At 44.3% G+C, this 70914-nt stretch overlaps 4 protein-coding genes and 3 non-coding genes across 11 annotated transcripts; 4 read left to right on the top strand and 3 right to left on the bottom strand.

Annotated features, from left to right (window-relative positions):
• Positions 1-31423: 31423 nt before the first annotated feature.
• LOC122005533 (E3 ubiquitin protein ligase DRIP2-like) lies at positions 31424-40119 on the top strand. Its single transcript, XM_042560596.1, has 7 exons — positions 31424-31866; positions 33085-33184; positions 34183-34513; positions 34645-35057; positions 35151-35201; positions 35764-35836; positions 39704-40119. The coding sequence occupies exons 1-7, from the start codon at positions 31740-31742 to the stop codon at positions 39878-39880; spliced, it is 1272 nt and encodes a 423-aa protein (XP_042416530.1). The 5' UTR covers positions 31424-31739; the 3' UTR covers positions 39881-40119.
• Positions 40120-40752: 633 nt separating this feature from the next.
• Positions 40753-43325, top strand: LOC122005534 (probable WRKY transcription factor 74). Its single transcript, XM_042560597.1, has 4 exons — positions 40753-40875; positions 41187-42010; positions 42101-42226; positions 42763-43325. Exons 2-4 carry the CDS (start codon positions 41256-41258, stop codon positions 42929-42931), a joined length of 1050 nt encoding a protein of 349 aa, XP_042416531.1. The 5' UTR covers positions 40753-40875; positions 41187-41255; the 3' UTR covers positions 42932-43325.
• Positions 43326-45126: 1801 nt separating this feature from the next.
• LOC122005535 (protein WVD2-like 3) lies at positions 45127-53367 on the top strand. Of its 5 annotated transcripts, none has more exons than XM_042560598.1 (7): positions 45127-45366; positions 48802-49186; positions 51280-51365; positions 51441-51534; positions 51620-51691; positions 52370-52480; positions 52898-53367. In XM_042560598.1, the coding sequence occupies exons 1-7, from the start codon at positions 45341-45343 to the stop codon at positions 53123-53125; spliced, it is 1002 nt and encodes a 333-aa protein (XP_042416532.1). In that variant the 5' UTR covers positions 45127-45340; the 3' UTR covers positions 53126-53367. The 5 variants fall into 5 exon arrangements, with proteins under 5 accessions (XP_042416532.1, XP_042416533.1, XP_042416534.1 ...); XM_042560599.1 differs by having other exon boundaries at positions 48802-49171; XM_042560600.1 differs by having other exon boundaries at positions 45127-45280.
• On the bottom strand, positions 47189-47261 carry TRNAA-AGC. The gene has a single exon. It is a non-coding gene; the product is annotated as a tRNA-Ala (tRNA).
• On the bottom strand, positions 47491-47563 carry TRNAA-AGC. The gene has a single exon. It is a non-coding gene; the product is annotated as a tRNA-Ala (tRNA).
• A 100-nt stretch (positions 53368-53467) lies between the features above and the next one.
• LOC122005537 lies at positions 53468-56646 on the bottom strand. Its single transcript, XM_042560603.1, has 2 exons — positions 56282-56646; positions 53468-55973 (listed from the first exon to the last, which is right to left on the bottom strand). The coding sequence occupies exon 2, from the start codon at positions 55960-55962 to the stop codon at positions 53719-53721; it is 2244 nt and encodes a 747-aa protein (XP_042416537.1). The 5' UTR covers positions 55963-55973; positions 56282-56646; the 3' UTR covers positions 53468-53718.
• Positions 56647-57121: 475 nt separating this feature from the next.
• TRNAM-CAU lies at positions 57122-57193 on the top strand. Its single transcript has one exon. It is a non-coding gene; the product is annotated as a tRNA-Met (tRNA).
• The last annotated feature ends 13721 nt before the right edge of the window (positions 57194-70914 follow it).

Here is a 70914-nt window from a genome sequence, read left to right on the forward strand (position 1 = left end):
AGCAGAAGTCCAGCAGAAAGTCCGGAAGCATCGAGCACCAAGCAAAAGTCCAGTCGATCTGGAGGATCGCACTGGCAACAGGTAAATCTCCTGAGTGGAGTAGGTGAGGACGCGTTCCCCGTAGAGGGAACAGTAGGCGTCAGGTCAACCTAGGGTTTCCGGTAAAATATCTGAAGTCAGACTCCGACAGTCGGGAGACTGTCAAACTTTAAATTCATTATTATTATGCACTAACTCTGTGTTGCAGGTACTCTGAACTAACGCATTTTGTAGGTACCAAAAAACACAAGCTAAGCTCGGATGTACAGTGTCCGAGGCGCCTCCATGGGACTTGGAGGCGCCTCGGGTGCGAGCCAGAAGAAGCCAGCGCAGCACAATCCAAGATGCCTTGTACCAGCTGAAGGCGCCTTGAACCAGGCGTTGAAGGCACCTTGGACAAGGCTTGAAGGCGCCTTAAAGGTGATAAGGCGTGACTTCTTCAGCGCTAATCCGCGCGTGTGACTCGGCGACCTGGAGGCGCCTTAGATGAGCTTGGAGGCGCCTCCAGCACTGTATAAAAGAACCTCTCGAGCAGCAGCCTCATTAATTAAGTATCAAGCGATCCATCTACAACGTGCTGCTAACGAGAGGCTCCAGCTAAGCTGCGACAAGTTTCCGACAACCCGACGCTCCGATTTCTATAAATTTTCTTGTCGGTATTGCTTAGATTTTCTATACTCATTTCATACTTGTACTATTGACGATATTATAGTTGTTGCCCACCGAAAGCGATCAACGACCGCGGGCCTTCGAGTAGGAGTCGAGATAGGCTCCGAACGAAGTAACCTCTCGTGTCTTTTGTGTGTTTGTGCACTTTTATTTCCGCTGCTTTATAACTTGATAGTTTTACAAATTCGAAAGAGTGAAAGCCACGAGCGCTATTCACCCCCCCCCCTCTAGTGCTTTCAATCCAACACCGAGGTGCGTGTATACCCGGGCGCCCTGGAGGCCAAGCGATCAGCCCGACTGGCCCAATTAGAGACAAAGGGCTTAGAAGAGGACAAAAGGGGCAGCTAGTGATATCATTCTCGAGACGTCTGTCGTTGACAAGCAGCATGGTCGGCGGCTGGGCAGTACCAAGGATCGTACGGAGGAAGTTTCCGCTGCCATAACAGAGATATGGTCGGACAATTGTGGTATGGCGTCAGGCATGCTTTTCTGACACAACCATTCCAAGGTATGCTTTGAGGAACGTGTACGCCTTGCGAAGCGTGCACGCGCCTCTCCGGGGTCCTATATAAAGACCCCCGGACTTCGATGGAGGTATGATTTTTCTCCTCATCTACTGTAGCCACAGTCTCTATTCTGCCTCTGTTTCTTCTCGCCATCGCCTTACTTGAGCATCGGAGGGTCGTCCCGGGAACCCCTTCCCGGCCCGACTTTGTTGTAGGTTCATCGGAGACTTACGTCGCTGTGAAGATCACCTGGGAGCAGCAGAGAGAACCACATCCCCAGTTTCCATCGACTCAGTGCACGGACAGGATCAAATTGGCGCCGTCTGTGGAACGCACCTGAATCTGAGCTAAGAAGATGGAAGAAGCTGGACGCCACCTCATGGTAACGCTCTCTCCCGAGGAGCTCGAGGCACTCATCCAAGCGCGAGTCGCAAAGATGGTTGAGCAACAGCAGAAGGCCCAAGCCGAAAGGATAGTGCAACAGGCCGCCTTGGTTTCTGGAGGCCGAGCGGCAATGGAGGACCGACCGAAATAATATTCTACCAGGGCTCAGAACAAGGGGCAGACCGGCACACCAGGAGACGCGTCGGCCGCCCCTATTCCATTCCATCGGGCACTATTCCAAACTCCTTCGGAGCTGGCCCTAGCCAACCAGGGATCGTCCGATGAAGCACCCGTGCGGAATGCCAGAAAGGGGAAAACGCCGCGCGCGGAGTCATCCCCTGAGCGGGTCAATCGCCAGTTCTCTGAGGCAATCTTTCAAGACCCTCTTCCAAAGCATTACGCTCCAATATCGATCGGGGAGTATAGTGGTGTAACCGATCCGGACAACCATCTCGGTAAGTTCGATAATGCTGTCACTCTTCATCAATACACCGACGGAGTCAAATGTAGAGTCTTCCTTACTACATTGTTCGGTTCGTCTCAACGCTGGTTCCCGAGGTTACCGGACGGATCAATTAAGAGCTTCAGAGATTTCCGAACGGCATTCCTCCATCACTTTGCCAACAGCCGACGCTATCAGAAGACTAGTGTCAGCCTCTTTTCTATGAAGCAAGGGCCAAGAGAAACTCTCCGAGCTTACATCCAGCGCTTCAACCAAGCAGCTATGGGCATCCCCTCGGTCTCGTCTGAGACAATGATGCATGCTTTTACACAAGGCTTAGTCGACGGGGAATTTTTTCGCTCGCTCATTAGGAAGTCGCCTCGCGACTACAACCACATGCTGAAAAAGACAAGTGAGTATATTAATGTGGAAGAAGCGCAGGCGGCTCGAAAGAAGGAAGCGTCGGGCGAGCCCTCAGCCCAAACCGAACGGAGAGCACACATCAACCAGCAACCGCTAAAAGGACCGCGTGCCGAGGGGATGATGCCACCTCAAGATTCCAGGTCGCAAGCCGTTCAGCACATTGCGGCCGAGCGGCCTTGACAAAAAGGCAAGGTATGGACGCCCATGTTTTGTAAAATCCATCGATCAGCCACCCATAACACTCAGAATTGTCGGAGTCTTCCCCCGGTCAGCCAACCTGAGCCGAGGATCTATCACCGCCGGTCACCTTCACCGGACAAGCGAGCTCATCATCAGCACACCGAGCGGAGAATAGTTAGGCATTCACCCGAGTGGCATCACCATCAGCAGCAACAACACCAGCCAAGGGCCAACCCTCGAGTCTCCCATGGGCAAGCCAGACCATCCGCTCGGGAGGAAGAAAATAGAAGTAATTTCGCTCGGGGGTAAATCAACATCATTGCTGGTGGGCTAACTAGTGGTGACTCCAACCGAGCCCGCAAGTCGTATGCCCGACGACTGGAAATACATGCTGTAGGATGCAGCCAGGAGAAGGCGAGCGGGCCGGCGATCAGCTTTGGTCCCGGCGACCTCGAGGGAATCGAAGTGCCGCATGATGACACCCTCATCATCCGAGCGGTAATAGCAAACTACACTATCCATCGCATCTTTATTGACACAGGGAGTTCGGTCAGCATCATCTTCAAGAAAGCGTTCAACCAGCTCCAGATCGACAGGGCGGAGCTACTACCGATGACCACACCCTTGTTCGGATTCATGGGTAACGAGGTTCAACCAGTCGGACAGATTAAGTTGGCCATTTCGCTCAGGGAAGAGCCACTCAGAAGGACGTGGACTGCTAACTTCATCGTTGTAGACGCTCTCTCAGCGTACAACGTCATTTTGGGTCGACCGGCTCTCAACGAGTTTCGGGCAATCATCTCAACTTTCCACCAGAAGATCAAATTCCCCGTGGAAGACCAAGTGGGAGAAGTTAGAGGCGATCAGTTGGCAACGCGGCGTTGCTATGTGGAGATGGTACGAGCAGAGGCGAGATCCGCTCAGAAGGCCCCCCGTATCGAGGTAAATACTATAACCGAGAAGTCGCCTACTTTTGTTTATGAAGAAAAGAAGGAGGTACAGATTAATCCGACTCGATCGGAGGCCACGATGTTCATAGCCTCCGACCTGGAGGCAAGCCAGAAGGAGGAGCTGACCAGATGTCTCCAACAAAACCATGATGTCTTTGCGTGGTCGACGCACGAGCTGCTAGGAATCTCGCCGAGCATCGCGCAACACGAGCTATATGTCCGGCCGAACGCTCGGCCCATCAAGCAGAGGAAGTGGGATTATAGTGCCGAGCAGAACGTCATAATACGGGTGGAAGTCGAGAAGCTTCTGGAGGCCGGCCACATACGCGAGGTGCAGTTCCCGAGCTGACTCGCAAATGTGGTGCTAGTCTCCAAGCCCGGCAACAAATAGAGAGTCTGCATCTACTTCCGCGACCTGAACAAGGCGTGTCCGAAGGATTTTTACCCACTGCCCCGGATTGACCAAATGGTGGATTCAACCGCCGAGTGCGAACTGATATGCATGCTGGATGCATATCAGGGTTATCACCAGGTGCCACTCGCCCGGGAGGATCAAGAGAATGTCAGTTTCATCACGGCAGACGACACTTATTGCTACAACATCATGCCGTTCGAACTGAAGAACGCAGGTGCTACGTACCAGCGACTCATGAACAGGGTGTTCCGGAAGCAGATCGGGCGAAACCTAGAGGTATATGTTGATGATATACTCATTAAATCATTCCGAGCGGCCGACCTCTGTGCAGATATAGAGGAAACTTTCCAGACACTATGGGCGTACAGGATCAAGTTGAACCCGCAGAAGTGCCTATTCGGAGCAAAAAGTGGTCGTTTCCTAGGCTACATAGTCACCGACCGAGGCATTGAGGCCAACCCTAGCAAGGTCAAAGCGCTACAAGATATGCCGCCGCCCAAAAACTTGAAGGAAGTCCAACGCCTTACGGGTCGCATAACAGCGCTATCCCGGTTCATCTCCCGGACGACCGATCGGAGCATGCCCTTCTTCAAGATCCTGCATCGGGCAACCAAATTCCAATGGGACGAGGAGTGTGACCGAGCGTTCGAAGAAGTGAAGACCTACCTAAACTCATTACCTGTGTTAGCTAAGCCATCTGTCGGTGAGCCTCTCCGCATTTATTTGTCTTCAACCGAGCATGCTGTCGGTTCAGCGCTAGTCCGGCAGAACGGCGAAGAACAGCCAGTGTATTTCCTTAGTCACATTCTAAAGGATGCTGAGTCCCTCTACACTGGTCTTGAGAAACTTGCCTTTGCACTTGTTCTAGCCGTTCGAAGGCTCCGGCCCTATTTCCTGGGGCATACGATCATTGTCATGACGAATAGCCCCTTAAGCCGAGTTCTACTGAACCCTGAGGCGTCCGAGCGGCTGATCAAATGGACCACAGAGCTTAGCGAGTTTGACATACAGTATCAACCCCAGACGGTAATCAAGGCGCAGTCATTGGCAGACTTCATCACGGAGGTACAAAATCCCGAGCCCTAAGCCACCTGGAAGGTGTATATAGATGGATCCTCCACTCGGCAGGGAAGTGGAGTAGGCGTGCTGCTAGTCTCCCCCCACAGAGAATGGATGCACTGTTGGGTTCTTCGGGCCGCGAAAACCGCTTTTTCGCGTCGCGGAAACCCCGAGTCACCCCAAAGCCATGGATCTCGTGCAAAGATTCGTAAACAAAAATTATCGAAAAACCTTTTTCTTGTACGAGTTTGTAAAAACTTTAGATCTACACTAGATGAGAGTTATACCTTCGAAGCGAGCCCTTTCGCGTTCCCGCTCGTCCAAGGAGTTGCCGGATCTCAAGTTGTCAAAGTAGACAACCTCTATATGTATCCACACGGACACGTAGGTGGAGAAAACCTTACGCAAAGGTGTGCTAGCACCTTGGTAAGATTCGGCCAAGGCAAGGAGGAGAGGGAGAGGAAGAGCTTCAAGAGGAGGAAGAAGAAGATACACCACTTGAATGGAAAAATGAAATCCACATGAATCCCAAAGTGGTCGGCCACTCTACCTTGTGAAAACTCCCAAATTAATTGCATTAATTGCAATTAATATGAAGTTATTAAGAAAATGACTTTGTAACTTCCATGAGGTGGCAACCATGATGATGTGGTGCATCATCATTGGTCCACATCAATGCCAACTCATCAATGAGGTGGCATAAAGTCAAGTCAAACTTGACTTTTAAACTTCCTCTCAAGTCAAGTCAAACTTGACCAAATCTCTTCCATGGTTGATCTAATCTAACCATTTGAATCAAGTCAACTTAATATAATGAATCTAATTCATTAAATTAAGTTGATTTAATGAGTCATAATCTAAATTAGACTCATTGAATACATGAATCAACTTGAGTCCAACTCAAGTTAGCCCAATTAGGATTACTCTTAATCCAATTTGATTCATCAAATGAATCTAATCCTCTTTGTTCATCATATGAACCTAATCTCCATCTAATTGTCCTTAGTGTGTGACCCTATAGGTTCTTGTAACGTTGGCAATGCTAAACAACCATATAGGAGCATAAGTAATGAGCGGTATCTAGCAACACATCATTACTACCCAAGTTACAAGAATGTCGAGATCCGACATCACCTTGTGACTACCAATTGTGACTCCTCACAAAATAATGACAAGTGTCCTTCTATCCTAGACATCTAGATTGATCAATATGAGGCATAGACCGTGTCATCCTCTAATCAATCTAAATCTTGAACCCCAAGTAGACTCACTCAATCAAATGAGCTCAACATCTCATGTTGACTCATTTGGGCATGGTCATGCACTTAGTGGTCTCACTCTATCAAGAATATTGATGTCGCTCCCGTCATATGGGAGGGATAGATCCCATCTACATCACTCACATCCCTCTGCATAATTTGTTACATACCCGGTAATCGCCTTTATAGTCCACCCAGTTACGGGTGACGTTTGACGAAACCAAAGTACATAACTCCTTATGTAGGGATCCATGGTGACTTCAGGTCTAAGGACTAATAGTCATACTAATAGCCACATGAGAAAGTATATGACACTCATATAACGATCCATGATACTTTCTCATGGCGGGTCATTCAGTATACATTCTCCAATGTATACCCATGTGTTAGCTTGATATCTCTATATCCATGACTTGTGAGATCAAGTCATCGAGCTGACCTACATGCTAGTCTTATTGCATTAACATTGTCCCTGAATGTTAATACTCGACTAGAAATGATTTAGAGTAGTGTTCCCTACATCATCTCACTATCGATTCAACTAATCGATTGATATAGGTATGAACCTTCTACTTAAGGACGTTATTATATTTAGTCTATTTGGCACTAATACAAATAAGTATAATAACCAAACAAATACCTTTATTAATATACAAGAATATGATACAATGAGTCCATACAATCATCAAATGATTGGCTCTAGGGCTCTAACTAACAATCTCCCACTAGCACTAGTGCCAATCAGTATAGGATTTAAGGCCTAATGACCTAGTGTGACCATCATGCTTCCTCTGTGCCAAAGCCTTGGTCAAGGGATCTGCGATGTTAGCCTCTGTAGGTACTCTGCAAATCTTCACATCTCCTCTGTCGATAATCTCTCGAATGAGATGGAAGCGCAATAGTGGTCCTTTGGTGTGAGCGAGGTTCCTTCGCCAGTGCTATAGCTCCATTGTTGTCACAATAGAGCTCAACCGATCAGCGATGTTAGGAACCACCCCAAGTTCAGTGATGAACTTGCGAAGCCTCCTTTGCTGCCTCCGATGCAGCAATATACTCGACTGTAGAATCAGCTACTGTGTCCTGCTTCGAACTCTTCCACTCACGGACCACCATTTAAGCAAAACACGAACCACGATTGCGATCGGTAATCATCCGATCGGTTTGGAAGCGCATCACCGTAACCCTTTACGCTAGCTCATCATTGCTCCATATATCAAGAAATATTCTTTAGTCCTTCGTAAGTACTTAAGAATATTCTTGACCGCTATCTAGTGACTTTCACCTGGATCTGACTGGTATCTGCTCGTCATGCTCAAAGCATATGAGACATCAGGTCGAGTACATAGCATGGCGTACATGATCGATCCTATGGCTGAGGCATAAGGGATCTGATCCATGCGATCTCTCTCCTCTCTAGAAGAGGGACCTTGAGTCTTCGAAAGACTCACGCCATGTGACATTGGCAGAAATCCCTTCTTGGAATTCTGCATGGAAAACCGAAGGAGTACCTTGTCAATGTATGTACTTTGACTTAGGCCAAGCAATCTCTTAGATCTATCTCTATAGATTTGTATCCCTAGAATGCGGGATGTCTCACCTAAGTCCTTCATTGAGAAGCAACTCCCTAGCCAGGTCTTGACAGACTGAAGCATAGGGATGTCCTTCCCAATGAGTAGTATGTCATCCACATACAATATGAGGAAGACAACTATGTCCCCTACAACCTTCTTGTAGACACAAGGCTCATCTTCGTTCTTGATGAAACCAAATTGTTTGATCGCATCATCGAATCAAAGATTCCAGCTCCGAGAAGCTTGCTTTAGTCCATAAATGGACCTATAAAGTTGCATACTCTACTAGTATCTTGTGAATCTACAAAACCCTCGGGTTGTGTCATGTACACATCCTCGAGTAGGTTTCCATTCAGAAACGCGGTTTTGACATCCATCATCATATCTCATAGTCATGGTAGGTGCAATAGCAAGCATGATCCGAATGGACTTAAACATCGCATCGGAGAAAAGGTTTCATCATAGTCAATACCATGAATCTGCTTGAAACCTTTAGCTACCAAGCGACCCTTATAGATAAGTCCATCCATGTCAGTCTTTCTCTTAAAGACCCACTTGCACCCAATGGATTTTACCCCTTCAGGTGGATCAACCAAAGTCCATACTTGGTTGGTGTACATGGATTCCATCTCGGATCTCATGGCTTCTAGCCATTTCTCGGAATCTGGTCTCATCACAGCTTCTTGATAGGTGGTAGGCTCATCCTCTATGAGCACAATGTCATCATGGTCAGACAAGAGAAATGAGTATCTCTCAGGCTGACGACGTACCCTATCAGACCTGCGAAGAGGTATGTCTACTTGAACCGGTTGTTGTTCCTCAACTCCTTGTGGAACAACATCATCCACAACACTTTGTGGTTCCAGTTCAATTTCCATTGAGGCATTAGTGCTATTGTTCGCATCTTGAACTTCTTCAAGATCGAACGCGCTCCCACTAGTCTTTCTAGAAACAAAGTCCCTTTCTAGAAAGACCCCAGTCTTTGCCACAACTACCTTGTGCTGACTGGGAATGTAGAAGTAATATCCCTTAGTTTCCTTGGGATATCCAATGAAATAGCACTTGTCGGATTTGGGTCCTAATTTGTCTGAGACTTGACGTCTAACGTAAGCCTCACAACCCCAAATCCTCATGAAAGACACCTGGGCATCTCTCCCAGTCCATATCCTATATGGTGTCTTTATCACGACCTTTGATGGAACTCGGTTGAGTATGAAAGCTGCCGTGTCTAGAGCATATCCCCATAGATATGTCGGAAGATCATGTGACTCATCATAGATCATACCATATCTAATAGGACGATTCCTCCTTTCGGATACACCATTCCTTTGTGGTGTTCAGGAGGAGTGAGTTGGATAGAATCCCACACTCGGCTAGGTAGTCACGAAACTCATGGCTAAGGTATTCTCCACCTCGATCTGATCAAGTATCTTAATACTCTTGCCAGTTAAGATACTTCATTCTTGAATTCTTTGAACTTTTCAAAGGATTCAGACTTATGTGTCATCAAGTACACATAATCATATCTACTGAAGTCATCAGTAAATGTGATGAAGTATCTATAACCGCCTCTAGCAGCAATATTGAAAGGGCCACATACATCACTATGTATGAGTCCTAACAAATCAGTTGCTCTCTCGCTATGCCCACGAAAGAGGGTCTTGGTCATCTTGCCTCGTAGGCATGACTCGCATATCTCATATGATTCTAAATCAAATGAGTCCAGCAAACCATCCTTATGGAGCTGGGATAAGCGCTTGTCATTTATATGACCTAAGCGACAGTGCCAGAGGTAGGTTTGGTTCATGTCATTTGACTTGAACCTCTTGGTACTAATGTTATAGATAGGGCTCTCAAGGTCTAGAATATAGAGTCCGTTTATTAGTGGTGCACTACAATAGAACATATCTTTTAAATAAACAGAACAACATTTATCTTTTATTATAAAAGAGTATCCTTTCTTGTCTAAACAAGAAACTGAAACTATGTTCTTAGTAAGAGCAGACACATAACAACAATTATCTAAATCTAGTACAAGCCCAGAGGGCAAAGATAGCTGATAAGTTCCTACAGCAACAGCAGCAACCCGTGCTCCATTGCCTACTCGTAGGTCCACCTCGCCCTTTGCCAATGCTCTGCTATTTCTCAGCGCCTGCACATCAGTACAAATGTGAGAAGCACATCCAGTATCTAATACCCATGATGTAGAAATAGATAGATTGACTTCTATAACATATATACCTGAAGTGGAAGTCTCACTTCGCTTCTTCTTTAGATCCTCCAAGTATACCTTGCAGCTCCTTTAGGCTTCAGTGCCTTGCCTTTGCCCTTGGTTTGGGACTTTCCCTTACCTTTGGGCTTGCCCTTGCCCTTGTGCTTTTGGACCATCAGAATGGGCTTAACCTTCTTAAGGTTAATCTCAGCAGTTCGTAACATACTAAGTAGCTCGGGCAGTGGCTTGTCAATCTCGTTCATGTTATAGTTGAGAACGAATTGACTATAGCTATCCGGCAAGGACTGCAAGATCAAGTCAGTGGCCAGCTCTTGGCCAAGTGGGAACCCCAGTCTTTGTAGGTTCTCTATGTACCCAATCATCTTGAGTACATAAGGACCTACAGGAGCCCCATCTGACATCTTGCACTGAAACATTGCCTTAGAGATCTCAAATCTCTCATGCCTCGCTTGTCCACGATATAGTTAGCGAAGATGCTCAACCATATCGTGGCGCCCATCAACTCGTGTTGCTTCAAGCTCGAGTTCATGGTCGCGAGCATTAAACAGGACACATCTAATGCGCGTCTTGATGCTTCTTGTAAGCATCTTTGTCACGGGGCATTGGCGGGAGGAGCCTCCAGAATGGGTACTCCAGAACGCAGTTTACGTTCTGGGTGAGAACTATTCTCAAGTTCTTGCATCAGGAAATTCGCTCCGTTGAGCTTGTCCTTCTCAAGGACAGATCGCAGAGAGAAGGAATTCGTGTTCGACGTCATGGTCATCTACAACAGAAAAATTTGTAGAAAAAAATATCATATTCTTTTAAAAATCATTTAATTAGGCCTTTAACTAAATGATGCTCCCACTGAATACTATAATTCATGTGGGACAAGATCCACATCATACTAATCCTTGAGTTAGCTTTGGCTAATACGCCCAAGGCTTAGTATGATCGGTAGGTAACGATTACCAATTACATCTCTATGCAACTCTTGTTTATAGAATCAATATCCGCATTTATATTAAAACTCGAGTTAGCTTTGGCTAATACGCCCGAGAGTTAATATAGATGTGATTTTGACCTATATTTTCCAACCGTTGGAATAATGCCTATAGTTGACTCGATCCAACCGAGTAACTAGGAATACTCAATCTAATTGAGTTTGTATTCACTCATGCGTTGATAGACGGGACCAAGATTGTCCCTCCGTACCCTACCAAGATAATATATATTGCTCTGCTTTGGCAAATTCAACAATACATGTGATCGAGGTAGTGATAGGTATCACGGCACGGTTAGGCATTTAGAATTGGTTCGATCGAGATCTAATCTAATCGAAAAAGGATGCATCTTGTGCACGACTTAGATCTAATCTAATCGCAAGGGTGCATCATGTGCACGACTTAGATCTAATCTAATCGTAAGACACTAATTAATTAACTACTTATTAAATATGCATCACATACACAAGCAATTAATTAATCTATTTGTGATTTAGTCATGGCCCTACTACGATCTTCTCAAGCCAATGAGAAGATCGATTGGTCAACCTAGGGTCAACAGCTTCTCCAAGCTTCTCCCTTTGACCACCTTGTGTTGCTCGTGCCCGCCTCGGAACTCCGTCTCGTGTGGACCCTCCACCGCTCCAATTTGTACATTACAATTTGAAACTCGAGTTACATTTGAGTCTAAATCTAATTTACAACCAGAATAAGAGAAAGACACGACGCGCAGGCCGTGGAAAAAAAAAATACAGCACACACAATCATATGACGGCACGCAGGCCGTATTATGAATTACAACACAAATCCAATCTTATTGGGTATTTTGGGCCATGACTATCACAAATTAATATATAATTCAAAATTATATATTTTTCATAATTTTTCTGTAATTTTAAAAATAATTTTTACAATTTTTATGAGTAAAATTTCCCGTCGGTCCCGTTTAGCGGTTGCGGGCGCAATCGCGGAACGGATCCCCTTGCGGGGCCCAGGGGCAGCGCCCCTACCCGCGATCTAACCATCGCGAGGGTTCCTTTGCGATCCAACAGCGCCTAAACCCGCTGTCCCAAAACGATTTGGGTCGAGACATTGCCGTTTCGGAAAAATCTTCCGGGGAAGCGATTTCGGGTGCAATCGCGGAGCAAATTCCCTTGCGGGGTTAGGGGCAATGCCCCTACCCACGATCTAACCATCGTGAGTTGCTCCTTTACGATCTAATGGCACCCGACCCCGCTGTCCCAAACGGATTTGGGGCAAAACGAAGCCGTTTAAAAGAAAACTTTCTGGTAGCCGAAACCTACAAGTGCCGAGACACTTGTGCTTCGCTTCTACGGAAAAATTACTCATAAAAACTCTAAAAACTCAATTTTTACAGAAAATCACAGAAGTATATTTTTCATAAAAATACAAACGAACTCGTACAAGTCTTTGCACGTGGCTCTGATACCACTGTTGGGTTCTTCGGGCCGCGAAAACCACTTTTTCGCGTCGCGGAAACCCCGAGTCACCCAAAGCAATGGATCTCGTGCAAAGATTCGTAAACAAAAATTATCGAAAAACCTTTTTCTTGTACGAGTTTGTAAAAACTTTAGATCTACACTAGATGAGAGTTATACCTTCGAAGCGAGCCCTTTCGCGTTCCTGCTCGTCCAAGGAGTTGCCGGATCTCAAGTTGTCAAAGTAGACAACCTCTATATGTATCCACACGGACACGTAGGTGGAGAAAACCTTACGCAAAGGTGTGCTAGCACCTTGGTAAGATTCGGCCAAGGCAAGGAGGAGAGGGAGAGGAAGAGCTTCAAGAGGAGGAAGAAGAAGATACACCACTTGAATGGAAAAATGAAATCCACATGAATCCCAAAGTGGCCGGCCACTCTACCTTGTGAAAACTCCCAAATTAATTGCATTAATTGCAATTAATATGAAGTTATTAAGAAAATGGCTTTGTAACTTCCATGAGGTGGCAACCATGATGATGTGGTGCATCATCATTGGTCCACATCAATGCCAACTCACCAATGAGGTGGCATAAAGTCAAGTCAAACTTGACTTTTAAACTTCCTCTCAAGTCAAGTCAAACTTGACCAAATCTCTTCCATGGTTGATCTAATCTAACCATTTGAATCAAGCCAACTTAATATAATGAATCTAATTCATTAAATTAAGTTGATTTAATGAGTCATAATCTAAATTAGACTCATTGAATACATGAATCAACTTGAGTCCAACTCAAGTTAGCCCAATTAGGATTACTCTTAATCCAATTTGATTCATCAAATGAATCTAATCCTCTTGGTTCATCATATGAACCTAATCTCCATCTAATTGTTTTTAGTGTGTGACCCTATAGGTTCTTGTAACGTTGGCAATGCCCTAAACACATTTAGGAGCATAAGTAATGAGCGGTATCTAGCAACACATCATTACTACCCAAGTTACAAGAATGTCGAGATCCGACATCACCTTGTGACTACCAATTGTGACTCCTCACAAAATAATGACAAGTGTCCTTCTATCCTAGACATCTAGATTGATCAATATGATGCATAGACCGTGTCATCCTCTAATCAATCTAAATCTTGAACCCCAAGTAGACTCACTCAATCAAATGAGCTCAACATCTCATGTTGACTCATTTGGGCATGGTCATGCACTTAGTGGTCTCACTCTATCAAGAATATTGATGTCGCTCCCGTCATATGGGAGGGATAGATCTCATCTACATCACTCACATTCCTCTGCATAATTTGTTACATACCCGGTAATCGCCTTTATAGTCCACCCAGTTACGGGTGACGTTTGACGAAACCAAAGTACATAACTCCTTATGTAGGGATCCATGGTGACTTCAGGTCTAAGGACTAATAGTCATACTAATAGCCACATGAGAAAGTATATGACACTCATATAACGATCCATGATACTTTCTCATGGCGGGTCATTCAGTATACATTCTCCAATGTATACCCATCTGTTAGCTTGATATCTCTATATCCACGACTTGTGAGATCAAGTCATCGAGCTGACCTACATGCTAGTCTTATTGCATTAACATTGTCCCTGAATGTTAATACTCGACTAGGAATGATTTAGAGTAGTGTTCCCTACATCATCTCACTATCGATTCAACTAATCGATTGATATAGGTATGAACCTTCTACTCAAGGACGCTATTATATTTAGTCTATTTGGCACTAATACAAATAAGTATAATAACCAAACAAATGCCTTTATTAATATACAAGAATATGATACAATGAGTCCATACAATCATCAAATGATTGGCTCTAGGGCTCTAACTAACATGCACCTATCCGTACGGATGGACTACAAAGCAACCAACAATGAAGCGGAGTATGAGGCGCTTATAACAGGTCTGCAGGCTGCTCGGCATGTGGGAGCTAGCAATGTTTTAATTCATTCAGACTCACAGTTGGCCGCTCAGTAACTTTCAGGAGCATTTGAGATAAGCAATGTTAGGCTAAAGCTTTATGTGGAAGCCTTCGCCAAACTAAGGACCGGTTTCCGAGTGGTGGTGGTACCGAAGATCCCTCGGGCGGCCAATCAGGCTGCAGATGAATTGGCTAAGCTGGCCAGTTCGATATCACCAATCGTCATTGAGCAGCCAGTCGAGCAAGTGTCCCTGGTCGCCCACATTGATCGGATGGAGGGACTCACGTTCCCAAATGACTGGTGAACGGTTATAACCGAGTTTCTGAAGTCCGGAAGAACGTCGTTCGATCAGTCAGAGGCACATCTACTCAGAAGAAGAGCTGGTCGACTCGTCCTCATTGGCGACCAGCTCTACAAAAAGGCATTCTCCAGGCCTCTGCTTAAATGCGTCGGCCCGGAGGATGTGGACTATATTTTGCAAGAAGTACACCAAGGCTCATGTGGCGGGCATCTGGGCGATCATTCGTTGGCAAGGAAGATTCTTTTGGCCGTCTATTTTTGGTCGACTTTACAGGAGGGCGCCGCCCGGACAGTCGTCACATGCTTATCCTGCCAACGATACCACAGTTTCTCACATCGTCCCGCGGAAGAATTAAAAACTTCCACGGTGTCCTGCTCGTTCGATCAATGGGGCATGGATATTGTGGGACCATTTCCAATGGCGACCGGACAGCGAAAGTTCTTGCGAGTAGCAGTGGACTATTTTTCCAAGTGGATTGAAGCCGAGCCACTAGCTAAAATAACCGAGGAAATTGTCAAGAAATTTATATGGCAGCATATCATTTGTCGGTTCGGCATCCCGCGGCGGCTCATCTCCGATAATGGGAGGCAGTTCTCGAGTCAGCAGCTCAAGGAATGGTGCGAGGGGTACGACATTCAGCAAGCCTTCACCTCTGTAGCATATCCCCAAAGTAACGGGCAAGCCGAAGTCACCAATCGGGAGATCTTACGAGTTCTCTAGGCTCGGCTCGACCATGAAGGTGGCAGTTGGGTAGACGAGCTGCCCGTGGTATTATGGGCGCTCCGAACGACGCCCAAGGAGGGAACAAGAGCGACCCCCTTTCACCTGGTGTACGGTGGAGAAGTCATCGTCCTAGTAGAAGTCGGGATAGAATCCGACCGGATCAAAGTCTACGACGAGAACAATGCTGAGCGGAGACATTTGGAGCTGGACTTGGTGGACGAGAAGCGAGCCAAAGCCGTCGTTTGGTTGATGGCGTATCGGCAGAGGATGAAGAAAAACTACAATAGACAGGTAATTCCTAGATCTTTTCAGGTCGGTGATCTCGTCTGGAAGAAAGTCAAGTCGGTCGGCAACGTGACCAAGCTGGGAGCTCCTTGGGCCGGGCTGTTCAAGATTGTAGAAAATCTCCATTCGGGCGCCTATTACCTCGAGGATGAAGATGGACGGAAGCTAGAGCGACCATGGAGCGTGAATCACCTCCAGCCGTACCGAGTTGGGTTAAAGGTGTGCCATTGTAACACATAATGTTCAATCCTGTTGTATCTTTTGACCGCAGGAGTAAAATCAAAGGAACAATTTATGCCGAATGAAGACAGTCGAGCTGCAACGTTAAATCTCAGAGTCGGACCGGCGACTATAAACCCCCCCGGCCCGAAGACCATCGAGCGGCGATGTTAAATCCCAGAGTCGGACCGGTGACTATAAACCCCCCGGCCCGAAGACCGTCGAGCGGCGACGTTAAATCCCAGAGTCGGACCGACGACTATAAACCCCCCGGCCCGAAGACTTCCGAATGTCGCTCGGAAAGAATGCGTTCGAAGAAGTAACATCAACAGAATCGGAGTTTTTATATTGACTCGTCGTCTAAAAATTCAAAGACAAGCAGGCTAAAAGTAAGATTAAAGCGGATAATATTAACTCGCGGAACGGCGAGCATACAGATGAAACTTCAAAACATAGACAAAGGCAAGCTAAAGGCGCTCCTCACTCCAGGACATCGAAGGTGGGCTCAGGAATGGTTTCTAGCAGGTCGGCCAGGTCTTTTGGAGGTATAGAGGCCATCTCCGGGAGATGGCCCTTAGCCTTCAGATAGACAGTTGTTGCCCGGATGGCTTCCTCAAAGGCCAGGACTAGCCGATCGCTAAACTTCTCACCAAATTCATCCGAGCGGAAATAGTTATGCTTCATTACTGCGAAGCGGCCTGATTCGCCATCTTGGTATTCTTTAAGTGCAGCTCGGGCAGCTTCGAGAGAGTCTTGGAGATCCTTCTTATCTCCTTGAAGTTTAGCTTCAGCAGCCGATCGGCTCTCTCGCTCAGTGGATAACAGGCCAGCCAATTCTTGGACGCGTTGTTCCAGTGCTCGAGCCTGCACATTCTTCGCCTCTAAGTCAGTAACAACCCTATTTTTCATATTGGTCGCCAGCTTCATCTCTTGGTCATGAGACTTAACCTGGGCTTCAAGCCCAGCTACCCTGGTCTCCGGGCCAGAAGACTTGTGCCGCTCGGCCACCAGCAGTTTCTCCGTTTTGTTCAGCTCGGACTGAAGCGTGGCGTATGAGGGCCCCTGAGCTGTCGCCCCTCCGGAAATTTGAAGCTTCTTCAACTCTTCCTCCAGCGCAGTCAGGCGGTTGCTGACAGCGATGTTCTCCACCCAGTTCTGCGCTTAAACGAAATAATATCAAGAACCAAGTTAAATAGTCATGTAGCAGGTTGAGGAGCATACCCCGGTAGCTTGCTGCAAGTGGTTGTCGCCGAGCTGACCAGGAGTCATCAAGGTAACTCGGGCCCTCGCATCCTCCCATATTTTGGCGAGTGGTCCACGAATAGTGATCTGATGCTCCGGGGCAACTGGCCGATCAGCCGTTAGAAGAAATTCTTCTGTAGGGAGATGGAGGATGGCCTTAACCACTCGACGGCCGCTCGGATCTGACTGAGCTGAGGTTGAGCGGCCAGATGACTCGCCGAGCAGAGCGGAGATTATACCGGAGCGCCTAAGCTGAAGATGAGCTCGTGGCTGGGAATTGACGGGCTGCGCTCCAAGGGAAGCCACAAGTAGATCCAGCTGGGAGGGAGTTCGGTCCGAAGATATGGCCTCGACTGAAGCGGGGGCCGGGGTGATTGCGGCAGAGGGGGTGCCGGCCTGCTCTGTCATCGGTTCCACAAATGTAGCGGAGTGGGTGTGAAGGTCCGTCTGGCGCCATTTGCGTATTACCAATGGGGAGTCCTCGGTCGAGTGCCCCGCGTCTTCCGACGCCGGATGTCTGGCAGACGAGATAACATCACCGACCGGTTCAGTTGCAGGGATCCGAACGGCCAACTCTCCAACTGCGGGTGGAGCTTCTTCGCTTTCACCCTCGTGTGAGCCGACCGGTTCGATGCCCAGATCGGCCATCTCCTTAGCTGCCACCGCCTCTACCTCGGCAGCTTTCAACCTCATCCGATCAGTAGCCTTGGCATGCCACATGATGTCGGCTGCATAAAAGAAGAATAAATCAGTTAGATTAAAAGGAAGGGGGATGAGGAAAACGCTTACCCATGCTGCTCGGAAGCTTCGTTTGGATCGGGTTCAATCCGAATATGTACAACACCCCCTCGCAAAGCAGCTTGTGGATGTTGAATCTCTACCCGGCCAGCAGATTGGCTGCGTGGAGGTAATCTGGCTGGCTCTTGTATTTACCAAGGTCCGACAGGCTCGGCACAGTGGTCTGCCATTTAGTGCGGAAAGATGGCCGCTTGGGAAAACGAAGGTAGAAGTAGTTTTCCTTCCAATGTTTAATCGAGGTCGGCATCTTGTCGAAGAAAACAAGACCGATCCGTAACTGGAAGAGAAAAGTGCCCCACTCGGACTGTTTAGGATAGTAGAAATAGTGGAAAGTCTTGGGAACTAAGGGGATGTCGTGCAGCCTAAAGAGGACAACTACCCCGCACAGCAACCTAAAGGAGTTAGGGACGAGTTGACCGAGCGGGAGGCGGAAGTAGTTGCACACCTCAAGGATGAATAGGAAAACGTAGATCGGCCATAAACTGGTCTAAAAAAAAGCAAACAGTGTCGATCGGAGGATCATGTGGCCGATCGGAGGGGGTGGCTAGTATTAGTTCATGGTCAGATGGAAGTTCAAAGGTTCGGGTGAGGCTCAGCGCATCCCTCTCGTCGAACCGGCTCTCTGTGGTGGTATACCAGAGGCCGGGGGCGAGGTCGGACTAGCGAGAGGAACTAGCCATTGGTGATAAGGGCCGAAGTAAGAGATGGCAAAGGTTAAGGAGAATGGCTGAAACAGTGTCTAAGGGGGGCGCGAATACGACGAGAGTGCAAAGAAAAACGCAAAAGAACTTAAAGGAGAGGAGCGAGGGAGCCTTACAGAAGATATGACCGAAGGAGGAGGCGAGGGATCACCAGAGCACAGAGAAACGATTTCGCTGGAACACTGAACGAGATTAAGTGGAAGCACTCGGATGCGCACATGCGATAACGCGAAGCGGCTGGGGAAGAGGAGATGCCCTTATAAACGTTGGGCTCGATCGACCGGAGCCGTCTGATCCAGGTCACGAGATCCGAGGAGCAAATTCGACCGTCAAATTCGAAAAGTCAAAGGTCACATCAGCCCTGACAGCTCGAGCGAGCGGTGATGGCTGCGCGACCACGTGACGCCCTCTCACAGGTCGCATTTAATGAGCATCATTATGTGGGCATGATTGCGTGCTCAGCCTTAATGGCGTTGATTTGCACAAATCCTTAGGAGTTTCTAGGAATACCAGCATTGACCACTGCCGGAGCGGCGTGACAACCACCGGCAAACAAAATTTGCCAAGTGCTAATCGGTGACGTGCCGATCGGCATCACCCATTTGCGTAGTCCCCGATCGGATAAACACTAACATCGGTAGCCAAGTGGCAGACACGCCACCGAGCCAACGGTCCAATCAGTCGGACTTGCCGCCTCCTTCGACTAGACTTAAAAAGTAGGCACGTGATCCGGTGGTAAGGATCGGGGGCCCACAGAGGAAGGGGTCGATGACACGGGAGAGTCAAAGGTTCGGTCGAGCAGGGAGGAAGTCTCCTGGCCGACCGGCCTGAGTAGACCCTGGGTCGGCACGAAGACAGCTCGACCTCGGGTTGAGCTTCCGACGCTCACAAGCTCCTTTATAGAGGAACCACTATGCCGAGTAGCTAAGCTGCTCAGTCGAACTGCAGAACAACTAGTCGGTGCCCCATCCGAGTATGTGACCGAGCGGCCGTCTCGCCCGGTCCGAGGTGCGTGTATACCCGGGCGCCCTGGAGGCCAAGCGATCAGCCCGACCGGCCCAATTAGAGACAAAGAGCTTAGAAGAAGACAAAAGGGGTAGCTAGTGATATCATTCTCGAGACGTCTCCCGCCGACAAGCAGCATGGTCGGCGGCCGGGCCATACCAAGGATCGTACGGAGGAAGTTTCCGCTGCCATGACAGAGATATGCTCGAACAATTGCGGTATGGCGTCAGACATGCTTTTCTGACACAGTCATTCTAAGGTATGCTTTGAGGAACGTGCACGCCTCAGGAAGCGTACACACGCCTCTCCGGGGTCCTATATAAAGACCCCCGGACTTCGACGGAGGTATGATTTTTCTCCTAATCTACTGTAGCCACAGTCTCTATTCTGCCTCTGTTTCTTCTGGCCATCGCCTGACTTGAGCATCGGAGGGTCATCGTTGGGAACCCCTTTTTGGCCCGACTTTGTTGCAGGTTCATCGGAGGCTTACGTCACTGTGAAGATCACCTGGGAGCAGCAGAGAGCGCCACGTCCCCAGTTTCCATCGACTCAGTGCACGGACAGGATCAAGTTTGTTTGGCAGAACATCATATGTCGGTTCGGCATTCCACTCCAGTTCGTATCAGATAATGGGAGACAATTCGTCGGTCAGGGGCTCAGAAAGTGGTGTGAGGGATATGACATCCAACATGCCTTCACCTCTATGGCCTGCCCCCCAGGGCAATGGACAAGCCGAAGTCATCAATTAAGAGATCCTCAGAGTTCTACACACTCGGCTCGACCACGTCGGAGGCAGCTGGGTCGACGAGCTCCCCAGTATGTTGTTGACCTTTCACATGACCCCGAAGGAGGGGACTGGCATAACCCCCTTCCACTTGGTATATGGCGGTGAAGCAGTCATCCCCGTGGAGGTCGGAGTAGAATTCGATCGAGTGCAGTACTACGATGAAGGAAACGCCGAACGGAGGCTCATGGAGCTCGACTTGGTGGACGAAACGCAGGTGAAAGTAGTTGTTTGGCTAACGACGTACCGACAATGGATGAAGCAAAACTACAATCGAAGGGTGATCCCAAGGTCCTTCCAGGTTCGCGATCTCGTATGGAAGAAAGTGAAGTCGGTCGGCGATGTCACTAAGCTCGAAGCCCCATAGGCGGGACCTTTTAAGGTCGTGCAAAAGCTCCGCTCAAGCGCCTACTACTTGGAAGATGAGGAGGGAAGGCAGCTCGAGAGGACATGGAGCACGAATCATCTCCAATCCTATAGGGTTGGATGAGAGGTGCACGAGTGAATACATATATTTTCGTATGTTTGTATGTTTCCCAAACACAGGGCAAATATGAATAAAAGTGAAGAATGCTACTCTTGAGATGTGTTTTCCTCAACGGTCGAGCGGTAATATGAATAAAAGCGAAGAATTCTACTCTTGAGATGTGTCTTCCTCAACGGTCGAGCGGTGACCTTAAACCCTAGTCTACACTAACGGTCGAGCGGCGACCTTAAACTCTGGTCTACACCAACGGTCGAGCGATGACCTTAAATCTTGGTCTACACCAATGGTCGAGCGACGACCTTAAACCTTGGTCTGCATCAACGGTCGAGCGGCGATCTTAAACCCTAGTCTTCGTCCATTCTACATCAATGGTCGAGTGGCGACCTTAAACCCTAGTCTAGATCAACGGTTGAGCGGCGACCTTAAACCCTTGTCTTCACCGACGGTCGAGCAGTGACCTTAAACCCTTGTCTTCACCGACAGTCGAGCGGCGACCTTAAACCCTTGTCTTCACCAACGGTCGAGAGGCAACCATAAACCCTAGTCTACATCAACGGTTGAACGGTGACCTTTAACGCTTGGCTCGATAAGCGGTCAAGCACCGGTCTTATAATTCAAGAGAGATGAACGACCGACCATGAATACGAGCAACTCAAAAGCTCCAAGTCTTCAAAATGCGATGACCGTTCGAGATTATGCTCCTACCGATCAGAAGGTCACGAAGTAGGCGATAAGTAGCTCACAATCTCACTCGAGGGTTTGCGCGACAACACGAACCAAAATACGATTCAAATCAAAAGGGGACAAACGCATAATAAAAGATCGCCAAACGGGCGATCATTCATTAATACTTGAAAGATTACAAACATATCCCAAGAGGGTTACAAACATAATCACTCGAAGAAAGCTCACTTTAGATAATCCAAGGCATCATTGGGCAATGATTTAATCAGCTTATCTGGGTTGATGACCTTACTCGATAAAGCAGCAGAGATGTAGCCGCCTATCTGGAGTTGGCCGAACATCCCTTCAATCGCTAGGTTGAACAGGCGAAGTGCCCGGTCAGCGACCTTGTTATTGAAAACGTCCGAGCGGATGTAATTCCTCTTCATAGCCTTAAACTGCTAGGCTCGACATCTTGATAAGTTTTCAAGGCCGCTCGGGAGGCCTCCAGCTCGTCCTTCTTGGTAGCCAGCTCATCATTTTTTGCGGAGAGTTGGCCTAGAAGGGTAGTTTCTTCACCGACTTTGCAGTTCGGCGACCAAAAACTCTTCGGCTTCTTTAAGTTTCTTAGCGAGGGCCCAAGCCTCTTTATTCTTCAAGTCCAAGTCTTCAATGACCCGGAGTTTCCTCGCATTGGTCGATTCGATCTTAGCGTCAAAGGTGGTGACTTGCTTATTAAGTCGAGCCAGCAGAGAGGCCTGCTCTGTGCTCTTACCCCGCTCGGCCTCAAGCAGCACAGTGCTCTTCGCTAGATCGACCCTTAGCTTAGCCACCTCAGTATTTGTCTGCTCCTGAGATGCGGAGGATTGGTCGCTCGACGCTTTTAGCTTCTTGACTTCCTCCTCCAAAAATGTGAGTCTTTGGCACATGACCAGACTCTCTACCCAATACTACGAATAACCAGGAAAGTATAAGCGTCCCAATACTACGAATAACCAGGAAAGTATAAGCGTCAACCAGGGATAAATTGAGAAAATACAATAAGACACAACACTTATCCTAGTGGACATCTGGGTGTGGATGTCCGCAAGCCCCCCCCCCCCCCCCCCCCGAGTCATCATCGTTGCATGGGCTCGAACGTCATCCCATATCTAGGCGAGCGACCCCTGGATAATTATTTGGTGCTCGGGGGCTCGAGATTCAACACTAGCCGACTCATGCCATTCTTCAGTCGGTAGATGGAGAACCACCGTTATATGGCGCTGGCTGCTCGGGGCTGACTAGGCCGAGGTCGCTCTCCCGAACGGTCGAGACGAGGATGCCGGATGGATGCCGGATTTTTTAACCTTCAATGGTGGTGGCATGAAGGCCACTGGTGGCGCAGAGAGTCCCTTGTGGAAGGTCGTATGATGATGATGTCCGATCAGACGACGTGGGGGCGACAGTCTCTTGAACAAAAGCGGGGATTAAAGTTTCAACCTGTTCGACGGACCGCACCATCGAGGATGCGGAGCGTGATGAGGGCTCCACCCGGCACCTCTTATGCTTAATCAGCATCTCTTCTGAGGAGGCCAAGCCCGACACCCCCTCGACCTGAACAACCGGAAGCCGTTCGGAGGGAGGGTGTGATCCACCAGCAGCTTCACTGCTTGGCGTCCGGCTGGCTGCCCCTTCGCTCACCAAGACTGGAGCCGCTTCGCTCTCGTCTTGTGGGTCTTCTTGAGAGCCGATCGGCTGCAGACCGCAACTCTCTAACTCCTCCATAATCGTTGTGTTGATCGTGACATCTGCAAGCTTAGCCTTGACAGCCAGACACGCACGTAGCATGACTTCAGCTGCAAAAGAGGAAGAAAAAACAGTTAAAATCAAAGGAAGGAGTGAAGGAGTTGCATACCTAGGCTGGACGGAAGCCGAGTGTGGATTGGACTCAGGCCAAAAATGTAGAGGACACCCTCCAACAGCAATTTGTGAATGTCATACTTCTGACCGGCCAACACTAAAACTGCGTTGAGGTAGTCTGATCGACTCTTGTACTGTTTCAAGGGAGGTTGACTCGCCACTTCGAGCTGCTAGTGGGTCAGGAAGTCTGGCCGCTCGGGAAGGCGTACAAAAAAGAAGTATTCCCTCCAATGCTTGTTGGAGGTCGACATTTTGTCAAAGAAAACTAAGCTCACTCGGGCTTGGAAAAGAAAAGTCCCCGACTTGGACAATTTCGGGTAATAAAAATAGTGAAAAATCTGGGAAGTGAGAGGAATGTTATGCAGGCAGAATAGAACAACTACCCCGCACAACAGCCGAAAGGAGTTCGACACTAATTGATGAAGGAAGATGTAAAAGTATTTACAAATGACGGGAAAGAAGAGATGAATAGGAAACCACAGACTGGCGGTAAACTGATCCCTAAAAAATGTAAGACAGTCGGGCGACAGAGAGTTTGGCCGATCGGAAGGAGAAGGAAGAACAATTTTGTATCCAGAAGGAAAATCAAAGGCGGCGGTCAGCCTCTCAGCATCACCAGCATCAAACTTGGACTTAGTAGAGATATACCAAAGCCCAGGGATGCCGACAGACGGTTGTGTGGAACTCGCCATCGCAAAAAACACAAAGGCAATGAAAGGATGCGAGCGGAAGGAAGACTACTGGAAGAATATCGCCGGAATATAGAAAGAAACGTCGAAAAACTTGAAGACGGGTGTGATTAGAAGGAAGCCTACTAGAAGGTCGCCGGAGGAGCAGGAAATGAGGAATGTCGTTGGAGCACAGACGGAGTTATCGCCGAAGAGCTCGAAGACGGAGATGCGAAGGAGGAGGAGGCAACGTACACGGGTTTATAAGTCTCGGGGTCGGATAACCTGAGTTGTCCGATCTAGGTCGCGGAAACCCAGGTAGAAATCGGGTCGTTGAATTTGAAATGGCAAACGTCATATCACCACCGGATATCCGCCTATCACGGTAAGCGTGCAGCGGCAGCGGGCGGGACATGTGGCGCCTCGCCATAGGCCAACATTTAATGAGGGCAATTAAAAGGCATGGGGGCGTGCTCAGCCATAATATGCAGAGATTTGTACGATTTCCTAGAAAGATGGGTGACGTAAGCCTGAATTGCACTCGCCCAAGATAGTGCAAGAAAAGGTTTCCAAGTATGAAGGTTTGTTGTGCCGATCGGCTTAAGGGAGCAGACGTATGTCCGAACGACAATCTTCAACAAGCCAACTGGCAAAGAGCGGTCACATAGCCGACCATTGCACCACGTTTGCCCGATCAGAAACCATGGAGTGTCAAAGCCAATCGGGGGGAAAGCTACACAGATAATTTTGTCCAGTCAATCGGACTTGCAACCTCCTTCGACTAGACCTGAGGGGGAGGCATGTGATACGGTGATAAGGAGGAGCCCCACCCCGCGGAGGATAGTTGTCACGATAGAAGTCAAAGTCAAGGCGGACAATGCTCAGATATCACCAGTCGGTCGGGTGATCATGCCCGACCGGGGGCAGAAGGTTCCGGGACGATCCTGGGTGGAGAAGGTTCCGATTTGATTCCGACTTTGACATAGGGAGGTGTCAAATGACTGACGCTCAATGGAGTATTAGGCACCGGACAGAGGAGGAGACGATGCGTAGAAGACGGGTCAATCGGCTACCTTGATCGGCCAGGAAGCATGACTCAATATTGGTAGAGCAGAACTTGGGCCGAGCGGACCTGACACAAGAACAGGGGAGTTTCGGTCAAACGGACGAGACACAAGAACAGTGGAGTTACGACCGAGCGGACGAGACACAGGAGTAGTGAAGCTCCGGCCGAGCGGCCAACCCGCTCGGCCTAACAGCATACTCCCGCTATTATCCATCGACATCCTTTTGGGAGTTAGTACCGCTGATACCGAGCATGGACAACCAGAAGATCGTACGACGGAAGCTTCCACTGTCACTTCAGAGATATGCTCGGCCTGTTAAGGTACTGTGTCAGGGACACTTTACTGACAAGTTTTTTCAGGAAAAACTTTGGGAAGCGTGCTCGCCTTGGGGAGTGTGCCCACGTACTACAGGAGCTCTATATAAAGGGGGGTCTAAGTATCGGCGGAGGTATACAATAGACATTGTTCTTGCTACTGTTCATTCTTGTTGTTGCTCCGCCTAGATCATTGTCGGTGACTGACTTGAGCGTCGGAGGGCCAATGCTAGGGATCCCTTCCCTGGCTCGGCATTGATGTAATATATGTTGTAGGTCGGAGCGGAGTCTACAGGCGATCAGCGGGTGCACCATATCCCCAGCTTTCCATCTCATCAACTTTTGGACATGATCATTTGTGATAAGGGGAGTATTGAAAGTTATCATGAATATAAATGAGGGTCAATTGGATATTGAGTTGCTTTAAAGTTAAGAAGGGTCAACGAGGCCATCCGCTTTTCGATTGAGCCGATCTATCAAAATCGACCGGTCAGTCTCCCAAGATCGACCCGCCAGGGCTGGCCCACTAGTCATCCTGGCCAAGCCAACCCATTAGCGCTAACTCCTTAGTCTTCCAAGGCTGATATGCCAAAGCCAAGTAGCCAACCAACCAATCTTCTAAGGTCGTCTCGCCAGGGCTAACCCGCCAGTCTTCCCAGCCAAACTGACCCGCTAGAGCCGACCGGTCAGTTTTCCAAGGCCAATATGCCAAAGCTCACCAACTAATCTTCCAAGGCCAACTGGCCAAAGCCGAAAGACCAGTCTTCGAAGGCTAACCTGCTAGTCAGTCCAGTCAAACCGCCCCCCCCCGGTTAGTCCAACCAATCCGACTCGCCACCCACCGGGTGGTTCTATACTGACTTTAGGAGCTCAGCTCCTCAACCGGATATCTAGTTTATGTCTGATCGACTCTATCAATTCGACACTCCGACTCATCTCTACTCCAACCCGACGCCTCTCCCAGGCTCAAATACCCAGACGTTATAGCATGTTGGCCTCCTGTGGTTTGTCAGAACACCTGAGTGTTGAAACATGTAAAGTAGTATGCATGACAGAACGTGATCTCTTCAAGATCTCCACAATATAAGATACGAGTGGCATGACCCTCTGATACCTTTGACATTATACATTCTTCAATGTGAATAGGACATCTTGTTAGAAGTATATCATCCCCTTTGACAGACATGAATGTGACACATCACTCCTTCGTACTATAAAGAATTTCACCCCTACAAACCTAGGATATTGAATATTCATTGCTACATATATTCATATTTTATTTATAACCGCCCGTTCGGCACTAGCATTAACAGCTCAATTGGCGGAACTGATCGGCATATTTCAATCGGCAACGACTTCACATGCAAAATATCCAAACAATAGCAGAAGTCGATCAATTGCAAAGTGATAAAAAATTCCAAAGTACATTCACAATAGCCATCAAACTCCAAGGTACCAAATCCGATCGGCTAAAGTAATTTGGCAACATTAATTGATTCAGCAGCCAAATGAAAAACTTCTCCAATTGGAAAATGTCGATCAGCAACCACACAAATCTTTCATTGGCAATTAGAAGCTTCTCATCCAATTATGGGACCATGCAACTAATTTCAAATGGCAGCCCTCGACTTCACTCGGAACATGTCGTTCAGCAGCCCTCTTGATAATTCTTTAGTTGGAAAGAATTCAATCGGCTTCACTCAGCATTCCACTTTATCAATGAAAATTTCAAACAAATTCTAGATTGACAAAAGTCGTGGGCAAGTTCCAAGGCAATTCGAATGAGAAAGCCCAATTTGCTTCATTCGGCAATTCAAAATTTCCATTCAGTTGCAAATGACTCAGGGGGCGTTTGGTTTAGGGTAATAGGAGTGGGGAATGGGAATGAGAATCATTGATTCCCATTGTTAATGTTTGGATTATAAGAATAGGAATACAAATAAGGGAATGAATCCTTGAAATTGGGTAATGACTCATTCCCATGTACCTCCCCTTCAATGAGTCATTACCCTATTTTCATCAATCAAAATATTCCCTTATTCCAAAAATACCCTTGACTTAAAACTAAAATTTTCTCCATTAATATCAAATATCAAAATATATTTATTTATTTTTTCTTTCATATCACTTATCTCTCCTTATTCTCTCTCATTATATTTTCTCTCTCATCATAGTTTCTCTCTCATCGTTTTATCACACACTTTCTCTCTCCTTAATCTCTCCTATCACACTCTCTTTCCTCTTTTTTTCTCATTACACTTTCTCTCTCATCATACTTTCTCTCTCCTCAATCTCTTCCATCGCACTCTCTTCCTTCTTTTGTTCCTCATCACACTTTCTCTCTCCCATCACACTCTCTTTTCTCTTTTTTCTCATCACACTTTCTCTCTCATCATACTTTCTCTCTCCTAAATCTCTCTTATCACACTTCATCCTTTTTTCCTCAACACACTTTATCTCTCATCACACTTTCTCTCTCATCATACTTTCTCTCTCCTCAATCTCTCTTATCACACTTACTCCTTTTTTCCTCAACACACTTTCTCTCTCATCATACTTTCTCTCTCCTCAATCTCTCCCATCATATTCACTGTTCTTTTTTCTCTCACCATATTTTCTCTCTCCTCAATCTCTCTCATCACACTCTCTCTCCTCATTTTTTCTCACTATATTTTCTCTCTCTTCATCCTCTCCTATCATACTTTCTCTCACATCATATTTTCTCTCATCATGCTATCTCCAATCACACTCTTTTTTTTTTTTTCATTTTCTCTCATCACACTTTCTCTCTCTTCATTCTTTCTTATCACACTTTCTCTCTCATAATATTTTCTCTCTCATCATTCTCTTTCATCATATTTTTCTCTCACATTCATCTTTCTCTCACATCTAATTTTTTTCTCTTATTTTCCTTTAAGGGTAAAAAAGGAAACTTTGATTTATTCCGATAGAAGATATACAACTAACCAAACATTGCTTTTAAGAGTGATATCCATGTTCATACCCATTCCCATTCCACAATGCAATGATTCCCATTCCGATTCCTATTCCTAGGAAAGAACCAAACGCCCCCTCAATCTCATTGGCTTCCAGTGAAACAATTCCCAATTAGTTTCGGGTGGCAAAATTCATTTGGCAATCTCAATTGAGCGGATCGGCAAGATCCAACCACATGTAAATGGGTAAATTCTGATTGATATACAAAAATTCCAAACAAAGTTCACAAGGCCAAAGTCCAACCGTGGCTCGGCCCCATCGATGAAAAAATTAATGATTGCTTGTACGGTGTAACTATGAACGACCACCCGCTCGACACAAAAAGAAATTATCGTCACATATTTAACTATTTTTACTCTGACTCTACAATCCGGAGCAATTCAATCTAGCGATAGACTTAATTTAGTTAGTTGGACTCACACCTCCTTTGATTAAATTTGAAAAAGAAACTTGTGATACGAGAAGTATTGAAAGCTACCACAAATGCAAATTAAAGTTAATCGGATGTTGAATTAGGTTAAAGTCAAAGAGGGTCAATGGGACCATCTCTTTTTGACGAAGCTGACTCGCTAGGGTCAACCTACCAGAGCCGACCGACCAGTCTTCCAAAGTTGATCCGTCCAAGCCAATCCACCAGTCTTTCTGGCCAAGCCAACCCACCAGAGCTGGCCAGTCAATCTTCTAAGGTTGATCCGCCAAAGTCGACCGGTCAATCTTTCAAGGTTGACTTGCCAGAGTGGACCGATCAATCTTTCAAGGCCGACCCACCAGTCCTCCATACTGGACCGACCTGCCAAAGACAACCCGTTAGTCTTCCAAGGCCGACCCGATAGAGCCAATTGGCTAGTCTTCCAAGGCCGACTCGCTAGAGCCGACCGACCAGTCTTCTAAGGCTAACCTACCAGTTAGTTCAATAGAGCTAACCCCCTAGTTAGTCAGGCCAAGCCAACCTGCCACCCATTGGGTGGTCCATATCAACTCCAAGGGATGATCACCTTCTCGATCGGGTATCCAGCTCATGTCCGATCGGCTCTGTTGATCGGACATTCCGACTCATCTCCACTCCAACCCGACGCCTCTCCTAGGCTCAAATATCTAGACGTTTTAGCATGCGGGACTCCCGTCGGTTGTCAGAACACATGGGTGTCCAAATACATGTAGTAGTATGTATGACATAGCGTGATTGCCTCAATATCTCCACAGTACAATGCATGAGTGACATGACCCTCTGATATCTTTAACATGACACATTCTTTAATATGAGCATGACATCTTGTCAAAAGTACACCATCACCTCTAACAGCCATGTGACGTATCACTCCTTCATACTATAAAGAGCTCCACTCTCATGGGTTAAGGTATGCTGGATACTCATTATTATATGCACTCAAATTTCATTTACTCATCTACTATTCATCTTCCCCACATTTTTATATCTCCAGAAATCTAACTTGAGCATCGAAGCGAAAGGCCGGGGTAACTCGTTCTCCCTCTAACGTTCCGTCTATCTTTTCCTACCTTCTAGTAGTCTTGCATATACCATTGACGGAAGACTTTCTAGCACCCTTGATCTCCTTTTCTTAGTTTTTTTTGGAGGTCTAGCGATTTATAGTCTATCTAGAGATAGCTCACTTTCTTCTCCCTCCAGGTCATGATTACGTGATCTATATTATAGCTAGCTCACCCACATTCCAGTATTTCACCAATTTTAGACGGATCAGTTTGCAATTTGATTAGCAAGAGAAGAAAGAAGCATATGCGAAGGGAAGGTTCCGGTGCTATTCTAAATTCTGATAGTTTGAACAAGAGTTTAAATTATAAACGTTGAGTGTTGTTTTGATATGTTTGAGTAGGAATTTGGAGTTTGGAGAATTCATGCTCAATGAGCTAGGTTGATTCGACATGGCCAGGGTACGTTGACCCACTCGATGACTTGAGAGTTGTAAAATAAAAAAATGGATAGTATAATTAAGATATCTAAGGGATTGCAAAATGAGAAATACTGTGATGACATTGAAGTAATCTAGAGTGATGATTTGGCATCACCAAGTTGACAACTCGATTACTTGAGGTTTATAAACGTTTGGAGAAGGTTGAATGAGACTAATGGAGGGATTGCAAGACATAAAGCATCAAGGTGGTGAGGATTATCCTATGGGTATAATTAAGTTGGTACTCGAATGATAGAATTGCTTTATCAATATCGTGAAGATGATAGTCGACGGAGTAGAATAAGTACGTAGATGAAGAGGAGTTCAGATCTTTTGTCCTTAAATTTTTGTCGATCGGACGGATCAGATTATATCTCAAGGATGTCTTGCATATCATGAGGATACTACACACATCTTAAGGATGTCATGATGTCTTGAAATATAATCTGATCCATCTGATCGACAAGGGACACGAAGATAAAAAAATTTGAGAACAGAAGATTCGAATTAGATGAAAAGGTGAAGAATGAAAAATGAATGAGTAGGTTGAATAACCTGACAAGTTAAAATGCTTAATTTTTGAAAAAAAAAATCTATCGATAAATTGATAATGAAGTAGGAGCGAGGACTACTGAACCATATAAAATACTCATTGTTAGCCATTGTAAATGTTTTTCTGGCGTATATTTTATTCCCGATGAGTAACGCAATTTTAATTAGATGATATTAGATCCAACGGTTCACAACCGGTTCGCTGCATGAACCGGCATATAAACCGGTCGGCTTCGATAATACCGATCAACTTGTAATAATAAAATAAAATTATAAATTAGTTTTTCCTCTTTCTCTTACGGCTCAGCGTCGTACGTCGTCCTTCTCCTTCGATCCCTTCCCCCTTCGCCTTCGAATCTATCCTCCAATCCCTCTCCCCGGCGCCTACTACTCGGACTTCTCCGCAAAAATCCCAACTTGGTCTCTGCCCTGCTGTCGATCCATTTGCGCCGCCCTTCCGCCACGTGATTCGCAGATCAATGCGGCGCCTTGGTCCGCAGGGAGCAGTCTCCCGCCTCCTCGGTGCCCGTTTATCATGAAAGATTGGATTCGGGAGGCAGCGTGAGGGACTTAAGAAGAGACTTGGTCGACGGAATGGCGGCGGCCGCGGTAGCGGCAGTGGTGACGGTGAAGCGGAAGTTGCTGGTAGCGTGCATGACGTGCCCAGTCTGCCACAAGTTAATCCGGGATGCCACCACCATCTCTGAGTGCCTGCATACGTGTGAGTGTGCCTCCTCATCCTCCCCTTCTGGTGCTCTAATCTGAGGGCCTCCGTTTCTTCCGGCCCCTCCAATTTGACGTCTTTCGCCGATTCATGGTGTTTCTCTGTAGTTGTGCATGTTGTTTTATAGTTTATTCCTAGAGTGGAGTTCTTCGATCTTGGTTTACGCGATTCCTCGGTTTCTTCTCGTGTGAGAATCAGATCTTTGATTTTTTTTTTTTTCCCCTTCTTCTTCTTTCTATGGAAGATTCAGAAATTTGGGGAGTCTCTAGGTTTGGAAACTTACCTTTTGTCGTTTTGAGTTTTTCCCACTTTGGTATGAGGCATTATGATGGGATGGCACATGACGCCAAGTATATATTTTTGCCTACATATAGACAAAGAAGTAAGTTAATACGTAAAGCGGACATTGAAAGTTAAAATCTTCATTTCTTTTTCTCGATACATGAAGTGGTTCCTGCTATCAAAAATAGAAGATTTTTGCAAGTCTTCTTCACGTTAATGAACTGAGGTAGTTGGATAGAGAATGTCCGCAGGAGGTGAAATCAGTGCTAGTCCACAAAAATTCTTGATAAAGGTGGCATCTAAGTTACTACTTTGATTGTGCACTCGCAAACCAAAGGAGAGATTGTCTGTGATGGCTTTCTGTGGCGTGAAAATATACTCATGTCATTGTTGGCACTTTCCAGAAAATAGGAAACAAGAAATTCTTGGCACTTGGATTAATTTTACAGCTAAAACTTCAGTCTAATTTTTCTTGAGATCAAATTCTGTATTCATGTTTGATTGTTTCGTAGTCATTTTTGGCAATTTCTGTTAGGTAGTATAGTAATATAGACTCACTTATTTTTTGGAAAAATTATTTGGTGCTGCAGTTGAGCTAAACTGATGTAGTTTCTTTCAACTTCCTGAGCCTTCAAATAGACTATTATACCTAAAAGTTGACTTTTCTTGAGTAGATAACATCTTTTGCTTTAGTTATTTTCACTTTGGACATAGCATCTCCCAACACACAGGTGTCTCTTATGTCATTCAGTATCTCTTATCCCAACACACATTTGAGAACTATTGCTGTCTTTGATGATAGATTTTGTCCTTCCATCTTGTGTCTGAGTTGTATTGTTTTTTTATTATTGATGTTTTGCTTTGTCATTTGGAAGAAATTTTCAATTTCTTTGTGGAAAAAAATATCTTTTTCATACTTTGATCTTCAAATAGTTTGCAGGAAGTGTATATATGAAAAACTCACAAGTGAAGAAGTAGATTGCTGTCCTATATGTAATATTGAACTGGGTTGTGTCCCTATTGAAAAGCTAAGGTAATTTGCTTTCCTTTGTTGTGCTGGTGCTGTTTGCATTATGTTGCTTATTATAGTTTCGCACTAGGTTTTGGTATACAAATTGTTTGAAGTAGCTATTATATTATCCAGGTTCTAGATTTCTGCAATATTATAGTGAAAACCTTATTGTTGACTGGATTATCAATATCTAAACTTCCAACTTAGTTTTTTTTTTTTTCATTTTTTGGATCTGCTGGAATCAAAAATAGTTTCACTGACTTATAAAATAGAGGCACAGCTTCTATCTTTGACTTCAAACGGTATGCGTTTATAACCTTTAACTGGTCTCATGTCATGTGTCAGTGCTTCTTCCCAATTCCATTATTTGGAGGAACTTATTGTTCCCCGAGATGGGGTTGACCTGTCTGTAGGATTGGCGGGATTTGTTCTGTGCATCATAGATTATGTGAAAGTGCAGCATATGTAACAGTAGGGGAGGTTTCTTGTGGTCTGAAGGCCTCAAGCAGGTAGTCGTGTGTCAAACTTCTGTGGGTGAAAAGCTGTATTGTTCAAGGCTGGGTGGTAAGCCAGAGATCAAAATATGCAATGTGCCTAGTAGAGTTCTGAAGCTGGAATGGTAACCTCATTAGTTTTGAATTTGTATGATAAGTTTAGGGAATGGCTTGGCTTTAATTAGCAGCATCCTCAAATGATTTATGAGTAGTGGTAGTTTAGTGTATAACTTGGGGTTGTTAGCCTTTTTTTTAGTTTTTGTCAGTTGTTGTCTAGAGCAAGACTTTTCAGTTTTAATGACAGGATCCTCTCTTGTCATTCTATCTATTTTCTAAAAGAACACTGCATTTCAATCTTACTATATTAAGGATGTCATGAGTGTTATAACAATTGTGAAATGCCAATATGCTGGGCAATTGTGAAATGAATTTTTGGTTAAATCTGAAATTCCTTGTTTTATACTTTGAGTTTCTGATACAATATGTCTCTCTTCAAGCATATCCTAATTTTGGTACCATCTGCAGAGCTGACCACAATCTACAAGATTTGAGATCTAAGATATTTCCTTTCAAAAGGAGAAAGATTGAAGCTCTTGAAAATTTTCCTCTTGTAACATTTCCTGCTAAAAGAAAAGAAAGATCACTTTCATCGTTAGTAGTCGACACTCCTCAAATAGCAGCACAGACAGCTTTGCATGGAAGGCGAACAAGAGCTGCTGCTAGAAAGGCTGCAACATTTTGTGGACAAAGTCCGGATATTCAAGAATCCATAAAGAGGATGGATGATAAAAATCTTGATGACCTTCCTGAAAACTCATCTGCTAATCCAAATAAGCTGAACCCTTGTAGAAAACAGGCAGCAATCCTTTTTCTTAATTTCTTCTTTCCTTGTTTTACTGCTTCTAAAGCTTTATGTTCTTTTAAGATTTTATATATAAGTTCACCCTGCATTAGTGCCCATGTTTAACTTTGGCAATACTTTCACAGACTTCTTCAAATATGGAGCCATTCAGCACTACTCCTATCAAACATTCATCGAGTGGAGGGGACTCCTTTCGGAATAAGACTGAGCCCTGGAAACCTTTAGATTGTCTAGCTGAAGTGGCAAAGTCTTTTAAGTCCAGTCCACAGAATCCTGTTATCAATGCAGAACTCATCAGTGCACAGAATGGTGAAGCTAATATTGGTCAAACTAGGTCACACAAACTCAAAGTCAAGGACGAGAAAAATGACATCATCCAAATGCCTCTTGTATCAGCAAAATCTAAAAGGTTTCAAGGGATCAATGGAAAACAGAAGGGTACTATGTCATCATCTCAAGCACCAATTGATGCAACAACTGGGCCATGTGACAGAAGAATTTGCCCAATATGGTTTCAGTTAATTGCTTCCTTAAACCAGTTATGGTCTTTTCTCTTGTGGAGATTGTATAATCACCATTCTTACTTCATTTGTGTTTTGATTTTTATTCATTTTAATGTATTTTTTTTCAGGGAAGGAGATTCACCTCTTCCCCAGATACCAAATAGTTATTTGAGGATTAAGTGAGTTTAATTATCATGATCCTACAATCTCATGCATAATTTGTCTATAGTTTTAACTTGCCACTGTTTTCCTTATCCTTTTCATTTAGAATTTTTTCAGTTGCCTGTAGTTTTTGTTAAAAACCATCAATTCCAGTCTCAATTGCACATGAAAAGGTTGAGTTGAATTAGACGTTGGCAGATGAGTGGGTTTACATCAAGGTATCTGATCACAATAGTCAGGACTTACAAATGATGATAATGATAATAGTTCAGGTCAATCATGTGTAGTTGTATAACTACAATTATTTTGTTAAAGACCTTCCAGCAAGGAAATTTTAGTTGTCAAAAGAATCCAGAGCACATGCGTAAGGATCAATGATAGTTAACGTTGCAAACTAAAGATAAACCTGGTTACATTAATTATGCTGATCTTTGTCATTCTGTTAATGCTGACTTAAGGAGGATAGCCTGCGAGAACAATCTTAGGGAAGGACCTCATGCTTGATAAACCTTATTTTTATCACTTGGTATTCATTTTTTTATCTTCCATTTGATGACTTTTCTGGTTACCATATTTCAGAGATGGCAATGTACCTGTTTCTTGTATCCAGAAGTACCTTGTCAGGAAGCTTGACCTTCACAGTGAAACCGAGGTAATTTATAGAGTTTGCCTAAAGTTGGTGTATTTTGCTTGAGTGCAACCCTTGAGACTGTATGATGATCGGAAATGTGTGTTACTTTACTTTTCCTATCCTTCATAAAACATTAATAGTTTGGTAAAATATCAGTTGCATTAATGCTACATAATGTGTACAAAGAAGAAACAGCTAGCAGATATCCTCTAAAGACCCTCCATTAATTTGCAGCCGAATGCCTGAATCAAAAGAATAGCTGCCCTCCCTTAATAAAATATCCTCCAAAGATCCTTCCATTAATCTACAGCCGAATGCTCTTTATCGGTAGTCTTCATCTCGCAGTGACACCGTTTTGTTAGATGTAGCTTTGGTGAAGAAATTAGCTGAAATATAACTGAACATAATGTCAGCGCCTTCTATTTTCTTCAGCGCATTGAGTGACTATATAAAAATCAGAGTGTGCATGAGTTAAACAATTAATTAGTCATTAAGATTAAAATCAGTACAAGGACGCCTTAGCATAGGTAAGCTGGAACTACATAACTCAGTCTTCTTTGTATAGCTTTATAAGTGTTGATCCCCACCTAATCTTCTTATGGTTCTTCTCTGACACTTGTAGAACTTGAGTTTCACGCGGTCAACTGTCCATTTATGTGCAATATCTGGTACAGGTATGGCCTACAGAATATTCAAAAATGTAGTATTTGGCATTTCTAGAAAAGACCTAGGCTGCCTTGGGTAAGGCTAAGATCATATCGTTAAGTTTTTCTTGTGTCTGTGTTTTAGTTTATCAAACGTTAATACAGGCTTAAAGTTATTTGATCAAGTCAAATACTTGTCCTAGGAGCCTTGTTTGTTTACTATGAGCTGGTTATAGGACAGAAGATCACAGATATACTTGCTAGCAAATTGATATTGTTGGTTGGTCCTAAGAAGATCGTACCGGTTCCACTGTACAAAAATTTTGTACAAGTGTCGAACCTTTCCTAAACAACCCATTGTGTTCTTTAGAAATTAAATTAGGAATCGCAAACGAAACTTAACATTATTGATTCCAAATTTAACTTATCTGTTTTTAATGATTTAGATTTAGATCGCAAACGATGCTTAACATTATTGATCCAAATCTACCTATGTTATAAATTCAATTAAATATTAATTTCTAAAATTGGCTTCCAAAATTGCATAGCGAGGCACTAGTCCTTCTTGAGTATGAGATCATCCACCACCGCCTAGACAAAGCCTTTTAAGGAAATCTAATATTTAATTTCCTTATATAACTCTAGGTTTAACCAAAAAGAACAATCGAATCACAAATTCGAAAAACAAAAAAAAACACAAACTCGAATCACAAATTCGAAACTCTAGAATTATATCCCTCTTGTGTTTGGAATTCATACAAAGAAAAACTAGCATGATGCGGAAAATAATTACTAGTTATACCTTTCTTTGTATGCAATGACCTCTTGATCTTCTGTCGTATTCCTCGCCTCCTCTTGGACTTCGTGTGGGCGACGAACCTCCAAGATGAACACCACCCAAAAACTCCTCCTCCTTCTCTAAGTTTCGGCCACATCCACCACCAAGGAACAAAAGAGAGCAAGGGAAAAGGAAAGAGGAGAGGGCCAACCATAAGAGAATAAGAATTGATACCTCATGAGGCCTCTCCTCCCCTTCTTTTATAATACTTGCCCAAGGCAAATAAGGAAAAATTTTTACAAAAAATTAAAATCTTCCTCTTGTTTTTCTTTCCTCATTTTTAATTCCTTTTTCTCCTCTAAATTGATTGAATGACCGGCCCCTTGCTTGGTCACCAAGCAAGGGTGGTCGGCTCTTAAAAGAAAAAAAATATATCTTGTAAAAATTTTATAAGCAAAGAAGGAAAGCTCTTATAAAATTTTACAAGCTCTCTTTTAATTTCCTAATGTGGATGTTTTAAAAAAGGGAAATTTTAAAAAAGATTTAAAACTTCTCATTTAAAATTTTCTTTTTTAACATGGTTACAAAAAAAGAAAGTTTTAAATTTAAAACTCTTTTTTAAAAAACCATGTGGATGGTTAAAAAAGGAAAGTTTTAAAACTTTTAAAAACTTTCTTTTAAACCATGTGGCCTAATTCAAATAAGGAAAGTTTTATAATTTTAAAATCTCTCTTTTAAAACTTGTAGATATCTACAAAGAGAAGATTTTAAAAATTCAAAACACCCCTCATCCTTTGAATTATGTGGCCGACCCCCTTCTTGCTTGGGCACCAAGCAAGAGGCCGACCCCTTTGAGGAGGAAGTGGCCGACCCCATGGCTTGGTCACCAAGCCATGGGTCGGCCCCCTCTTGGACACCAAGATGGACTTTTTATGAGTGGATATGAGACATTAATGAGGTTACGACAGATACCTAGAGGAGAAATTGGTTTTGGCCTCCCGACGAGCTCGAGTATCCCGTGTTCGCTCCGAACACACAACTCAAGTTCATCAATAATAACTTATTCCACTAGAGAGTTATTATTGCATTACCGCACTAATCCCAAATTACATTATGGGCTCCTTCTTATTATGAGTGTGTTAATCTCCCTGTGTTTAAGATATCGGATGTTCACTAATTAATTGAGTTACTGACAACTCATTTTAATTAATGTTTTAGTCCAAGAGTATACCACTCAACCTTATCATCATGTCGGACTAAGTCCACGTGCAGGGTTTAACATGACAATCCTTATGAGCTCCTCTTGGAGACATTATCAACCTAGATTACTAGGACACAGTTTTCTTCTATAATCAACAACACACACTACAAGTAATATTATTTCCCAACTTATCGGGCCTTTTGATTTATCGAACTAAATCTCACCCATTGATAAATTAAAGAAATAAATATTAAATATATGTGTTTATCATTATATTAGGATTAAGAGCACACACTTTCATAATAATCGAGGTCTTGTTCTTTTATTTAGTTAATATAAAAAGAAACTGCCTCAATGGTCCTACTCAATACACTCTAAGTGTACTAGTGTAATTATATAGTCAAGATAAACTAACACCTAATTACACTACGACTGTTATGATGGTTTGTTCCTTTCCATCTCGGTCGTGAGCTACTGTTTATAATTTATAAGAAACTGATAGCATGATCTTCTGTGTGTGACACCACACATCATGTTATCTACAATATAAATTAATTGAACAACTACACAACTACACTTAGCATATAAATGTAGACATTTTGACCAATGTGATTCTTTATTTAAAAATAAATGTTTACAAAAGCTAGATTTTTAGTATACATTCTAATAGATATGTCAGTGACCAACTACTTGCGACTATATCCAGAAAACTTGATGTATAGGTAGCTATTACAGAGTTATGAAGCATCCCGGTATATCCAACTGTAAGACTCTTCTTCCTCGCATAATAGACAGTATATGGACAACAGACTGAGTTTCTCTCTGCAAGCTGCAAGTGTATATGTTCATTCCAAATCTTCTCCATACTATTATTCTGCTCATTAGTTTGTTGAAACAAACCTAATCAGCAGCAAATGTAGACCCAATTTAAAAAGATATATACACACAGAAAATTTCCTAGTAAATACATGCACTTCCCTTGCGATTCTTTGCCAAGCTGTACTTGTATGCTTTAAGGAAGACTATTAAGCCACATCAATGACATTCAAAAGGTTCGATGATACCAATTGCATTCTATGTTAGTGTCTTGACACTTTATCTATTTGGGCATCCTTCATGGTCATTTCTGAAAAATTTAGTGCATAGCAAATGGAATGTTGGTTTAAAACAGTCAAAAAGCTATGAGATATGACATGGCTAAGGTTCTTGCACTGTCATTGTCGCATAATTGCCTTCAGCTCAACTACTGTTGATGGTGAATGCAGGTGGGTATCATGTTCCGCGGTCAGGCAGTGAGCCCGACTACATCTTTACACAAGTTGCTGGTTCAATGGCTAAGAGTGGGCTCATCACAAAGATTGCCAACCTCCGCCGGAACCTCAGGCAAGGAGTTTGTCATGGTGCTAGCCTACAGTCGATCCAAGGTGGACATTCCAGCTTAACGAACGATTGACAATTTCTTTTGAACTCTTAGCTGATCCTCTACCATTTGTTCATTGAATCGTTGTACGCGATCTTGTTTATTGCTTTGTGGCTCTCGTACTAAATCTGTGATATAATAGTGATTCAGAGGCCAACCAAAGTAAACTAAATATTTTGTATTCTTTATCATACAATTTTATTTTCTTCGCATCTCAAAAGAGTTAACAAATAATAAAGGATTCAATGATTATGTTCTAACTTATGTAGTAGTCAATAAGAGTGGCATATGATCATATCATGAATGATTATCAAATGATTACACATGTAAATTATTTCAAAGAATAAAGATATAAAATTATCATGCAAATGTGTAAATACGATCAATATTTGTGACTTTGGACAGCACAAATTGTTTAATGAGCATGTATTTCTAGGGTACTGATATATATTGGAAATTATGGATCCCCAAGTTTCTATATATATATATATATATATACAAATAAGACAAATAATAAAGTGAGGATAAAAGAATTAATTAGATTAATAAAAAAAAAAGGTCAGAGACAATCATCAGACAAACAATAAATAGATTTGGAATATTGAATCATTAAAAAGATTTCGATGAGATATGGAATCATTTGATATGTTTGTATCTATCCATAAGATTATATCTCAATTTACTAGAGATTTGTTTAACCTAATCTAGTAATATAACTCATTTAATTCTGTCTTTTTCAGGCAAATAATTGTACTAACAACTTAAGAAAATAAACTCATTATCATTCCTAATTCGAGGGCCAGATAAGAAATATGTCCGAAATATATGGATGAAAATACAAAATCCTATTTTGTTTAAATCGATCCCTTTGAAATTCAAAAGACAACAATTTAGACCTTCTGTCTTGCTTCGACCTCTCTGCTCTGCTGCTGGTGTTTCCTGCGCACTTCCCAATCACATGGGCGCCATGGGAACGTCAGCATCACATTAACTCTAGGGTTCTTCCCGTTCGCCAAGGTCGGCCCTTTGATCCTGTCTGTTATCCTCTCATTCTGTAGCAGCGCAAGAATTGATGCGCGTTTTGAGGATTTCTCAACATTTGTTGAGCTCAATAGGAATACCCGTCTAACATAGCTCAAGTTATCTGTTTTGTGATGCTTTGAATCAATCTTGGTGGCCAAAATATGATTTTGTTTCCTCATTTTGCATGCTGAAGTTGGTTTAGAATGCTTTTTTTAGAACAAGTTTGGGTTCTTTATTTTGTTTCTTTGTTTAGATCTCAATTTATCTATTTTAACCCTTTATCAATTCTTATGTATCATCTTCAGTTGGGACTTTTGATCCTCCAGAGCTGTCCAAAATGAAATTTTAGGTTAATCTAGAGCTGTGGCTTTGAGATGGAGGAGGTGGAGAGGGCTAATAGAGCTGCAACCTTGAGCTGTCACAGAGTTCTTAGCCTCCTTTCCCAGCCTCAACATAAAGCCCAATCTTCAAACTTGTTGAGTGAGACGCGGGATGCTGTTACAAGATTCAAGAAAGTGGTTTCTTTGCTTACCAAAAATTCTGGCCATGGAAGAGTTAGGGTTGTCAACAAAGCCATATCTCCCTCCTATCACAATAAACTCCTCTCAGACAATCAATTGTTGTCGAAGATGGAGCACAGTCCCAATCCATACCAACAACTTCCAAGAACTAGTTTAGAGGGAAAAGTTCACTTTTTGGATTCAAGTGCTAAGAACCCTTTCCAACTATCCCAGAGGAGCCTCTTTGACAATCAACATGTGCCACTGACCTCGTCGTCAAGTCATTATCAGCTTCTTCAGCACTCGTCGAGGAATGATCCCAGGTTTCAGCTTCACCAGCAGATGAAGCTCCAGGCTGGCATGTTTTGGAGGAGTAATAGTGCCATCAACATTAAATTTGAGAATTCTAGTCACACGCCTTCAGCATCAACCACAAGGTCTTTGTCGTCTCTAAGCATGGATGGTAGTGTGGCTAGCTCGGATGGAAAGCCATTCCATCTGATTTGTGGACCAGCTTCGTCTGACCCGGTAAATCTGCACCTGCCTCCCAAGTGGAGGTGTGTATGTAGAGCTCAAGATGGAAATGAAAAATATGCCACATGCAGCCAGTGTCATTGCTCAAAGAGAAGGTGAGGTCGTGGATGTTATTTTCTATCAGAGATGGAGCTGTGATTCTAGGGATTGAATTCAACTGTTGCTAACTATACTATTATCTTTAGGAAGCTAAGAGTTAAGAGAACCATTAAGGTGCCCGCTGTCAGTAATAAGCTAGCCGATACCCCGCCCGATGACTACTCGTGGAGAAAGTATGGACAAAAGCCAATCAAGGGATCTCCTCATCCTAGGCATGTTATCTCATACCAATCTCCTTTTTCACAGGTTAAATCATGCACTTAGGTTTATCTAGATTAGTTGCTTATCGCTATTTCAGTTTGTGAGTCAGTAACCTTTCGCTAAAACTCAACTGTTTTGCCCCTTCGACTAGTTCACAGAATTGGCAATTTTGCTTACTTAAGGTTCCTTTCCAACTGAATCTATTCCTCTTTTTTTTTTTTTTTCAATCCATGTGATAACTGATAAGAAAAATACTTTGATTGTGCTTATTTGCATTTATACACTTTTGGCTGAAGTATTTCCGGCCCATAAACCTTTTTTCTCCTCTTTGCATCAGTAGTTTTGATTCTCTTAATAGCACATTTACCTAATTGGAAGTACACTTTAACCAATCCAAAAATCCATAAACACGTTAAGGAATAAGTATCATGCTTCAAGAATTTTACACTACTTGGCGGCTTCTCAGCTTACAACATTTTAGTTATGATGAGGACTGCTAATTTTTGTTAGTGAAGGTTTGCTTAAGTTTACTGAAAAAACAATGCAGGGGATATTACAAATGCAGCAGCATGAGGGGTTGCCCTGCAAGGAAACATGTTGAAAGGTGCTTGGAAGACCCTTCGATGATGATTGTCACTTACGAAGGCGGGCACAATCACACCCGGTTGCTCAGCCAGTCTGACCAGACGAAGATTTTTGTCATCAACTCCTGCTGAGCAACTTGTTTATCACCTTCCTTCGGTCATTGCACCACCTCGATGATCAAAGATAAGGCTGTGGCAATACTTGTGTTGTCCGGTGATCTATGTCTCCATGGAACACCACCTGCCTCTCCTCGGTTTCGGACAGAAGCAAGTTAAGCCTAAATTGCTTCTGCTTAGATAAACAAACTACAGGAGGTTAGTTTTGCCATGGCTTTTGCAAATCTTCCGCGAAAGCTGCTTTCTACCTCCATAGCAAATAGACCTTCTAGATTGAGGTGATCAATATAATGATAAAACCAAGAGTGATTTGTTGTGATTTTGCCTAGTGCAACATCATCAGTAGTTTTTGTACACAAAAAAGAAAAGCAAAATGAAAGCACAGTGATCAAGGATGGTTTGCTAAGTATCTCCAAGACTAGCTCAATCCAAATTTCACTTAGTTGAGATATTGCTATTATGGTTTAGCAAATGTGGTGCCATTGGATAACACATGACTTTTGCTATTATATCTTCATTTGCCCTATTAAACATTAATAAAAAAAGGTGCCATGTAGTGAAATCTTGGCCCATTCATCCTACTAGTATCCTTTTTAGACATCGACATAAAGACTCACCTAACCTAATAACATCTCATCCAATTAATTAACCCTAATTAAAGTATTATCCTAGGTTTGAACATTATGATAATATTTGTTTCAAAGAAGACTTGTAAAATTTGTGTAAATTATAGGAAGAAGTTTTGTTTATTATATATATTTCTCTTTTTTTTGGGGGGGATGAAGGTGAAAGAGACTTATGGTATTACTTGTTTTTCAAAAGAGCTACCAAGTTCACATCTAATGGAGGGGCATTCCTAAAGACATGAGTCATTTTTTAGGTCGATATCTTTTTTAATATCATATTAATAACATAAATAATAGAATCAAACAATGAATAAGAATATAATTTTTCACCAAATTAGACAAAGTTCATATGAAATTAATAAGTATACCTTTCACCTAAACATTAACATTTTAAAAAATTAGTCAAAAATTATATATATATATATATATATATATATATATATAATTTTGATATGCTATGGATCCTGAAATTAATTCAGGTGCCCATAAGTAAAATAGTCCAAACGCTTGGAATTAATCTAGACGTCGGGATTTCTTTTAGTATATTTTTTATTTTTTTTATTTTAGGATATATTATATATATTTAGAGTTCAAAATTTTAAGATTTAATCTAAACGAATTTGAGTTAATAAGATTTTTTCCTCTAGGATTCAGACTAACTTCTCTTTTAGGTTATAGTGTTCTAAATTAAAAATTATAAATGCTCACAAGATATATTATATGTATTTAGGGTTAAAATTTTAAATTTTTTTTCTAGATTTAGATTTTCCTTTTGGGTTATACTGTTAAGATAAATAATTTTAATTATGCAGGGAATATAATATATATATATATATATATATATATATATATATATATATATATATATATATATATATATATATATAGGTTTTGAATTTATGATTTACAGAATTTTTTATTTTTAAAAATTTAAAAAATTTAAAAATAAAAGAATCGATGGATTATCAAAACTTAAAAAAATAAAATAAATATTTTCCTTTAAAATGAAGGAATTTAAGATATTTGGTGTAACCTCTAAACTACGCAAAACTCGCAAGAGAGAAATTAAGTACGCTACTAAAATCCTGATATATTATCGTAGCGGTAATATAACGGAGTCCTGCTGCTATAGTAGCGGAACTGGCGATCAGTTTTCCCGTTTCTGTCCCGTTATTTGTCCTAGGGTCAGCCGTGGCATATCGGTCGTTACGTGTCGTCGGTCACTAAAAAAAAGAAAATTTTGAATGGAACGTACTTACTTTGAAAAAATTTAACCGTTTTACTGGCACCGTGATAGGCGAAGTATCGAAAGTGATCAATTAAAAGTCGGGTACAATTTCGAGTACAAATAATAAGTGGAGAAAGTATATTTAAAATTAGTTCGCGCGTCGGGTTACCTGCCGGATTGACGTGAGGGTCCCGCCACGACCCCCAGATGGAGGTAGTCTTACCGCTCTCGAAACGACACGAGGGACCAGATTTACCTGCGAACAACTCGAATGCATAACGCGCGAAGGTTCCACCGACCGCCGTTAACTTACGTCGCTAAACGGCGATGCAGTGCTATAAATGGCGTAACAGGGAGCAGCTCCACTCTGTAACGCCGTGGAGAGGAGTACAGCCAAGCTCGCAACTCGCAAGCGGATAGGAAAGCGAAGGGGCCGGCGGACGGCAGCGGTGGGATAAGGAGAAAGTGAAGGATAGTTGAGGCGGAGGAAGGTGAAATCGCAAGCCATTGGTTGGTTTTTTCCCCCTCTGTCTCGTTAGGTTTTGGCACCTTGGTTTTCTTTGGAATCAAATGTTGGAGCGAGCGAAAAGTAATTTGTGAGTGTTCTTAATCGGATGAGGGATTCACATTTAGAATCTTCTTTCTTTGCTTGGAATTTTGCTGGATTTCTTTGCACCAGGAACAATTTTGAATGCAGTCTTTTCTCCTCGACAAATTGTTTTGACGCAATCTTTTCTTCCTCGACATTGTGAATATTTTAGATCTGTGCAGTAATTTCTTTTTCCTTTTCTTCCTACTTCTGTGGGTTTAGTAGCACTTTTACTGCTTCGATGGGGGATCTCTATGGAGTTTGGGTAGATAATAATTGAGAGTTGCAGATGCTGGTTCAATTAATTCTAGGGTATGGATAAGCATACTGTTCTTCTTTATGAGTCGGTGTTTATGCTTGTCACTTTCTCTCCGATTCGAAATATTCACAATGTGACGGTAATTTTTATGCTAATGGTTAAAATCTTTCAAATTACGGTGTGCCGAAAAAAATAGTGGCTTCCTGTTTCGACTTAGCATCCTGTTCCAATTTCTTTCTGCTCTGATTTAAAAAAAAAAAAAAAAAAAAAAACTGGAGTTGCAGGGTATTGATTCCCATGCCTCTAGCTCTACCATCTGAGCTACACCCCTTAATGAAATGTAGTTATGACGATTGAAAGCTAATCAGTACATTATCCCATGTTACTTGCTGGTTGTCTTCTAAGAATTTGAAGCTATTCTTAATATTGCATCTATCACTTGCTGGTACTGTTAGTCTAACATCTTCTGCAGTTGCTATATTCTTTCTCATCTTCTCATAGGGCTATCTGAAGGGTATAATCCTCATGAATGGTCCAGCGCAGGACTGGTTTAGAATTCTTTTTCTGGTTAAAAAAACAACTAAATATACTAATTACTAAATTTCGGTGTATTCTTCTTTTATACAACTAAGTCAGATTCTCTTTGCAGCACCTCATGATGTTTTATGAGTCATTACCTTTTAACTTCATACCTTTTGCCTTAGTCAAATCTCTAAATACTAAATGATAAAACACGAAAATTAGGACGTGTATGGTGGTTACCACCTTGAAAGTTTGGATGAATGGTGTGCTACCTGTCTAAAATCCTGAAGAAATTCCCAAAATTGGTTAAGGTAACTTAATGTTGAATTTTCCATTGCTCAGTTAACTAATTTTTATTTTTTCACTTCTACATGTACTATGCAGTTCTTCTTTGTACAGCTTATTTATGAAAGATTTTCCAAAAAATACAACAGAAATTTAGAAAAGTGGAGTATCAAACTCCATATCTCTAGCATGCTAAGAGCGTGCTCTACCATCTGAACTACATTCCCTCTCTTTTTCATTGGGGGAAAAATGATAATCTCAGTTAGCCTCATTGACTATTCCTGGAGTGATCAGCCTGCTCCTACGGAAGTTTCCCACCGGCCATCAGGGTAAATCGGGAAACGCACGCGGCAATCAGCCCAGAAGCCTAGCATCCTTTGATTACGCCCCCCATTTGGAGGAAAAATTCCTACAAATACGTCATAGCTGGGGTTCAAACACTTAACTCTCATTTTTATTTTTCATTTCTATATGTACTATTCGTTCCTTCGGTTTGTTTTTTTCAAAACATACATTCTCACGATTTGTATCCAAAGCCTATTAGAAATTCATTTTTATTTATTAAAAACAAAAATGGATTATATAGCCGTGAAACATAATTTTTTTGAACTGGATCCAGTCTTCCAATTGAATAAGTATGACTAAGGATCATGAAGATACAAAAATTTAGTTCCAATCGTAACTAGATCTTTTATTTTGGTGTTGTAAAGGGAAATTGAAGTCAAACAAGCTGGAAGATTTTCCCAAAAATATAATAAAAGTTTGGAGAAGTGGGGTATCGATCCCCATACCTCTCGCATGCTAAGCGAGCGCTCTACCATCTGAGCTACATCCCCATTCTTTTTTATTGGAAAAGTTTGAATACATGGTGTGCTACCTGTCTAAAATCCTGAAAAATTCCCTCAAATTGCTAAGATAACTTAATGTTGAATTTTCCATTATTAGTTAACTCTCATTTTTATTTTTCAATTCTATATGTACTATGTGTTCCTTTATCTGTAGTTTTTTTTTTTCACTTTGTACAGCTTATTTATGAAAGATTTTCCAAAAAATTTAATGAAAATGTGGAGAAGTGGGGTATCGATCCCCATACCTCTCGCATGCTAAGCGAGCGCTCTACCATCTGAGCTACATCCCCAGTCTTTTTCATTGGAAAAGTTTGAATACATGGTGTGCTACCTGTCTAAAATCCTGAAAAATTCCCTCAAATTGCTAAGATAACTTAATGTTGCATTTTCCATTATTAGTTAACTCTCATTTTTATTTTTATATGTACTATGTGTTCCTAGTTTTTTTTTTCCACTTTGTACAGCTTATTTATGAAAGATTTTCCAAAAAATTTAATGAAAATGTGGAGAAGTGGGGTATCGATCCCCATACCTCTCGCATGCTAAGCGAACGCTCTACCATCTGAGCTACATCCCCTCTTTTTTTCTATTTTTTTTAATAATATTTCTATGCGTGTTGAATTAACAGTTTTTAGTGAAACTTCTAATAATTATTAATAAAATATATTTTTCCACAAAAAAAAGTAGTCGAGTGCATGAAGCTCTCGCTAGTACAGGTCCCGGGGAAGGGTTGAATTATATTAAGTCTATTGTCTGCAATCTTACCTTGCATTTTGCAAGAAGTTGTTTCCGCCATTCAAACCTGTGACTTCAAGGTTATGTTTTTCCACCAAAAGAAGTCAAAAATTGAAGATGTGGAATATTTATCCCCATCGCTCACATGCTATGTTAAGTAAGTGCTCTACCATCTAAGCTATATTCCCTTAATATCTTCTTAAGGAAATCCTAATATAATTTGCCGGTCATCTCATTTTACATAGCACTTGTTGTGTTAACATCTTGTATAATGGACTTCTTTTTTCTTGTGTAATAAACAGTGAAATAGTGCAGTTTCTCGGTATTTTTTTTTTTGTTTAATGAATCAAATTAACAAAATTAATCACTCAGTTGTTTTAGTTATTCTTGCTACTGTAAGACAATTGGATTTTCTTTGTGGCACCAACTTATGTTTCTTGAGCCATTTGCTCTTATATTTTCTCCTTTTGTTTTGTCTATATGATGCGATTAGCCTTGCACAAGCATGTTGTTGGTAACTTTAGGCAGCCCAGCCCCTCTTGCAATGGAAAAACTGAAATATTTGACAGAATTTTGTGAATCAAACTTTCAGTTCTACATTTTATAATTTCTTAATTGTTAAGATTCCTGAGGAAATTGCCATAGCTATTGAGATTGCTAGATGTTTAAGATTCTAGTACGTAGGTATTCTTCTAATTTTTATGTTTCTTTTCCCAACCGTCAATATGATAAAATTTTGGCCAATCATTCTGTGCACATTGTTATATTTTCATTATGTTGGTTCTTATGGCAGGTTAATGGGTGGGGAAATCATTAAAGTGGCTTTTGATGGAAAGTCAGACCATGCAGTAAGGATGCTAGATGATGAGAATTCTCATAGGCAACAAGAACTGCCTCTTCTCAGTGATCTGTGTGTGGATGACGATACAGCAGAAAATAAGCATATTATTCACAAGTCATTAAATCAAAAAAAGTCAGCTGCACTGAAACCAGCTAATTCTGGAAATTCACAGTCTAACCGCACTGTTCCTCAGCCTTTCACTCTTGCAACTGAAAAGCGTGCTTCTGGTGGACATCACTCTATCATTTCTGTAACTGTGAATGCAGGCAAACACGCAACTGTAGAATATCTCCAGTCCAGAAATATCACAAACAAGCCTCAGGTGACCTATCCATTGGTATAAAAACTGCTTAATCGTCCATGATGTTATTTCTTATTGTGTCCCTGCAATGACATCTGAATTTTTTAAGGATGACTTTTATTTTACTTCAAACTATCAACTTGTGATAAAAATTAGAGCATTCCTACGCTCGCTCTCTATTAAGCAGTTCATATAGCATGTTACTAGGTTTTGTACTTAGCTTGTCCTGAATGTATTGATTGTTGGGATCTTAGATGGCTAGAGGGGGGGTGAATAGCCTCTTAAAAACTTAAACACAAATTTCTACAAAGAAACTTGTTAGCACAGCGGAATTAGGAAACTAAAACAAGAAGGAAACAAGCACACTAACACACGGATATACGAGGTTCGGGGATAACTTGCCCCTACTCCTCGGCGTGTCCGTAAGGTGGACGAGCCCTTGATCTTCGGTAGATCACACCCCGGATGACTCCGGCTAATGAAGCTCTCCTTCTCGGTGGAGAAACCTCTCCACAAAGTCTTGAACAGATTTAAAATGAAGCACACAAGACTTACAGATCACAGTGGCTCAAAGAAAATCGAAGTAAGCTCACAGCCACGAAGATGATGAAGACAGAGTCCAAGAACACAGCAAGCTCTCAACCGAACACAGCTTTTTTTGCTTCTCGCTCTACTTTTCTAGCATACATCGCTTATGTCTCAGATTCGATCAACCGGATCGCCGCCAACCCGCACCGAATCCTCGCCGCAGCTACGGCCGCCAATCGCTTCTCTTCCTCTTCGATTCTCCGAGCTCACACCAATAGAACCATGGTCTTCACCGGTGCCTCCGAGCTCGAACCAATCACCGTGAGTTAAGCCAATCGCACCGATCACCGCCAAACACACCAATCGCAACTCAGAGCCGCTCAAATGCATTTGACGCAGAGAAAGCAGTGGAAAGATCCTTTGTCTCATTCTTTGATGAGGCTTAATTTGAAATTAAGCATCGGTATGGTACCTGCAACTTGTCCAAAAGACTCACAGCAGAAGGTTAAACAGAGATGGGCAAAAGAAGTGCGAATCGGAAAATATCGGAGAAAGCGCATGCACAATGGACTTAATCGTGGATCGGTCGCCAGACGATCACAGATCCTGGACCGATCGCAACCGATCGGTTCGAGATGGTCCGATCGGCCGTGGCGATCGATCGATTGATGGATCGTCCATAGACCAATCCAACACCCTTTTTCTTCTTGGCATTTTCTCCCGATCGGTCTGCATCGATCAGATCGCATCGATCAGATCGATCCGCAGTGCATCGAGTCGGTCACCGACCGATCGAGAATTTAGTCTTACTAGATTGGTCCGCGGACCGATCGGTCATCCAAAGTCACCGATCGGTCTGCTGACCGATCCAACGCCATGTGATAGGCGGATTGGTCCGAGAACGAGCCACGAGCCCTCTCTCGACCTAATCCGTCCAGAACGAGCTCCGAGCCCTCTCGACCTAGTCCGAGAACGAGCTCCCGAGCCCTCTCTGACCTAGTCCGGAGAACGAGTTACCGAGCCCTCTCTGACCTAGTCCGGAGAACGAGCTACCGAGCCCTCTCCGACTTCGTCAGGTCCAGAGAACGAGCTACCGAGCCCTCTCTGACCTAGTCCGGAGAACGAGCTACCGAGCCCTCTCCGACTTCGTCCGGTCCAGAGAACGAGCTACCGAGCCCTCTCCGACCTAGTCCGGAGAACGAGCTACCGAGCCCTCTCCGACTTCGCGTGCCAAGTTTCCAACTTGGACTTTTCCCTTCCACTTGATCAACCTTGATCATTAATCAAACCGAGTTTAATTAACATCTGATACAAACTTAAATCCGTGTCAACATCAAAACAACAGCCAGGTCAGACTGTATCAACATTGATATGATCTGCATTGTGATCCTGTATATTCTCAAGTGATTTTGCGAAAAAAGAAGGAACTTTTCACCATTCTCGATGCATGCATCCTATCAACAGATCAAGAAGATCACAAGTTTTGAATCCAAATTTATATGGCTTATTCTATTCTTGAAAGCATTTCAAATTCTTCTGGAAATGTAATTGGGATCTCTAAAGAATGATCAATTGTGAATCTAATCCTGTTGGTATTGCAGAGAAGCTCAATTCTCACATCCAGGAAGCCTTTGCAACTTCATAATGCAACGCAAGCAGATGAAGAAGAGTCTCACTCTTTTGCTTTGTATCCTTATATCATTATATCTTCTACTCTATTTATATTGTCTATTTATTAATTGCTCCTGAACTTATATCATAGAGCTACACCATCTGTAAGAACTTTGAGAGGCAAAACAACTGTAGCAACTGCCCCTAGTTTCAGATGCAGTGAGCGTGCAGACAAGAGAAAGGAGGTACCATCTCTATGTACTAAGTCTAATTTTAGTGTTCTCATTTTAATCAGTTTAATTTTAATCATTTTTCCACTGATTTCTTCAGTTCTACTCCAAGTTGGAACAGAAACACCTAGCTTTGGAGGCAGAAAAAAATCAGTCTGAAGCTAGGATCCGGGTACGCTTTCTTCTGTTAATACTCTCTATTGGTGTATATAAGTTGTCAATGTGTACGCTGGTGTGCACAATGGAATATTTTTTACTATTTTTAGCATGAATCCTTCTGAGATGGTGTCAATATTTCATTTCTCCATATTTACCTTGCATTTGTATTACTAGTACATGTGCTGAATGGTAGCTGAATCCTAGTACAAGTGCTTAACATTGGTCTCTGAAAACTAACATGAATTGCACTAATTAACTAATACGAATTTGTTAAAACATAATATATTTGATGGGTTGTGCTCATCGTCTGCTTTATGTCTACACTAATGAGGTCACGTATATTTTGGATTTCCCTACTATTAACTTTATAGATACAACAGAGAAATGGAAGAGGCTTGGCAGGTGACCAATTTCAAAAGTTTACAGTATCAGTAATATATGATTTTAGGTTTCTTGAATAATTATTTTAGTATTTAGCAGATGATCAATACATGTTTGGCCTAAACATAATACAATTTAATTCAAACAATCTTAAATTAAAGAAAGGATGACAGAGAGGTTGTTTTCAAACAAACATTAGCGGATTATACTTCCCAGCAATACTTATGGTGAACAATTTATGTTTCTTCAGTTTCATTGCAAATGCATGGGCATTGATCATGGTTAAGTTCTTAACTGTCTGATTCATCAGGAAGAGCAAGAGGCAGCTCTGAAAAAGTTGAGGAAGAGGTTATCATTCAAAGCACACCCAATTCCTAGCTTCTACCATGAGGGTCCTCCTCCGAAGGCTGAGCTAAAGAAGGTAATGCCTTAGACCTTTGCATCGAGTCTCCTTGTAATTCAACATTTAAGTAAATTAAATATACAAAAAGTAAGTAGATTGTCATTTTACTAGAGGATGGAATTCCACTGTCTGTTGCAAATTTAATTACTGAAAATATTCTCCATGTGTCATAGGATTAGGATGGTTAACTATTTCATGTCTTGCCGAGTTTAATTACTGAAAGCGTCATAGTATTCGTGCATGCCTTGCACAGTCCCGTATCAAATTTCCAAAAACAAGTCTTCCTCTTGCATAATGAAGCAGATCCTAACTTCCTAATTTTTCCCCATTTCTGTTGATTGGTTTGTGACTTCACTCCATTTCTAGGTAGTAGTTTCATCTCCTAGTATTCCGTAATAGTTATTTTTCAAGTTAGTGCATTTTCCTTGTACAAAGGTACCTCCTACTCGAGCGAAATCCCCAAAACTCACTCGAAGAAAGAGCTACAACGATGCCACCCCAGCTGAAGGACTCAACTGTGCTAGAACTTGCGGACAATCTCATCATCACTGTGCCATTGTTGACACTGAGGATATTAAGAAGAATGTGAAAGGCAGAGAAAACATCAAATGCAGGCTCACTGTTATTGATCAGACAACGGCTGCAGTCATGTTACGGACATGAAATGCATTTTGGATTTTAATTTACCTCAAAAAATTCAAACTGTATCTAGATGGTGTGATGTTTGCGGAGCCTTTGAGAGCAAATGGTGGGATGCTTAATGCTGTAAATTGTGTTATTTATATACATGCGAGTAAGAAGATGAGAGTTGCTTACTATTTATTATTTATTTTCCAAGTAAGAGGTGTGTATATGTATCTGTGCTAAACTAAAGAGCAGGCAGCTTGACTGCTTGTTATTTGTTTGATTTGATGTTATTTTTGTGAAAACATTTCTCTGACTCGAATATTATTTTCAATTAGTGAAAAGACCAATATATAATCATATGAAAGAATAGATGTAAGGTTTACTAGCTCAAATGCTCAACTTTATTAACTGGTCCTTGAAACAGATAAAGCAAACAAACAAAAGAGAAATAGACGCTATATCTTAAAGAGAGATCCTGAAATAAATAACCCGGACAGCATTATGAAGGTCCTTACTATATCCTTGAGGATGAGACAGATAGCATATCCTAAAATACAGAAGAAGAAGAAGAAAAACTCAAATACCTCCTCTTGATTACCTATCAATCTATCATAATCTATCACAATTTATTATACAGGGGCTGCGCATGTTGTTCGGAAGTGACCCGTTTGATTGCACCGACTACAATGCACGATCCGCTTAGCTCGTCCTTGATCTTCCGAGCGAGCTCTCTTCTTTCTTGGCCTTGCAGGAGGCCTAAGCGACTTCGGTGGATTAACTACTAAGACAATCTGATTATTGGCATTTTGGTTTGAGTCGGGCATTTCCCTCCAAAGGCTCTTGTCTGGAATTGGATGTATAGTCTGTGAATATGCCTTCCGATATGTCGCCACAGTGAAGCAGCTTTCTGTGTAGCGATGAACATTCTGTCGGCATGAGAGAAGTGCAGCCACTCCATGAGCACAGGGCAAGCCATAGAGCTGCCAACCCCGGCAAAGGCAACAACGGTTGCGAATGTCCACAATTATGCTTCCTTCACGAGGAGACACCACTTCGAATTCCGCTTCATTTGCTCTTCCAACTTGATAGCCCCTTGCATGTTCTATTGCATCAGAGACACGGCGTTCAGCAGATGGCACGAGGATTGTCGTCCACTGCATGCTTACTTCACGTCGCTCGTTAAACCAAGTCATCAACTGCCGCCTGATGTACTCCATCATCTGGATTATTGGGAGTGAAGAAGCTTCGAGTATCCAACCATTAATCGATTCAATGATATTTGCTGTGAGGTGTCCAAATCGAGTTCCCTCAAAGAAGGCGGTTGCCCAAAGACGCGGTGGAATCCTTCCGATCCAGAAGGCAGCTTCAGGTGATATTTGCTCAATTTCTCTTACTTTAGCATCAAATTCATAGTCTGTGAGAGCATGAGCAGCTCCCCAGAAGATATCAACAAGTGCAGAGTTGCTGAACTCTTTGCGGAAACTCTCAGTGAGATGCTGCATGCAGAACCCATGGAAGGCAGTTGGGAAGTTGAAGTCGACGCCATCAATAATTCCTTTCTGCCTGTCTGACAAAATTGTGAGCCTCGGCATGTTCTCCGTATTGGCCTCAAGTAAAGCATGCAGTTCAGATAAAAACCATATCCAATTCTCGTCAGTTGCTTCATCAACAACCCCAAAAGCTAGAGGAAATAAAGCACCATCTCCATCAAATCCGGTGGCCAAGAGTAAGGTTCCCAGATATTTGCTCTTCAGAACAGTCTTATCTAGCCCAATCAAAGGTCGGCATGCATTTACGAAACCATATATTGAGGCATAGAATGAGATAAATAGTCGTTGAAAACAATCATCTTCTGGATTTTTGTATACATTAGCAATGCTTCCTGGATTTGTCCTCTTAATTTGCTCGCAATAGTGTGGCAAGAGACGATATCCTTCCTCGAAGGACCCACGAACTGCAGCCATAATCCTCTCCTTTCCTCTCCATGCTTGCTTGTAGGACAAAGTTATTCCATGCATGCGGTGGATCTCTTCTAGTATCTCCTTAGGCTTGTACTGCGGGTTCTCCCGAAGCTGTTCCTCAACAGAACTTGCCACCCACTCAACTGATGCCTGTTGATGCCCAAGATGGTAAATTCCGTTGCATGTATGAGTCTCATTGATGGTCCTGATAGTGAAGTTTGGCACACCAGGGAGCTTTGCTGCATGGATGCGCCAAGGGCAACCGTCGGCGGCACACTTTGCTGTGAAGCGTGTCTTATCAGATTTTACAGTTTGGATTTCAAAATGGCAAGCAATGGCTGCATCCCGTATAGCTCGTCGACAGCTCTTGACATCTGCAAATTCCTGTCCCACAGTGATCTGGTGGTCTGGACTCACAACCAGTGCTCGGGCCTGCAATACCTGAGGAACTACCAGCTGACCCTGCAACATCTCTTGCGTCAATCCGAGGGCAAGCTCCTGCTCATGGTCCACTGAGAGCTGGTCCAAGCTATGATCAACACTGAGATCATGGGTATCAGCAAGAGTCAATTCATGGTTGTCTGATATACCCAATTCATGACTCTGTGCAAGGCCATCTTGATCGGCATCATGATTCTGTCCTAAAGCCAAGTCCTCGCCATCATCGTGGCCATGGTCATGGTGGTGCTGGTGGTGATGGTGCCCCAAAACTAGTTGACTCTCATGTGAATGCCCAAGTACGAGATCATGATTGTGGGATTGGCCTAGACCGAGATTGTGGTCATGAGGGTGCCCAAGAACCAGACCATGTCTCTGTCCAAGGCCTAAACCCTGACCTTCGCCAATAACTAGCTCGTGATTCTGGCCAAGAGCCAAACCAGGATTTCCAAGAACCAATTCATGGTCAGCCATCGATACGTAGCCTGAAAAGGAAAACTTTATTAGAACAGCTGAAAACTAGCCCATCAATCAGTACCAAATTTTAATCCTTGATAGACACATGTGAAAGGCAACCATAATTAAATCAGCGTCACTAGAAAACTCAATCATGAAAGAAAAATGACAACTTGGTGATATTCTGAAGCTCAAAATTCTGAATTTTCATCTCCATAACCAAAGACACAGGCAGTAGCATTCGAATGAATTCGATCAAAATCCCAACGGTTTACTTCAAAACGCAAACTTGAACGTAGGAACACAGCATCCGGAAAAAGAAAAGCAGCAAGAATACCTCGTTCACACGAAACGCGGACTCGAACACCACCAGACTCGAAGGAACGCCGGCAAGATTCGATTTTTAATGAGGGAAAGCGCAAAGCACCCCAAAAGGACGCAGAACCAGCAGGGCCACCCGAGGCGGAGTCGAGATGAACGATAGCAAGATCTAGGGCCTGATTTGGGTGGGAAGAAAGGAGGAGGAGGAGCCTCCTTCAGGAGGCGGGAAGGAGGGAGGAAGAAAAGAGATTTGAAGGCAGGGCAAGGGGATTTAGAAGGCGAAGAAGGGAAGAAAAGGGAGGGTTTGGGAACGGAAGAGGGCAAAAGGGCAGAGGCGAACGGCAGGAGATGGCCGCCGATGCGATAAGGAAAGGGGGCATTTAGGTCAACATCTGGCAACACCGCTTCATATTTTGCGGCAATATTACGGGGCTGCCCTTGCGTGACCTCTAACGGGTCGGATATCTTATGTGGATCCGATAACTTGAATTGGAGTATACACAAATGTGAAGTATTCTTTCTAGGATAAAAATTTATGTTTTATTTAGTATAAAAATGAAATTTAAACACTACCAAATTTACTTGCTAAATAGTCAGTGACAAAGCTAAAAATAAATTGTACAAACTTATAATTATTTTCTTATTAATTCTTACTTTAAATATCTAAAATATAATATATATTAATATATATATATTTCTACCATTGGTAAATCATATACAATCTCTCTAGTCTAACTGTCTAATAGTAGTTATCATTCTTAATTACTAGAAGATTTGAATGTTCTCCGTATGGAAGTGCTCATCATTACTTAATAAATTAATATATTAAATATTAATTTCTTGTTATATTCAACAAATCAGAGTGGCGCAGCGGAAGCGTGGTGGGCCCATAACCCACAGGTCCCAGGATCGAAACCTGGCTCTGATACATTTTTTACAAATTTCGTTTGGTTTGATTTGTCGGGCTTAAACAAATACGGCCCATATTTGACTCATTAAGTGGTCCATCACCCACTGCTTATCCATACCGCTTGACAGACACTCATTTCAGAAATTGTAATTTAATCGATGTTTCTCAACGGTCGTTGGAAATTAGTTTAAAATATTTTTAATATAAAAAAAAACATGTTATGCTTGCAGTTGATCACTAACTATTATGTAATTTTTATTTATAAAATGACATAAATAAAATACCTGTTAAATTGTTGTATTAATAGATAAATTGACAATGGTAGCCATTAAGAGTAAATAATGCACTAACTAATGCACTCAACCAATATCCAAATTATATATTTTACTTCCAAAATTATTAAACGACACATTATTTTTCAAAAAATCCTCTTTTTTTTTTTTAATTTCAATGGGCCCTTAAATAGGTAGTGAAGGTGATTGTGAGCATGAAATTATAGTTAGGTCTTGACCTTCCTGGGAGGCATCGCAAGTGGTAAGACATGAGCCGCACAAATCCAATTATTTTCAACAGGGACATTTATCCGACGTAATTAATTTCTAGAAAATTCGATTATGAGTGCCGGGCTACTTATTTCTTTTACGGATTTTTTTTTTTAAAAAATCATCTCTAAATAATTGATAGACTAATTTGGCCATAACTTCATTATTATTATTTTTAAACCGAAAAGATAGACAAAGAAAAGAATGAAAAAGACTACTATGAAAAAAGTTAAGCGATTAGATAATTTTAAAATTCGGTGGGATTTGTGTATTTGAAAAGTTTCAATTCATTATTTAAAAAAAAATCAAAAATATATTTAAAAAATTAAAAATCATAATCAATTTGCCACAAACTCATACTTTATTTTATTTATTTTTTAAATTATTTATTTTACTAAGAAATGATGGGGAAGCATCCAATTGACCAAGGGAAGGAAGACGTCCAAAAAACTAATAACACGTCTGATCCGGTAATAAGAGTGGAGTCCCGTGCGGGATAGAGGTCAATGACACGTGGAAGTCAAAACCAAGATAGTCAACCAAAAGGTGTGGCCGATCGGAAGGCCACACCTTTTGGTGTGGCCGATCGGAAGGCCACCTGGCGGATCGGCCATGACCGCGCCCGATGCGGCGCAGAAACAGCTCGGTCGCGGGTCAGGTTTCTGACGCTCATGAGTCCGCTTAGGAAAGTTGAGGCGCCGGGCGTCCTGTTCGCTCGGACGAGTTGTGAATCAACGAAAACACTCCCGTCCGAGTATGTGGCCGAGCGGCCTTCCCGCTTGGACCAATACACGTCCCCTCCCGGACGGCAGTGGGTCCCTGCATCTCTCCTGATCAGGCTAGTAACAGACAAAAGGAGCAGAAGATGACAAAGGGGGCAGCCGGTGATATCCTTCTCGAGACATGTGTCGTCGACGAACAGCATGGTTGGCGGCCGACCCGGACAGAGAATCGTACGATGGAAGTTTCCACTGTCATGTCAGAGATATGCTCGGACGGTTGAGGTGTGGCGTCAGACGCACTTTTCTGACACGACCATTTCTAGATATACTTTGAGGAGTGTGCATGCCTCAAAGAGCGTGCACGCGCCTCCTGGGAACCCTATATAAGGGCCCCTAACCTTCGACGGAGGTAGACATTCTCATCTACTGTAGCTCTTGGTCTCGTTATGCTGTTTCGATTTCTTCTCGCCTGATTTGAGCGTCGGAGGACCGTCGTCAGGATCCCCCTCCCGGCTTGGTTTTGCTGTAGGTTCACCGGAGTCAACGTCAGCTCAGAGTCTACGCGGAGTCAGCAGAGAGCGCCACGACCCCAGCATCCATCGACTCAACTCTCGGATAGAATCAAATTGGCGTCGTCTGTGGGAACGCACCTGAATCCAAGAGGAGAAGATGGAAGGAGCTGGACGACCGCACACCGTGACGCTTTCTCAGGAAGAGCTCGACGCTCTTATCGAGGCGAGAGTAGCAAAAATAGTGGAACAGCAACAGCAAAAGACATTAGTCGAGCGGATGGCGCAGCAGGCAACTTCGACGTCAGGTGGCCGAGCGGCCCAAGAAGATCGACCGGAGCAACACTCCACTTAGGCGCAGAATAAAGGTCAGACTGACACACCAGGAGACGTGTCACCCGCCCCTATTTCGTTCCACCGAGCCTTGTTCCAGACTCCGTCCGAGCTAGGTCAAGCAAACCATGGGTCATCCGACGAAACGCCCGTGCGGGACGCCAGGAAGGGGAAGGTGCCTCAGACTGAGTCATCCCCCGAGCGGATCAATCGCAAGTTCTCTGAGGCGATTCTGCAAGATCCACTTCCAAAGCATTACACCCCCTAGTGATCGGAGAGACAACGGTACAACCGACCCGGACAAACCACCTCGGTAAGTTCGACAACGCCGCCACTCTACATCAATACACCGACGGAGTTAAATGCAAGGTCTTTCTCACCACCCTGTCCGACTCCGCATAACGCTGGTTCAGGAGGTTGCCGGACAGATTGGTACGGAGCTTCAAGGACTTCTGAACGGTGTTTCTCCACCACTTTGCCAGCAGCCAACGCTACCAGAAAACCAGCGTCAGCTTATTTTCTATGAAGCAAGGGTTGAGAGAAAGCCTCCGAGCTTACATCCAGCGTTTCAACCAAGCGGCCATGGATATCCCCACGGTCTCATCCGAGACCATGATGCATGCCTTCACTCAGGGCCTAGTCGATGGGGATTTCTTCCGCTCACTCATCCAAAAGTCGTCTCGTGACTACGATTACATGTTGAAAAAGGTGAACGAATACATTAATGTGGAGAAGGCTCAGCCAGCCAGGAGGAAGGAAGCACCACCCAAGCCTTCAGCGTCGACCGAGCGTAGACCACCAGCCAGTCATCAACCCCCAAGGGGACCCCGCACTGAAGGAACACGCCAAGGCTGCAGGTTGTCCAACATGTGGCAGCCGATTGGCCCAAGCCAAAAGGCAAGGTATGAACCCCCATGTTTTATTCGCTTCACCAGTCAGCAACCCACAACACTCGTGACTGTCGAAGTCTCGGCCCGATCGCTCACCCAGCGCTGAGAAGCTATTGTCGTCGATCGCCTTCGCCTGACCGACGGCATAATCATCAAAATGCCGGATGACGAGAAGTCAGACAGTCACCCGAGCAGCGACACCCGCACCAACCAAGAAGCAACCCCCGAGCCTCCCATACGCGGGCTAGACCGTCTGCTCGGGAGGAAGAAAATAGAAGCAACACCGCCCGGGGGGGAATTAACATCATCGCTGGAGGGCCAACCAGTGGAGACTCCAACCGAGCCCGCAAGTCGTACGCCCGACGGTTAGAGATCCATGCCGTAGGATGCAGCCGAGAGAAGGCGAACGGGCCCGAGATCAACTTCGGTCCTGTCGACCTCGAGGGAGTTGAAATGCCTCACGACGACGCCCTCATTATCCGAGCGATAATAGCAAACTACAGTATTCATCGCATCTTTATTGACACAGGGAGCTCGGTCAACATCATTTTCAAGAGAACGTTCGACCAGCTTCAGATCGACAAGGTTGAGCTGCTGCCTATAACAACGCCCTTGTTCGGATTCACTGGTAACGAGCTTCAGCCGGTCGGCCAGATGAAATTGGCCATCTCTCTCGGTGAAGAGCCGCTCAGAAGGACGCGGACCACTAACTTCATCGTAGTGGGCGCACCCTCGGCGTACAACGTCATTTTGGGTCGACCAACCTTCAGTGAATTCCGGGCTGTCGTCTCAACATTCTATCAGAAGATCAAGTTCCCTGTCGAGGACCAAGTGGGAGAGGTCAGAGGCGATCAGTTGGCAGCGCGGCGCTGCTATATGGAAATGGTCCGAGCCGAGTCGAGGTCCGCTCGGAAGGCCCCCCGGACCAAGGTAAATTCTATAACTGAAAGGCCTCCCACCTTAGTTTATGAATAAAAAGAAGAAGTGCAAATCTGGGATGGTCGACCGGAGGCCACCACCTTCGTTGCATCCGACCTGGAAGCCGGCTCGAAGGAGGAGCTGATCAGGTGCCTACAGCGCAACAATGACGTCTTCGCGTGGTCAACACACAAGCTACCAGGCATCTCGCCGAGCATTGCACAACATGAGCTTCATGTCCGACCGAACGCTCGACCCGTCAAGCAGAGGAAGAGGGACTTCAGCGCGGAGCAGAATGACATCATCCGAGCGGAAGTCGAGAAGCTTCTGGAAACCGACAATATACGGGAAGTGGAATTCCCGAGCTAGCTCGCGAATGTGGTGCTGGTCTCCAAGCCGGGTAACAAGTGGAGAGTCTCCATCGACTTTTGGGATCTGAACAAGGCATGCCCGAAGGATTTTTACCCTTTGCCCCGGATTGATCAAATGGTGGATTCAACGGCTGGGTGCGAGCTAGTATGCATGTTGGATGCATATAAAGGGTACCATCAAGTGTCGCTCGCCCGTGACGATCAGGAGAAAGCATGCTTCTTAACTGCGGACGACACTTACTGCTACAACGTGATGCCGTTCGGATTGAAGAACGCAGGTACTACATACCAGCGGCTCATGAACAAAGTGTTCCGGAAGCAGATCGGGCGAAACTTGGAGATATACGTTGATGACATACTTATTAAATCAATCCGAGCGGTCAAACTTTGTGCAGATATAGAGGAAACCTTCGGGACGCTGAGGACATACGGGGTCAAGCTAAATCCCCAGAAGTGTCTGTTCAGAACAAAAAGTTGGTGCTTCCTCGGGCAAATCCCAGTAAAGTAAAAGCGCTGCAAGACATGCCGCCTCCCAGAAATCTGAAGGAAGCTCAACGTCTTACGGGACGAATAACTGCGTTGTCCAGATTCATCTCGAAGACCGCCGACCGGCGATTGCCCTTTTTTAAGATTCTGCACCGAGCCACTAAGTTCCAATCGGACGCAGAGTGCGACAAAGCCTTCGAAGAGCTCAAAGTATACCTCAATTCCTTACCTGTGTTAGCCAAGTCGGTCCCCGGGGAAGCCCTTAGAGTTTACTTGTCCTCGACTGAATATGTAGTCGTGTCGGCTCTTGGGAGGGCGGACGGTGAAGAACAGCCTGTGTACTTCTTAAGCCACATACTAAAGGATGCTGAGTCCCGCTACACTGGTCTCGAGAAGTTAGCCTTTGCGCTGGTACTCATCGCTCGAAGGCTCCGCCCTTATTTTCTGGCCCATCCGATCGTGGTGATGACGAACAACCCCCTGGGGAGGGTCCTTCTCAATCCAGAGGCGTCCGGTCAGCTAATCAAATGGACCACAGAACTTAACGAATTCGACATACAGTATCATCCCCGGACGACCATCAAGGCGCAATTGTTAGCAGATTTTGTCATTGAGGTACCAGATCCCGAGCCCGAAGCCACATAGAGGGTGTACGTGGACGGATCATCCACTCGGCAAGGAAGTGGGATCGATGTGCTGTTAATCTCCCCCCATAGGGAACGAATACATTTGTCCGTACGACTGGATTATTGAGCGACCAATAATGAAGCAGAGTATGAGGCGTTGATAGTGGGCCTGCAGGCCGCTCGACATGTGGGAGCCAACAATGTCTTGATTCATTCAGATTCACAGTTAGCGGCTCAGCAACTCTCGGGAGCATTCGAGATAAGCAATGTTAGGCTCAAGCTTTATGCGGGAGCCTTCGAAAAACTGAAGACCAGTTTTCGAGAGGTGCTCATCCAGAAGATCCCCCGAGCGGAGAATTAGGCTGCTGATGAGCTGGCTAAGCTAGCCAGCTCGATATCACCAATTGTTATCCAACAGTCAATCGAGCAGGTATCTCTGGTCACCCACATCGACCGTATATATAGAGGAGCTCACATTCCCAAATTACTGGCGGATGGCTATAGCAGAATTTCTGAAGTCAGGGGCAACACCTTCCGATCGGGAAGAAGCACATCTGCTCAGGAAGAGAGCTGGTCAGTTCGTCCTCATTGGCGACCAGCTCTACAAAAAAGCGTTCTCCAGACCTCTGCTCAAATGTGTTGGTCCGAAGGATGTGAACTATATTTTGCAAGAGGTACACCAAGACTCATGCGGCGGACATCAGGGCGCCCGCTTGTTAGCGAGAAAGATTCTTTTGGCCGGCTACTTTTGGCCAACTTTACAGGAGGACGCCGCTCGGACAGTCGCCACGTGCTTATCTTGCCAAAAATACCATAATTTCTCACATCGTCCCACAGAGGAGTTAAAGACATCCACAGTGTCCTGCCCTTTCGATCAATGGGGCATGGACATTGTAGAACCATTTCCAATAGCGACCGGACAACAGAAGTTTTTACTAGTAGCGGTAGACTATTTCTCAAAGTGGGTGGAAACCGAGCCGCTCGCGAAAATAACCGAGCAGATGGTCAAGAAGTTCATCTGGCAGCACATAATATGTTGGTTCGACATTCCACGATGGCTCGTGTTTGACAATGGGCGGCAGTTCGTCGGACAGCAGCTCAGAGAATGGTGTAAGGGGTATGACATTCAGCAACACTTCACCTCCGTGGCTTATCCGCAGAGCAACGGGCATGCTGAGGTCGCTAATCGGGAGATCCTTCGGATTCTTCGAGTTCAGCTTGACCATATCGGTGGCAGCTGGGTAGATGAGCTCCCGGGCGTGTTATGGGCGATTCGCACTACCCCTAAGGAGAGAACGGGGGTCACGCCTTTCCACTTGGTGTCCGGAGGGGAGGCTGTCGTTCTCGTGGAGGTCGGAGTAGAATCTGATCAGGTGCAACAGTACGACGCGAGTAACGTCGAGCGGAGGCAGCTGGAGTTGGACATGGTAGACGAGGAGCGAGCCAAAGCAGTCGCCCGACTAATGGCGTACCAGCAAAGAATGAAGCAGAATTACAACAGGCGAGTGATTCCCAGGGCATTCCAAGTTGATGACTTTGTATGGAAAAAGGTAAAGTCGGTCAGAGATGTGAGCAAACTGGAGGCACCCTGGGCTGGGCCCTTCAAGGTCATCGAGAAGCTCCGATCGAATGCCTATTACCTCGAGGATGAAGATGGAAGGTAGCTAGAACGACCATTGAGCGCTAAACATCTCCAGCCGTATCAAGTTGGATGAAAGGTGTGCCCATGTAATTTGTTATATGTTCTTTCCGTTCCTTGGCTCCCTTTGAATGCAGGAATGATATCAAAAAGAAAAGAATACGCTGAACGGCTAGGCCCCGTGAAGACCGTCGAGCGGCGACGTTAAACTCTAGGGTCGAAGCGGCGACCATAAATATCCCACTCGGAAGACCATCGAGCGGCGACGTTAAACTCTAGGGTCGAAGCGGCGACCATAAATATCTCGCTCGGAAGACCGTTGAGCGGCGACGTTAAACTCTAGGGTCGAAGCGGCGACCATAAATATCCCGCTCGGAAGACCATCGAGTGGTGATGTTAAACTCTAGGGTGAAGCGGCGACTATAAATATCCCGCTCGGAAGATTGTCGAGCGTCGACGTTAAACTCTAGGGTCGAAGCGACGACCATAAATATCCCGCTCGGAAGACCGTCGAGCGGCGACGTTAAATCATAGAGTCAGACCGACAACTATAAACCCCCCGGCCCGAAGACCGTCCCTCGGTCATAAAGTTCAGCCTTGTCACCGCGTAAACCTAATGGGAATTACGAAAGAGTGATGGTCTGGTATTCGGCTGCCGAGTGGTAGCTCAAAGGGTAGGGGGTGAAGGTCTGCACGGCTGCACGAATCATATAACTCGCTCGGATATACACAGCACGTAAAGCAAACAGTGAAAGGCCAAAGATACATTAAGCAAAATAAGCTGAACGACGAATACATAAAATGAAAAAGACCGAAGGGCCAGTACACAGCCACGACTTCACTCTAGATAATTGAAAAGCTCGTCCAGAATCGTGGTTAGAAGATCAGCATGATCACGGACAAGAATAGTGAAATCCTCTGGAAGACGGCCCTTTGTCTTCAGATAATCAGTAGTGGCGGTGATGGCGAGCTCGAACGCATGGACGAGCCGAGCGCAGGCTTTCTCAACAAATTTCTCCGAGCGAATGTAGTTTTGCTGCATGACAGTAAACCGGCTCGGCTCGACTTCTTGATATTCTTGGAGGGCGGCTCAGGAGGCCTCAAGTGCATCCTTGAAGGTCTTCAAATCACCTTGGAGAACAATCACCTCAGCCGAGCGGCCAGCCTTCTTAGCGGTAAGAAGATTAGTCAACTCCTTGACCTTCAGCTCGAGTCCTCGAGTCTCGACATTCTTCGCCTCCAGGTCGGTGATGACTTGTTTCTTCCTGTTGGTGGCCAAAGTGATCTTCTTGTCGTATGTTTTAACCTGGGTCTCGAGCCGGTCCACCATAGTTTGCAAGCCCGAAGATTTGTGTCGCTCGACTTCTAGTAGTTTATTAGTCTTATCCAGGTCGGCCTTCAGCTCGGCGTAAGAAGGGCCTTGAAGGGGAGCCCCACCAGAAACCTTGAGCTTTTTGAACTCCTCTTCAAGGAAAGCTAAGCGGTGGCACACCACTATACTTTCCACCCAATGCTGCAACCCGATCAAAAGAAAAACAGTCAGTACCAAACGGAGGAGAAGAAATGAAGGCTTGGAATAAAAGTTACCCCGATGGTTTGTTGCAAATAGCTGTTACCGAGCAGCCCAGTGGGCATCACACCCACGCGCGCTCGGGCGTCCTCCCAGACTTTCGCAAGGGGTCCCCGGACGGTTATTAAGTGTTCGGGGCTCGTCGGCTGTTCGGCCGCCTGTATATATTCCTCTATCGGTAGGTGGAGCAAGGCTTTAATAGTCCTGCACCGACCCGGAGTAGACTGAGCGGATGCGGAAGGGGCAGAAGATTGTCCGACCGGCTCAGAGCGAATAAGAGATCGCTTGATTACCCTTGGAGCCGGAGGGAGTGAGCTGAGAGGCCGAGCAGTGACAGGGTCGGAAGGCCAATCTCCTTGAGATAGGGTCCGGTCAGAAGACAGCGCTTCCACAGTCGCTGGAGCCAATGGAGGAGGATCGTCCATATGCTCGGACACATGAACAGCTAAGGTGGTCGAGCGGGTTGGTGCGACCGTTTGCGCCCAACCAACGGGAGTTTGTCATCAGTAGACTCGGCTTCCTCGGGTCGAGTGGCCGGTTGCGTAGTCGATGGAGCGGTCTCCTCGGCTGCATCAGTAGCGACTGTCCGAGCGACAGACACATCGCCCCCCGTCTGCACCTCTTCACTCTCGCCTTCATGCGAGCCGATCGGGGTGAGGCCAAATCTCTCCGCCTCCTGCGCTACAGCTGCCTCTATCTCGGCGGCCTTGCGTTTCAGCATGCCAAACACCACCGATTTCATCATGGTCTCGGCTGCAAGAAAGAGAAAAGAAATCAGTTAGACTCAAAGAAAAGGAGAGAAAATTATTTCTTACCAGGGCCGTTCGGAAGCCGCGTTCGGATCGGGCTTAAACCGAATAGATACATCATCCCTTCGGGCAGCAGCTTATGGATGTCCAGCTTCAGCCCGACCAGCATGTTAGCCACGTGTAGAAAAGAGGGCTCGATCTTGTACCTTTTCAGGTCGGGGGGAGTCGGCAACAAAATTTGTCATTGGGTTCGGAAGGGTGGCGGCTCGGGAAAACTTAAAGAGAAGAAATTATCCTTTCAATGTTTGTTGGAGGTAGACATTTTATCAAAGAAAATTAAGTCGATCCGAGCTTGAAACAAGAAGGTGTCCAGCTCGGACTGCTTGAGTTTGTGGTCAGCAGGGATGTCATATGCATTGATCAGTTTAAAGGCATCCCCCGAATCAAACCGACTCTCCATGGTTTGATACCAAAGGCCGGGAGAGGGGGTAGATGAACTGCCATAATCGGAGAATGAAAATACAAAAGGTTTGTTGAAAAGGTTGATGGAAAGAGCAATGATAGAGGAGACGCCGAGGAAAACAAAGGGAAGTAAACACGAACACAAGAGAGGGCCAGAAAACTTACGAAAGAACCTAGAGGAAGGTAAAAGATCGCCAGAGCACTGAGGCCAGGGAAGTCGAAGAAGCACGCGGAGGCAGGGACAATGGAATAGGAGTCGACGTCGATGCTTTATAAACTTGGGGCTCGGTCAACCTTAGCCGTCCGATCCAGGTCATCGGAAGCGAAGTTGGCATTTGACCGTCGAATTTAAACCGCCGCCTGTCCCATTGGAGCTGACACCCTCGTCGTACGATGACGGCGGCGACGCCACGTGGCGACAAGTTAGGGGGCAACATTTAATGAACGCCATTACTTGGGCGTGGGCGCGTGCTCAACCTTAATGGCAAGGATTGACACGAATTCCGAGGAGATCCGGTAGACGTCAACGTTAATCGTCCTCGGATCGGCAAGACAATTAGTGGCAAGCAAAACTGCCGAAGGCCTAGCAGGTAGGCCGCCGGGCGGCTACATGGTAGCCGAACGGCCGATACACCACCAGACTAGCAGTCCAGTCAGTCGGACTTTCAACCTCTTTCGACTAGACTTGAGGGAAAGACACGTGATCCGGTAGTATGAGTGGAGTCCCGTGTGGGATAGAGGTCAATGACACGTGGAGGTCAAAGCCAAGATAGTCAACCTAAAGGTGTGGCCGATAGGAAGGCCACCTGGCTGATCGGCCACGATTGCGCCCGATGCGGGGCGGAAACAGCTCGGCCGCGGGCTGAGTTTCCGACGCTCATGAGTCCGCCTAGGAAAGTTGAGACGCGGGGCGGCCTGTTCACTCGGACGAGTTGCGAATCAATGAAAACACTCCTGTCCGAGTATGTGGCCGAGCGACCTTCCCGCTCGGACCAATACACGTCCCCTCCCGGACGGCAGTGGGTCCCTGCATCTCTCCCGATCAGGCTAGTAACAGACAAAAGGAGCAGAAGAGGACAAAGGGGACAGTCGGTGATATCCTTCTCGAGACATGTGTTGCCGACGAACAGCATGGTTGGCGGCCGGCTCGGACAGAGAATCGTACGGTGGAAGTTTTCACTATCATGTCAGAGATATGCTCGGACGGTTGAGGTATGGTGTCAGAAGCACTTTTCTGACACGACCATTTCTAGGTATGCTTTGAGGAGCGTGCATGCCTCGAAGAGCGTGCACGCGCCTCCTGGGAGCCCTATATAAGGGCCCCCAACTTTCGACGGAGGTATGTGTTGGAACCCCATGGGTGTTTTGGTGTGATCAACAAGTTAAGTTAGGTCCTGTGTGTTTCTAACCTTGTGTCTAAGTGTGTTGGAGTTTAGGAGCAAAGGTAGTCGAGCGGAAGACGTAGCTAGCGAGAAGGACGACAGTCCGAGGGACGAGGTGCTGCGGAAGAGTACACCGACGGACGAGAATGAAGCTTGCGGTGGTTCCAAGGGACGAAAGCCGGAGCGGAAGATTGTTCGGGGAGCAAGAGACACAGCTAGCGAGAAGAACGGCACGCGATGCGTCCGAGGGACGAAGACTGCGGATGAGTACGCCGGCGGACGAGAAGGAAACACGCGGCGATTCCGAGGAACGAGAAGTCGGAGGGAAGCCCGCTCGAGAAGACCGGAAGTTGGGTTCGGGTGAGCCCTTTTCCAGATGACAGAGATCACCCAAGCGAGTGGATCCGGAGGAGAAGAACCGGACCGATGCGGGACTGAACCAGAGAAGAGGTCCCGGATGAAAAAGTCAACACCTGTTGACTTTGGGCTCCGGGGCGACCGGAGCAGTCCGGGGCGACCGGAGCAGTCCGGGGCGCCCGGAGCAGTCCGGGGCGCCAGGAGCCCTTCCGGGCGCCCGGACCTTGATTTTGACCAGGATCGCGATTTACGCGATCTGAACGTTGGGGGATAAAGTTTTATCCCCCCAGGGCGCCCGGAACCCTTCCAGGCGCCTCGACCAAGGCTATAAATATAGCCTTAGTCCAGAAGTTTTTCATCAATTCAGAAATTGTAAACAACACTTGTGCGCTTCCACTGTTTAGATAAGCTTCTGTCTTTCTGTGCCTACACTGCTGTAAACGAGGCTTCTCCGCCTGAAGGAGTTCTTAGTGCAACTATCTTCCTTGGATTAACAACCTCCCCGGTTGTAACCAAGTCAAATCCGGTGCCTCGTCTTTATGCTTTATTTTCTGTTTAATATATTTTTCAAGTGTTAGTTTAATCGTTCGAGAAAGGGTTGTGTTTTATTCATGGCTATTCAACCCCCCTTCTAGTCGGCCCAACGGTCCTACAAGTGGTATTAGAGCCGAGACGCTTCAGGAGGACTAACCGCCGAACGAAGCAACGAGATGGCCGGACTAAGCATCCACCCGCCGAAATACGAAGGGGACTTCGCTACCTGGAAAAAACTAATGCAGGTATTTTTTACAACGAATATTGAATTAATTTTAATAATGAAACTTGGCTTTGAAGCTCCAGAGGACAAGGAAATAAATCCATGGACAAAAAGGGAGCCGACCGACTTCGTGGCGAACGGCAAAGCAGAATACCATCTGCTGAGCGTTCTTCCGCCTAAAGAAGTCAACAGGATCGGTAAATATAACTCCGCAAAGGAACTTTGGGAGAAGTTCCTCGAGCTACATGAAGGTACGTCCGAAGCCAAGCTCGCTAGACGAGATCTGCTTCGCAATCAGCTCACAAGCCTACGACTTGGGGAAGACGAGACAGTCACACATCTGCACTCCAGAATAAAAGAAATCATCACCGGACTCACGAATCTCGGAGAAAAGATAAGTAACCGAGATTCGCTCAGGTACTCGTTAAATTCATTTCCGAGAAATTCAAAATGGGCATCACTAGTAGATGCTTTTTACATTTCGAAGGACTTAGAAAAAATTTCATTAGAAGATTTTTTTTCAACATTTGAAGTGCATGAGTCAAGATGTGCAGGAATGAAGGAGCCCAAGAACAACGTCGCCCTCAAAGCTTCGAGAGACGAACCTGAGTCGGAATCTTCTCTCGACGACGAGGAAATGGTAATGATGGTAAGAAGATTCAAGAAACTTTGTAAATATAGATCTACTAACCATCCGCAGGGGAAGAAGAAAAGGACGATCCGCTGCTACTACTGCGACGAAGAAGGGCACGTCAAGGACAACTGCGCCAAACTGAAGAACAAAGACAAGGAGAAGGGTAAGAAGCCTATCCAGAAACGAAAGGCTCTGAAGGCGACGTGGGACGATACGTCGTCCGAATCGGAAGTCGAAGCATTCTCCAGACTCGCACTGATGACGAGTCATCAAGACGACGACTACGATTCAAGCTCTTCCGAAATGAGCATCGAGAGCATCGATGAAGGGGGAGACACGTCGGAAGAAAGCAGCAGCTCAGGGGGAGAAACGGATAACGAGATCGACAAGGTAAGTCAGGTACGATCTTTTCCTCCCGATAAAATGTTTAAGTTCGTTAAACTTTTAACAAAAGATTGCTGCAAATTAGAAAGTGAAAATAAAAATTTAAAAGTAATTCTAGCTAAGTCTTGTCCCTTAGAAGAATTAGATAAATTAAAACTAGCAAATGAAAAATTGGAACTTGAAAATGATGATTTGAAAATTAAAGTAGATAAGTTGAAAAATTATGCATGTTCATCTAAAACCAATTTTAGAAGATTTAATAATTTAAATTGGTATTTTAAATATCACCTGGGACAAATTAAGAATATTTTAAGAAAATATGTCCCTAAAATTTTTTTGGTTAATCCAGTAGGTTGGAACCTATATTGGGTTCCTAAATCATGCTTAAACTAAATTTTAAAATTAAAA

This window comes from Zingiber officinale, chromosome 7B, assembly GCF_018446385.1.
Source record: "Zingiber officinale cultivar Zhangliang chromosome 7B, Zo_v1.1, whole genome shotgun sequence".
In the NCBI taxonomy this organism is placed as follows: Eukaryota; Viridiplantae; Streptophyta; class Magnoliopsida; order Zingiberales; family Zingiberaceae; genus Zingiber; species Zingiber officinale.

What these genes read in the sequence shown, in the direction of transcription:
- LOC122005534 (XM_042560597.1), top strand. Translation starts at nt 41,256, where the DNA reads ATGGAGGAGGTGGAGAGGGCTAATAGAGCTGCAACCTTGAGCTGTCAC. An exon ending in TGTCATTGCTCAAAGAGAAG is followed by an intron (nt 42,011 to 42,100) that starts GTGAGGTCGTGG and finishes TATTATCTTTAG; the next exon opens with GAAGCTAAGAGTTAAGAGAA. An exon ending in AAGGGATCTCCTCATCCTAG is followed by an intron (nt 42,227 to 42,762) that starts GCATGTTATCTC and finishes AAAACAATGCAG; the next exon opens with GGGATATTACAAATGCAGCA.
- LOC122005537 (XM_042560603.1), bottom strand. Translation starts at nt 55,962, where the DNA reads ATGGCTGACCATGAATTGGTTCTTGGAAATCCTGGTTTGGCTCTTGGC.
- LOC122005535 (XM_042560598.1), top strand. Translation starts at nt 45,341, where the DNA reads ATGTTGGAGCGAGCGAAAAGTAATTT. An exon ending in GAGCGAGCGAAAAGTAATTT is followed by an intron (nt 45,367 to 48,801) that starts GTGAGTGTTCTT and finishes TTCTTATGGCAG; the next exon opens with GTTAATGGGTGGGGAAATCA. An exon ending in GAGTCTCACTCTTTTGCTTT is followed by an intron (nt 51,366 to 51,440) that starts GTATCCTTATAT and finishes CTTATATCATAG; the next exon opens with AGCTACACCATCTGTAAGAA.
- LOC122005533 (XM_042560596.1), top strand. Translation starts at nt 31,740, where the DNA reads ATGGCGGCGGCCGCGGTAGCGGCAGTGGTGACGGTGAAGCGGAAGTTG. An exon ending in TGAACCCTTGTAGAAAACAG is followed by an intron (nt 34,514 to 34,644) that starts GCAGCAATCCTT and finishes ATACTTTCACAG; the next exon opens with ACTTCTTCAAATATGGAGCC. An exon ending in ACCTTCACAGTGAAACCGAG is followed by an intron (nt 35,837 to 39,703) that starts GTAATTTATAGA and finishes TGGTGAATGCAG; the next exon opens with GTGGGTATCATGTTCCGCGG.